Source organism: Amblyomma maculatum, chromosome 1, assembly GCF_055883805.1.
Source record: "Amblyomma maculatum isolate TAMU_Amacu chromosome 1, ASM5588380v1, whole genome shotgun sequence".
NCBI lineage: Eukaryota > Metazoa > Arthropoda > Arachnida > Ixodida > Ixodidae > Amblyomma > Amblyomma maculatum.
Genome location: NC_139344.1, coordinates 283,682,066 through 283,754,154, shown reverse-complemented (window position 1 = coordinate 283,754,154; position 72,089 = coordinate 283,682,066). Strand labels below are relative to the sequence as shown.

Genomic DNA, 72,089 nt, shown 5'->3' with positions numbered 1-72,089 from the left:
AAGCTGATCCCAGCAATGCCGGAGTTGTAGCAGGAAAACACTGTTCTAAAAATTAAACATTGATAAATAATACTCATGTGTCGACCCTAAGTGAGAGCATAAAGTGTGGCTTCAGTGACTGCGGAAACATTATGTTCCAGCCAAAGGCTATGCTGGTTACTTTGTCATTATGTGGTAAGTAATTTTGCCTTTCATGTAAGCTGCACTGCAGAGCAGCTGATAATGCGTACTTATGCTTTATGGTACAAGGCGGCCATATCTTGTTCTTTCTTCACCTGATACCCATTTATAGTTCCACAAAACTCGAACAATGCCACACTTGCTGCTGCTGCCTACTTGGCTTCAGAAGGTGTAAACTTGAAAAGTACGAAAGGTGCAGAAAGCAACACATTTATGTCGGGCGCAGGCACGTATTCAAGTACAGTATGCTGCTACTATTTAAACATTCATGCATTAGTGCTTTGTTAACACAAGCGTGCAGTTTACTGAAAGAAGTTCGTGACACCTTCCCGGGTTAACTTGTAGTCGAGACTGAGTGACTAATTCAGCGTTTAGGAGGATGCAAGAACATGTGCGGCTGGATGTAAACGTTAGAAATGCTCTGCTGCAAAAAGAAAAAGAAATCTGATATCAGGTGCAGGAAGCACACAGCAATTAATGCTTGTGCCAGATGATGTGCCTTGTTGTGCCGGGGGGGTTGTCACACAGTATCCCACCATCAACAGGGTTGTGCCAACGAGTTGGTTGCGTAGCCCTCGCCACCCATTTCGTGAACGAGGGCTGTCAGCTCCCTAGGCAGTAGCGATGAATCCGAGTCGGCGCTGTTGAGATGAAGAAAAAGCTTTATACACTATTTACAGGCATTTACACAACGAGATCGGCTCTGGGGCCGAAAGCTAACAGGACCTTTCAGAACAGGTCCTGAAAAAAGTAAAGGCTTCTAGAATACGACAGGATCCTGAGACACCCCGTAAAAAGAAAAATATTGCCGTCATACCGTATGTGCATGGAGTTTCGCATCGCCTACGGCAAGTTGGACATAGGTATGGAGTACAGGTCATGTTTTCTGCGCCCATAAAACTTGGCAGCATTTGCGCTAAAGTAGACCGAAAAATGACAAAAAACGACGTGCAGGCCGTGGGGGATGCCAGGTAAAACATAATGTAGCTTTTCTTCCGTGCACAGAAGGAGTGGTGTACCTTTACTTGGAGTGGAGTGGAGAAGGAGTGGTGCCTTTTACTCGCGGCAAAGATTACATTGGTCAATCAGGAAGGTGTCTTAACATAAGGCTAAGAGAACATGAAAACTCTCTAGAAAAAGTCCCGTCATCGAACCTGGCACTACACCACAAGGAATGTAGCCAAAAGCCCCCTTTGCACCCTCCTTGCACTCCCCTGTTCAAAGAAACTACAGTGTTGTACAAACACAGAGAATTTAACACGAGAATTAAGAGGACTATCTCATTCACAAGAATTCTGACACATGCGTAAGCACCCCATCTGTTATCATTCATCCCCGAGAAATCTCATATCTTGACGAAACTGGTTAAAGTGAAATGTTGTAGTATCTGCGAACATGCGCACTTGGTTGTCAGAGCATTTTTGTATATATTCGTGTTCTTTCAAAAAATCATGCAGTTGATAGTCAGCGCTGTTCCCGTCTACTCGCTGGTCCTATGTTTGTTGCGCTGTGTATTTAAAAAAACAATGATGCACCAACTAGCTCAACTCACAGTTCTTTTGCTTCAGGACTTTTGACCACTGCTGCTCCTATAATTGGCGAGGTGTGATACGCATGCAAGCCCTTCACCAAATGAGCGCCCTGCAAGCGAGATTTGCTGTCGGCGAATTACAGCTTTTTTTTTTTAATATATTAACAAAAAAAAGTTGCCGACTTGATCAGTTGACCGCGCTGTCGTCACAGACCTATCGCCAACAAAGCTATACCGGTTCTGGCATCTTATAAGTGAGCGGCCGCGTAGGCGAGCGCGATCACAGAACGGATCCAATTCTCGTAACATGCGCGGTACAAGATCGAGTGCAGTGTCACGCACGGCGTGGCCTCCAGATCTCGAGACGCCTGCTTGACGCGGCGAAGAATTAAGCCGATCATCGTAGGCTGCTCCCTTACGGGCATTTTATGACGACGTTCTTAGCAGAAAGAGGTTAAACAGCGCTAGGATCAAGATGTCACAAACTAGGAGTTGTTTATACGTGCGCCGATCGAATTTTGTACGTGACGCGAGAAGTCGAGCTGCGTAGCACGTATTTGCTGTTCACTCGTACTTATCCGTAAGTTTCCGTCCCTTAAGAAGGTTAGTAGAAGATAGTTAATACTAGGAAAGAAATTGTACGACAAAAACTGACGAGACTATAGGTATATAAATTGGAGACGGTACTTTCAATGCGTTCCACGGAGAATGGAAATGCATCGATTCTCTGGCGCCGATCGCTGGAGCACGAAGGAAATACATGAAACGATGTGCCACTGTGCTGACACGCGCTGCGGAACGGCTGCAGAATCTGTTTGCCTTTGGGTTTTTTTTTTTCTTTTTTGCGGTGCTACGAGCAATTGCTAGCGGGTTTCCATAGCGTGAACAAGGGGCGTCTGCTACTAGTAGCAGACGCCCCTTGCCATGCAACACGCCAAAACCATGCAACGCGCCAAAGAGGTCCAGCTGGATCTTTTTGGCGCTTTGCGTGGTTTTGCCGCCAGGTGCCGCATGGATTGATGGAATCGCGAATAGTGACGCGAGGAGGGCCTTGGGAAATACTCTCTGAGGAAACAAAAACTCTATAGGTGCCAGGGCGAAACAAGCGGATAACCGGTTCATGGTGGTGGCCCTGTTCAATTTTTGAGTGAAACGGGCCTAGATTTCCGCCGGTGACATTTGCGTGCTCTGTAAAATGAGCGAGTATCACACGTCCATACGCGCTTGTACTGAAATATGTGGCAGTGCAGTTAAGGCTTTTTCTGCTGAAGTGCCTCGTGTGCGTGTTTTCCGCGTTTGGGCCGGCATGTGTGTTCAGTGACAAGTGGTGGGTGTCCAAGACATACGCGGTATGTTGCGTCCTACGAGTGTGCATGGTCTCCTCAAGTTCGCGAGTACCACACATGTATGTGGTACTTTGAGGTTTTTTCGGTGAAGTGCATCATGTGCGTGTCTCCGCGTTTGCGCTGGCATGTGAGAGTGCATAGTTCTTTGTAATTGTGGCGGTGCTTGTTCAGTGACAAGTGGTATGTATCCGAGACATGTGCGGCATGTTGCGTTTCACGAGTGTCGTTAAGTGTGTGCATCGTCTCCTCAATAACTCGACCACAAGTGAAACCTCACTGTAATATGACATCATCACCCTTCATTCATACCCTCTCTTTTACTTACCCTTCCCCAGTGTGTAGTAGCAGGCCAGGGTCTCTCTACCGCCGGCTGACCTCTCCACCTTTCTTCTCATTAAATTACTCTCTCTTTCTCTCTGTACTAGGCTTCAGTGCCCATAATGATTGCTGAATAACTACAAAATCTTAGGGACAATAAAATGACTAAGCATCGCAGATGCATTCCGAGGGCAATGTATGTTATCAAACATTATGGTGTCGCAGCGCTGGCAGACAAGGACAAAGGACTAGGGACACACACAAATGCGCTGAAATTACAACTTTAATTTGGACGCTTTTGATCCGCGCATTTATAATTGACAGAAGGAACTGGACACGCAAGCGCACTCACAAGACAGATATAGCAATCTGTCTTGTGAGGCATTGCACTATCTCGCAATCTCAGATACCGAATCGCAAACCCAGTAGCCGTATCACAATCTCAGTGCGAGAAGGCCGCCCCACAAAAAACGACCATGGTGCAACAAACACGGAAGACGCTATAAAAACAAGGCATAGAAGCAAGTAAAAACAAAATGCAGCATGATAAATGAAAAATGACATAGAAGAGCCAGTCATAAACAAGGCAAAATCATGAAAAGGTGAAGACGCAGGAAAAACAGCCAACAAAAAACAAGCCAAAAACTTCAATGAGGCGAAAGATAAAAAATGATACAATTTCATCAAAGAGGCAACAATTAAGACCCAAAAATTCAATGAGAGCTGAAACAAGGTGAAAAGAAGACGTCAGTGAGGTGAGAATTAACAAAATGAGGTAACAATTAACACCAAAACCTCAATGAGTAGCTAAAATCAGGTGCATGGATATCGTAAATGAGGCGAAATCAGCAGGTCACAAAACGAAAGAGAGGTAAGAAAGGTATTTTGCATGGCTGGGATACAGAGTACTCATAGAGAACCGGACAAGAAAGCGATCGCTTTTTCTAGGAGGGCTACTGAAGGCATGCTGACGCAGTCTGCTTTCAGGTTGTCAATGAAGGCGTTCTTAAACTAGGCTTTTATGGCAAGCGCTTTTCTTTTTTAATTGACGCCGTCATTGAGGGTGTCAGTGAACTCGCCACATTTTTAAAGGCGCCATTTCTATTCGTTTCTTCATACACACACACACGTGCGCGCTCGCCTTCTGAGCCCATCATACTTACAAATCTGGGTCATATATTATGCAAATAATGTAGTTTGATTCAGTAATAAAAGAACCTTCAAATTAGCCTTACAAGTGAAAGTAATGACGGACAAAAGCTACACTAATTTAAATTATATGCCCTGTTTTTAGCTTATAGAATCCAATGCGGTCCTTATTGAGTGAGACAGTGAGTACAGTTTACTACTAACATGCCGCGTTACTACTGCACTCTCGGAATTCTTCGTTATTGCTTCCGCCTTTGCACTGGCGGAAGAAACCGGGACTCGGCCGTTTTCAAAATGCGTTCATAAGGCTTTTTCAGTCGTGATGAAAGCGAAATTGAACCGCTTTTCATCAAACCTTCCTTATTTGCACTTGTGGCAGGGGAAACTTTGCGAAACTGGTAGTTCGGCCGTCAGCCAGCGAGTCTCAAAGTCATTGAGAAGGAAGAGGTAAACAAGTCATTCCTGAGTTGACTGACCCTCCCCCCCTCCCCGGCTTTCTCTCTTGTTTACAAACTGGGTCACATCTGGCCCCGATGATCACCGTGTCCGGGAGTTGGAAACTGTCGCGATCTGCGTTCTTTCTGTTCTCGCCGTCTCCGGTCGCACCCGAGTTTTCAATCAAACCGTCCGCGAAGCGCGCTCCGAACGCAGAGTTGAAAGGCCGTGGAGCCGGACACGGCGGATGCAATATTGACTCGGGAGCGTTCGTGACAGCCGTCCAACCACGACCGAGCGCTGTGTGGGCCGAAGCAAATACTCGGCCATTGCAGTGTAAACTCAGCCCCGAAGCTCCTTCCCTGTTGGCCGATGCCCATTGTGAGCCGCCGACGGAGGGTCCGGCGCACTTCGTGCAGTCTCCGCCGGTCGCAGACACGGGAACGGATGTTCTCGACCCGAAGGCGTTTGTTTTCAAATGTCTTTTGCACCATCGTTGCTGTGGCACCAAATGTTGCTAATTATGGTAAGAGAAGAAAAGGTGTATACGGCATATTACTCTCGATATTGCAAGGTCAAATTCCAAAGTTAAAGCTCGGTTACTTTGGTCATCTCAGGGGTAGATGGAGAAAAATTTGATGCTGGGGAAAAATTGAGGGACGCAGGATAGGCAGCGAATGCGATGGTTAGATGGCATCCTCGAGGCATTGCGGATGAATCTATGCGATATTCTAAAGATATATGTGAAATACCGAGTCGAGAAGGACTAACTTTCACCATACTACAGCCGCGGTTTCTAATATACTACTCCTCTTGCAACTGTTGATGCTGCAAATACTGCTGTCTGCTGGACATTTATTACTACGATTGCAATCACTAGGGGAAATACTGCAAGAGCTACTATTCTCAATACGGCTACTACTACAGTACTACTACTACTACTACTAGTGCTACTACTACTACTACTACTACTAATAATAATAATATTATTATTATTATAATATTAATATTAAGCCGCCTTGTGCTCTTGTTGCGCACACTGTTCGGCCCGTGAGGACTGCCAAATGGCTGTTTTAAGTCAAAGGAGTGCAAAGCTGTCAAGCCCGGGCAACCCAAGCACGGTGAAGATGCGCAACGAGGCTCTGGGCTTTCAGTACTCTTTCCGTAGGCGGTAAGAAAAGTGTCCTCACTGAGTGCCGCCGTCTAGGCTAATCTCCCTGTGTGTGTGTGTGTGTGTGTGTGTGTGTGTGTGTGTGTGTGTGTGTGTGTGTGTGTGTGTGTGTGTGTGTGTGTGTGTGTGTGTGTGTGTGTGTGTGTGTGTGTGTGTGTGTGTGTGTGTGTGTGTGTGTGTGTGTGTGTGTGTGTGTGTGTGTGTGTGTGTGTGTGTGTGTGTGTGTGTGTGTGTGTGTGTGTGTGTGTGTGTGTGTGTGTGTGTGTGTGTGTGTGTGTGTGTGTGTGTGTGTGTGTGTGTGTGTGTGTGTGTGTGTGTGTGTGTGTGTGTGTGTGTGTGTGTGTGTGTGTGTGTGTGTGTGTGTGTGTGTGTGTGTGTGTGTGTGTGTGTGTGTGTGTGTGTGTGTGTGTGTGTGTGTGTGTGTGTGTGTGTGTGTGTGTGTGTGTGTGTGTGTGTGTGTGTGTGTGTGTGTGTGTGTGTGTGTGTGTGTGTGTGTGTGTGTGTGTGTGTGTGTGTGTGTGTGTGTGTGTGTGTGTGTGTGTGTGTGTGTGTGTGTGTGTGTGTGTGTGTGTGTGTGTGTGTGTGTGTGTGTGTGTGTGTGTGTGTGTGTGTGTGTGTGTGTGTGTGTGTGTGTGTGTGTGTGTGTGTGTGTGTGTGTGTGTGTGTGTGTGTGTGTGTTTCGAAGACGAGTGCTTGCGCAATCACCGCCAGACATGGAGCGGGCAATACGCCTATGTCGAGACATCACCTTGCTGTGCCGCACACGCCGGGCAAAAAAGAAAAGGTGAACGATCCGTTTTCTGCCGCACCAAAGACAGAAACAATGAAAAGTGCAATGCTTGCTTTAGTTTTAGGGGGTTCGTTTTTTTTTTCACGGCAATTTTAGAAAAACTTGGCCGCTCATTCCATCGCAGTTTCCACCGCTGTATTCACCTTTGTTAACGGCGACAAAGAAACGTGCCACTCTTCTCTTTTCTCTCTCTCGATGCTCGAAGAAAAAGCAGTGCGGAAGCAGGCCAGGCCGGCTTCTCTTCACACTGGAAGAGTGCGAAGGCTGTCTGTTCTTGGAAGGGTAATCCCTTGTGCTGATTTTTTATTTCGCAATAGTAGCAGAATTCAGTCGCTCTTGTACTCTTTACGCAAACTTCCGCGCTGAGCATGTGACATTGTGAAGTTCCGAATGCACGTTCAGGGGATCCCTTTGACCCTTCTTTGACTCGTTCTTTTTTGCTAAACAAACCGACGCGCCCATCTCCTCCCTTTTCTATCTTTTTTTTTTCTATCCTTGGAGACATCCCTGATTCTGCGCACCAACACGAACGAACAAAAATGGTTTGCCGTCCTTGCATACCCTGCGCATAGCAACCTCAGTTTCGCTCCAATCCCTCCATGGGTGTCACCTTTAAGATATGCATATTTTCTGACGAAAATTAGCTACCGGGCTATGAAAAACTCTCACGAGGAGTTTGTAAATGGCTCTGGATGCTGCACCGGCCGAATTCCAACTACCCCAGGGCTGCAATGCAGTAAGGTACTGATCTCGGCAAACAGAAGAATCCGTCTGGTTACTGTATAAGAAGAGAGGGTAGGTGCCCTGCGAGATCTCTTGCACGCATGCTGCTTGTTACTTTACTCCGCATATTTCCCATGCGGTGCCGATATTTCTGCAAAGCTGGATATCAGTGGGGCAGGGCTTGTCTGGTCCGCATGCTTTTGGAGCAGCGTGACCCAAGCACAGAAAACAATACATGCCATACACAAACGCTATATTTATCTGATTTGATCCCTTGCTAAAAAACGCACATACTTAACAAAAAAGTCGGAAAATCTGGCAGGACAACCTTTTCCTATATTTTCTCCGCCCATGGCTTGCTACCTTGGAGTATATTACCGCAAACAACTGTTTAGTATAGTACCAAGGGGCTGAATCGAGCTGGAAGAACATATTTATCAAGAGTCAGAGCAACTACCGCAGGAGAGGAACAAGGAAACAAGAAAGACGACATGTCCTTCGATTTGGTTTAACGTCCCAAAACGACTCAGCAGGCTATGAGAGACGCCGTAGCGGTAGGCTCCGGAATTTCGACCACCTGGGGTTCACGCACTGACATCGAACAGCACATGGGCGCCTTGCTTTTCGCCTTCGTTGAAAAGCGTTCGCCGCGGGTGGGATGAGATCCCCGATCCTCGGAAAAGTAGTCGAGCGCCCTAACCACTGCATCACCTCGGTGGGGCGACATATTCTTTCTTTCCTTCTTCCTTAGAAGCGGCTAAGAATTTGAGCTTGGTCTAATAAAACTAAACTGAGACCTAATATTAATCACACGCTGTCCTGCATTTTATGAGGAAAGCTTCTAAGGTAAATACTCCTTTATTGTTCATTTACACTGCCAGTAACAAGCCTCAGACCATCACAAGTGGCATGCATTGATTAGTGAAATCCCCCTCTTTCATTTTCGTGTAGACGTTAACCTTTAAAGCCCTTTACGCACAAGTGCGTATATTCTAATAAAAGAGCCCTTACTAGTTAGCATACACCCAAGCGCCGCTATAAGTCTACAAAATAAAGCTGTAAAGCTTTCTCAGGAACTTCGGGGTGAAAGGAAAATTCGTCTTGACCGGAGGTTCAAAACGGACCACCGCCTCAACCGAGCAGTCGTTCAGCCAATGGTATTCAGCGAATGGTATACAGGCAGAGAGAAAATTGATTAACAGCTCGGATTTGCAACAGTTGTCATCTAGTGGTTGGTCCAATGCTCTTTTGATTAACATTTATCAACATCTTTTGATTAACCTCAAAATAGACTGCACATTCCCACAGAGGAGGAGGAATAAGAGAGCAGAGACGGTTATTCAGCTTTGCGTTTAAACGGCTAAAAGTGGGAAGACAATTAAGCAAAAAAGACAAAACACAATATTTATAAGCGTCATAACGCGCGCGGGAGTGCAGCAATACGGAGTCTAGAGTTTGTGGGGGTTCTTACTAGGCTGTCGAGCCTCGTCTGATGTCTAGGCCGCAAACTCCGAGCTCCCGCGATGGCACATCACGGGCAGCTGTTCTCACGGCCGCAAAGTGGTAATGCAAGGTACGACACAACACAGAACAGGACTTAGCCCAGGACCAGATATTTATTGGGTCTTCCCAAAAACGCTGGTGATGATCTTGATGACGACCTTATCCGTTTGGATGGGTCCTGATAGTTGAAGGGCATGATGGCGACAACAAAAGGAGTAGAATGGGAGGTATTTATCTTGTGTCTTTCCGTTGTCGCGGCTCGCTGTCGTCTCTCTCCGGCGGTAGCCGAGCCGGTTCCCGTCGATCTCGGCGCATCTTGCCCTTTGTCCTTTCTCGGCCAATGAGCGTCGCGTCTGCGACGCCTAGCGGTGCGCTCCTGCGCCCGGCGAGGAAAGAGAGAAACGCGGCGCTATCGAGCAGCCCGTTTGGGTTAGTCATCTTCGGAAGAGAAGACATACTTTTGTTCCCTTCATCCTCCGCGGAGCGTGGTGTTTCGGAGGGATGCGCGGTTCTCCACGATCGCTACACTCCTCCTCCCTATAGACCGAACTTCACCTGAATTCAGGCGACGGTAAGCCGGCAACGGCTTCCTTGCCGCCTTCTTCCAGCTGAGGGAGCCGGGGGACGGGGTCTGGGCTCGCCTCCTTTTAACCCCCCCCCCCCCCCAGCAGGTCCATCTCGAAGGCCATCTCGTCTTCATCAATGACCAGCCGGTCAACCGCGGGCTCAGGGCAAGGCAGGAGGGACTCCGCGCTCTGGTCGGCTGGAACGTCCACCCGGAGTATGAGGGCGGCGAATTCAGGGTCTCGAGCCATCCTGGCTCGTACCGCCTCCGCCTCCTGCCTCGTGTCGCAGCGGTTCGAGACGTCCCGGTGGATGGCCGACGCCCTGTGGACGGCCTCGTGTACCGCCGCACGTGCCGCAATAGACGGCTCCCGGATCGGTGCCCATCCCCGAAGTCGGGCGCGCCGCAAGGTTCTCCTGCCCAGTGCGGCCGCAGAAGACCCGCGGCACCCGATCCAGGGCGAGGTCCGCCGCCTCCTGGAGTTGGTCCGACCACGCCGCCACACTTACATACGGTCGTAGCGGCTCGGCGCCAAGTGGCCATGGACCGGAACCGCCGTTGCCGTGGTTCAGCCGCCGTTACTGGAGCCCGTCGCGGAGACCGCGGCCGCTCCTGATGTAGCGGCTGCTGCGGTCACTGCGGTTGCTGCTCGTGCTGCTGCGGCCGCGGGCCCCGATGCTGCAGGCCCCGCTGCTGCGTTCTCCTCTGCTGTGGCCCCGGCCGCCGAGGTCCCCGCTGCTGCGGCCCTTGCTGCGGTACCAGCCGAGGCCGTGGCTACCGGCGCCCTGGTTCCTGACGGCGTCCCGATGGCCGACGGAAATGCCGCGACTGCTGCTGTTGCGGCGAACTGGCCCCTCCGTCAGCCTGGACCAGGCGGGCTCCGTCAAATCTCACAGGCTGGCCCAAGCGGCGTTGTTCTTCCGACGACATTTCGGAACAGACTCTGGGAAACAAATGCGGAATTCCGATTGGTGTTCCCTTGGCGTCTCTAACTAATAGTTACCTGCCACTTGGCCAGGTCCCTACGGCAGCAGGTGGAGAGGAGGGACAGCTTAGTGGCGTCTTCGCCACCGTCCGCTTTTCCTTTCCTCCCCCCCCCCCCCTTTGTTTGGGACGAGGGGACATACTGCTAGATACGACCCTCCCGTAGCCAGATCGCTTCCTCACAACTGTTTGCTTACTTGACGGCTCTTATGAGCGGGCGACGCGTTGTCGTGAGGCCAGTCACCCCGTCAAGGTCGTTTTCGCCTAGAGCCGGTGTTGTATGGGCGAGCCTTGGGGGTAGCTGGGGGCAAGAACCTTTCCTCGCGTCTTCGCGGTATCGGCGCTGCTGTCGTGCCAGGCACTTCCCGTTGGAAGTGCTGCTTTATCTCCCCGATGTGGAGCGGCTTGCCGAGTCGACCCGTGTTCGGATCTTTCAGCTTGTAGTTCAGCTGCGAGAGCTTCTCAGCAGCTATGAACGGCCCAATCCATTTAGGCGCAAGGCCAGCTGCGAACCCCGTGCTCGCATCGCTCTGCACATGACTACGCTTTAAAACGAAGTCTCCCACTTGAAATTCCACGTTCCAATGCGCGCGATTATAGGCAGCCTTATGATTAGCCCTAGCTTTAGCGCGACTTTGGCTGCCACAAGGGCACAAGGACACTGGCACAAGGGCAGCAGCATCTAGTAATAGTAGGGGACTTTATTCCGCCGCACAAGGCATGGGGATACACTCACTCCTAAAAAGGGGAGGGAATTATGGGATGCCATAATACAGTGCAATTTAACACTCCTTAACGATCCACTCGCGCCAACCAGGGAGGGGAACAGTGTGTCACACGACACCTCACCTGACCTGGCCATGATTGGAGCGGATGTTGAGGCTACATGGCATGACACGAGAGAGAACCTAAGTAGTGATCACATAATCATAGAGATTGTTGTCCAAAACGGGGTGAAAAACAAACCTCTGAAGAAAACCCTCAAACCCATCAATTGGCAGTCCTTTCGCAACAACGGAGGGGGTTGCGGGGAGATCACCAACGTAGCTGAATGGACCAATGACGTCAAGCAAGCCTGCATAGACTGAGGAGGAAATACAATTAGGTGAGGAACAAAACTGGGTTGACAGCCACATGAGACAACTGTGTAAAAAGAAGAGGCAAAAACAGAGCTCGCGCAAAAAAGGGGCAACTGCAATCTGAGAAGGAGAATAGAAGCTCTCAACAACGAGCCATGCCCAAACACTAAATAGACAACACTGGAACGACATCTGCGATAGACTAGACAAGCAGTCAAGCTCTGTTACCACCTGGAAACTACTCAGACACCTCCTGGATCCAGACAACACCAAAGCTGAAACCGGGAGAAAAATGCAGACTAACACACAATTTCCAAGGGTTGGAGGAGGATATGATCAAACAGATAATACAAAGGTACATAGGGGAAACAAACACCGAAACATTCCCCGATTATAGCGGCGAAAACAACGAGAAGCTAGACCATCTAATTACCATAAGAGAGGTCCAAGCTTCCTTAAACAAGCTCAACAGAAAAACCGTGGCTGGCCCAGTTGGGGTAAGCAATAATATGCTTAGAAACCTTGATGACAACTCACTCCAGCAACTAACAGCATTCATTCAAAAGTGTTGGGAATGGGGGGAGATACCCGGGGAGTGGAAGAATGCAAATCTAGTCCTCATTCCCAAATAAGGAAAAGAACTCAAACTAGAAAACCTTAGGCCAATTTCGTTAACTTCCTGTGTTGGCAAGCTCATGGAGCACCTCATACATAATAGGCTCAGCGGATGCTTGGAAAGTAAGGAACTCTACCCAGACAGCATGCTTGGGTTCAGAAAACAACTATCTACAAACGACGTCATGCTACAAATCAAAGAACAAGTACTGGAAAGGAAGACTAGCGACCCAAGAGTCATAGTGGGACTGGACGCCAGCAAAGCGTTTGACAGCGTCAAACCCCAAGCGATCCTGTCACAGCTCAATCGTCTAAATGTAGGAAGCAAGCTATACAACTATATCAAAAGCTTCCTCACGGACCGAACCGTGAATATAAATTTAGGGGGCACAACAAGACAACATTAGGCTAGGCAACAGAGGGACACCACAAGGATCGGTGCTGTCCCCTACCCTTTTTAGCACTGCAATGATCGGACAGCCAGAACGACTCAGAAAAATAGAGGACCTCTGCCACACTCTCTACGCTGACGACCTCACGCTTTGGGTTGATAGAGGGGGGAGCGATGGCCAGATAGAAGACACCCTACAAAGGGCGATCTGGGAAACGGAAAGCTATCTGAGACCCATAGGGCTAAAATGCTCGCCGGAATAATAGGAGATGCTAATCATGAGCAAGCAGCAGGTCAATATCCAGCTCCTGTTCAACAACATCCCGGTCCCAAGGGTGGACAAGATCAGGATGTTGGGAATGTGGATACAACAAAATGGAAGAAACACAGAAACAATAAACATACTAGAAGCCACGACCAATCAAACTTGCCGGCTTCTCAAAAGGATAGCAAACAAAAACACGGGGATGAAGGAGGCGAACCTACTTAGGCTTGTCCACTCTTTCATCATTAGCCCAATCACCTACGCTATCCGGTACTTAAAGAGAACTAAAGCAGAGAGAGACAAGGTAAACATCCTCATCAGGAAAGGTGTCAAAACAGCCCTAGGTTTACCTGCGTGCACATCAACCGAGACGATCCTCAACGTAGGAGTGTCAAACGCCCTGGAGGAAATGCGTGAGGCGAAACTTACAGCACAATATATCAGACTTGCTGGCAGCAAAACGGGCAGATACATCCTTAGGAAGCTGGGCTACCAAAACCCAGAATTGCGAGAGGGGATAACCGCCATCCCCAAAGAAATTGCCATCAAGTTGAGAATACCCCCCATCCCAAGAAACATGCATCCCATACACAATGAGGAACGCAGGAGAAGCCGACTCCAAAGACTCCAAAGCTCCCTCCTCCAAAAACAAGGGGTAGTGTACACTGATGCGGCAGAATACACAGAAGGGCACCACGCTGCAGTAGTACCTTACTGGAAAAATTGTACGAGATTTGTACAAGACTGCCGTACGCAATTATTGCTGCGTACAGCCTAGGTGAACGTACAGCCTAGGTGAACGTACAGCCTAGGAGAACGTACAGCCTAGGAGAACGTACAGCCTAGGAGAACGTACAACCTAGGTGAACGTACACCCAACGTGGCCGTACAGCCTACGTGAAGTGTACGACATACATGGCATGCATTACTGCGTAATCCCATCACAAAACTAAACGCGTATATATGCAGAGCTGTATGTTAAGAGCTGCCACTGGTCTGTGGGCCAGATGTTTCATGTCCTATTTTCTTCTGCTCCTTGAGGTCTGCTGCATGCCAAAATTTAATCAGTTTATCACCACCTGATTTGCCCGTCCCCTTCGCAGGTTGAATTGGGAAGTTGCGCTTTCTTGTCATGTATTTGACATCGTCGATCAAGTGCAAACCTTAATATGTAGCAGGAGTGTAATGTCACACAATTTATGTTTGGAGACTCTTCAGTCTGCGTTACAATTCTTGTATTTGCATCAAAATGTTTTGAAAATATGTATCATAGTACTGTTGCATGACAGGTGTGTAAAAAATTAGAGCAGTGCAGAATCTGCATTGGAGTAATATGAAAGCACGGATGCTGCTGTTGGTTGCTTAATTCACTTCTTGTTTACCCATTTTAGTCTTTGGTACTTTCAAATTGCGTGCCAACACCCTCCTATGCCCCTTTCCGGCTCTACTTCCGGTTGCGTGTCACATCCTTGACGTCACCCTAATTGACTGATTTGACTATTTTAGTCTTTGGTACTTTCAAATTGCACGCCCAATCCCTTCCTATGCCCTTTTTTTGGCTCAACTTCAGGTAGCGTGGCGTCAGCTTGACTGGTTTAATTAACATGTATTTGATACATCTCGGCCGCACCCTAACTGGCTGACTTAACTATATTTTAGTATTTGATACATTCAAATGTGTCGCCAAGCCATTGGATCACAGTAGACAAGCGGAGTTGTGAACAGCGTTTAACGATCTGGGGGTGGCACAGTGGTAAAGCGCTTGGCTGGGGATCCAAGGGATGGAGGTTAGATTCCCGGTGGAGACAAAATTTTTTTTTTTTTGAGGAGGAGTCGCACACCTCTTAAGCGTTGCTAGGCAATGCTGGCAGAGCTTGGCGAGGAGGCTGCACAGCTGGCCTTGGCTGTGACGTCACACGCATGCGCAGAACTAGGCTATGTGAAGCCACGCGAAGCTGCAGTCTGATACGCGTAGACAAGCTTTCGCTTCAAAAGGTACGGCATGCAAAAACCTGTGCGTGGTTACCGACCCGCACACAGCATGAGGATTGTTCGAGACTCAGGATTCAAAAGATGCAAAACAGCAGTGTGATCTTAGAGGACGAGAGACATTGACATAGGAATGCTACCATGCTATAATGATACTCTGCATGGTTGCAAGGCTCCTACACCACTCCTCATGTTTGTGTTGCGCATAATACTAATATCCCAGCTTTAGGCCTTGTGCAAGGCCTCAATCAGTGTTTGCTGCAGTTGTGACAAAATGTTTTGCCGAAATGATGCCCTCCATGAGATATGCCTCATGTGTAAAGCATGCATGCTTGGAAAAGACACATGTGGTCACCTGGATTGGCTTTATTCATGCCATGTCTCAGCATGGCTGACACACTGCGGTCACAAAACATCTGCTTTCGGTCCACCAGTTTGGAGCTTGGATATAGGTTCCCTTGTTCTGCTGCTGTTGACCTGTTGGGTTCAGGCTTGGATACAGGTTTTCACTGTGCGACGTCTGCAAAATGCAAAAAAAAAGCAGGACTATATCCCAGATCCAAAAATTCAGCTCATGTCTTTCCAAACATTTTGGGAAAGGGACAAGTAGGTGCTATACTATTATTTGACAACAATTCAATTCAAAAAGTTTCGATTCTGAACTACAGAAATCTGAGGAACTGACACGAGCATACAGACTGTTCAGCATCAGACCCCCACAAACTTTAATACCTCAGTCGAACAGATATTTCAAGGGCCTTCGAACCATGTCCTATCGATCAATCAGATAAATGAAGGGGAAATGAGGGTATTCGTTATAATACATGAAGAAAAGAAGCCAACAGTCGGCGAGGCCAAGGAAAGCACTGGGGATTGTACTTTTTTTTTTTCAATTTTTGCTTCGGTAATCACACAAATTAGTAATGTAATCTGTTTAGGGGAAAGATAAACACAAAGTAGAAGCATGTGCCGATGGAGGGGACCAAAGCCACGACCTTCGAATATCGCGTCCGGTGCTCTTCCAACTGAGCTACATCGGCCGCTGTTCCACCTGCTACTTTCTTACGTATTAATGTTGTCTCTATACGAACCTTGAGAGTGTTCACCAGCGCCGCCCTCAACCATAGCGGTGGACGTGGAATGTCCTGTGTTACCGCCAGCGTCACATAGAATGTGATCAAGAGCGAGGGCGAAAGCTGTGCTTTATGCTACCTATGGCTTCAAGACTTCCAGAACCGAGACCCCTGTAGGCGACAAGCAGATAAATGAAGGGGAAATGAGGGTACTCATTATAATACATGAAGAAAAGAAGCCAACAGTCGGCGAGGCCAAGGAAAGCACTGGGGATTGTACTTTATGGGTTTGGTCCCCACCATCGTCACATTGTTTTTCCTTCTACTTTGTGTTTATCTTTCCCCTAAACAGATTACATTACTAATTTGTGTAATTACCAAAGTAAAAATTAAAAATAAAAAGACGAGTACCCTCATCTCCACGTCCACCGCTATGGTTGAGGGTGGCGCTGGTGAACACTCAAGGTTCATATAGAGACAACATTAATACCCAAGAAAGTAGCAGGTAGAACAGCAACCGATGTAGCTCAGTTGGAAGAGCACCGGACGCGATATTCGGAGGTTGTGGGTTCGGTCCCCACCATCGGCACGTTGTTTTTCCTTCTACTTTGCATTTATCTTTCCCCTAAACAGATTACATTACTAATTTGTGTGATTACCAAAGTAAAAATTAAAAAAAAAACACACAAAGTACAATCCCCAGTGCTTTCCTTGGCCTCGCCGACTGCTGGCTTCTTTTCTTCACTATCGATCAATGACATTTGTACACCGCTTCATGAAAAGCTACAATAACTACAAAGTCAAGAGAGCAGTGCAAAACTGGAGATTTAAACGGCCTTCGAGAAGTAGAAGTGTGCACTCTTGGATATGGCCCAGCATACACGGCTAAAGAATAAAAATAAACCTGAAAGATTATGCAATCCTACATATATGATCATATGAAGATGCACCTCGACTCAACCTTCTGCCTCTGCTCCAGAGTGAAGGAAACAGCTGTTCCTCTACTCAAGGCTTGGTTAGAATTCATGACGGCCTCCGAGCGTTCCTTCCAACAAAGTCTTCTTGAGAAATACCATGCGGAAAGAATGCATGGAGACCTTGACTGAAACCTTTAGTCCCAGCGATCCTCGAGGCATTTTTTTTTTAGAAATGAAGCTTTACTTTAATCGCTCCTCGAGTGCAGGAGAAAACAAGTTTTCTCACGAATTTCAAAGTTGCAATGACGTTAATATAGGGCTACTTCGACCTCCACTTGCAAACATGAGGCACTGTAGCGTTCACACGCTGTGCGGACTTCATTCTACTGCATACAAAGCCTTTCATTAAAGCGGATACAATAAGATTCACAGACCCACTCTTTGAAGCATTGGCTCTGTGGGAACCTCAATCTGACTCGAAAATACTGAAACATTGTTTCAAGTACGACCAAGACAAGTCTCCCGAAGTCCATGCAGCTAACGATGAGTATGGATAGCTGTTGTCAGGTGCAGCTTTTAATGCTGTAGTTGATCACCGCATTATACTGCTGTGGTATAGGCATATTTCAAGTTGTCACCTGATGCCTCAGCAACATTTCAGAGCGTGCCGAGTGCCAAATTGCAGCAAGCATTTGACGGCTAACAGCAAACAAAGCATGTGCAGGGGTTTCTATGAACCACTGTGAACAGTGGTGCAATTGTAGGGAATGGCATATTGTAAATAGGAAGAGGGAGGTACCGGAGGTGCAGTTGTGCCATGGAACACCTGTGCTGCACACATCGATGGCTTGCTGATTGCCTCGGTGCATAATGTTTTAGACGCACGGTGCTGTGGGGAGGGGGGGTCAATTCTGTCTTCAGAGTGGCTCAGGGATATTCGCAGTCAAGTACATTTACAATTACAGATCCTAGCTTGCTTGGAAACAAGCAGCATTTGATTCTGGAAAGCCAAATTTCTTGGCTGGGGTGCATGCGCTGCAATATGCTTCTTTGCACTTTACATGTGCTCAACGCTCACCGCCGAGCACTTCGAGTGCAAACACGCAACTAGGTCACTAGATTTCACAGCAATTCTAGCACTTCTCAATGCCTAAATCCTATTCTACACAAGCTTTATGTCAATGACAGAAAATGTTGCCAGACGTGAATTGTTTTCAGCCATTTTTCACAGCTGCCTTGTTCATGCAGTTTGCAAAACATATTTTTGTTCTGTTGTGGCCAAAGAAAGACACAAACGCAGGCAGCCAGGAACGTGAGTTTTATTCACGAATGCCTTTGCTTATATAGCCCTTGTCTTGCGCATGCGCCTAAACTGACATCTGATATTGCGTAAAACAAGAGCTATATAGGCAGAGGCGTTGGTGATAAAACTCACTTCCATTCCCAGCTGCCTGCGTTCGTGTCTTTCATCGGCCACAACAGAGCAGTTTTACTAGGCTGGGACTTTTTTTTATGCAATAAAGCAACTCAGGCTATGAGTAGTGAAGTGCTCCAGAAATTCCAATCACCTGGGGTTCTTTAATGTGCACTGATGTTGCATAGCAAACGGGTGCCTTACTTTTCGTCGCCATCAAAAAGTGGCTGCCGCAACCTATTAGGCTGCGACTCTTGAGGCAGCTTGTTGATGTTGTTCAGAAGGACTTCACATTCGAAAATGACCAGGTTACACGTAGTGGCATGTACTTTCCAGGCCAAATTTTGGCCTTTGTCTTGTCCCTGTAAGCCATGTGTGCTGCCTAGAGTGGAGGGATATTTCTAGAGGATACGAAGTCATAAGAAATGCTGAAAAGCATTCAAGAATCTCAACTGAACCTTGAGTAGAGAAGACTGTTTTCTTCACTTTATAGAGCTGAGGTAGTGTCAAGTCGAGACATGTTTGTGAATTCGACCCCAAGGGCAAAATTTGAATTAAAAACTATTCCACAGGCATAACAGACTCATGCCCTAATGTCAAGTCCTCTGAACGTTCAGAAGCAACCTCTATATTCACAAGCTAACAGAACATGTTTCCCAGGATGCATGAAAAGGCAGCTGTGAAAAACAGCTGAAAACACCTCACTGCCGCTGCGATACAGTTCATGTAGAACATGACATGCATTGAGAAATGTGAAATTTAGTGACCAAATTTGTTTATTAGGGTTTGGTTTGATGTTGCTGCTACACTTGCTCTTTGACCTTGCAGGGCTCAGGGGCAAGGGGAGAAAACATGCATGCTGCTTTGCAACGTATGCACCCAAACAAACAAATTGAACTCCCTGATTGGTTTACAAACAAAGCTGGGAGCCACAATGGTCACTGTGCTTGAAAAGCCATGCCTTCTGCCTACCGTGAATATGTCTCCACAAAACGAGTGAACCAGCCACTTAGACAGCACCGCGAGTCTGAAGACGTCTGTACTACCCTGATATGACAACTAAGCCATTGATGCCTCTAGCACAAATGTTCATTGTTCCAAAGGCTCAACTGCGCTGCTAGTGGGCCCCCAGCTTCCTTTATACGTATGTGCTAAGACCAAAAATGGGAAGACTGCCCAATAGGGGGTGATGAAGAGGCCATGTTTGATGTTTCAATGTCCGAAAGGGGGGGGGGGGGGGGAGGCTGCCACTTTCAGGCAGTGTCTGATGAGTCCTAATCTAAACATCCTGAGCATACACACATGCAGCAGCAAGCGTGCAATACATGTCTAAAGCTGTACGCCGAGATATCTACAGGCCGTCACCGAGTGTTCTCGCTGTCTCCATAGCTCAAGCAAAACTGATCTGCGTGCCCACCACCGCAGTTTTCTCTCAGCACCATCGGAGTGCTGTAAGTCTTCAATTCAAAACCATTACTAGCCCTTTTACACGTAATGTCGTCTGCGACCGTTGTTGGCTGTGATGGTTCTGAAAGAAGAGCAATCACGCCATTGTTGTGCATAGAGCAGCTTGGTAAGATGAGGCATGCGGCTGAGCTCAATACAGGAGGATCAGATGGCGTGACATTTGGAAAAACCCTTTAACGTGAAGTGCACCGAGCAGCTGCCCTTAGTTCAGATCGAAAGCGAAGCCAGCAAAGCATCTATATCTACTGTGGCTGCATTAGCTGTGCACCGCTGCCTACAAGAAACGCAGTACATCAACTGTGTGTGCAGCCAGCCACACCTACTCTCGCTCAGCTAAAGTCTGCTTTGATTGATTTCCTGCTTAGCCAATGATGCCAATGGTGCTAGTGGGGCCTTTGATGGAGATGCTGGCAGTTAAGACGTGGCTGCTGATTCCGCAGTGCCGGTTTTGCAAAAGCCATTCTTTGCAGGCAGAAGCCCCTTATCGAAACATTTAGGGCAGTGATCGTGCAATCAGAAAGTTCGGTCAAAAATCTGGTTTTCTGGAAAATCAAAGGGTTGGAAGGTATGTACGCAACATGCCTTTCCCCACAAGTGTGTCCCTGTCTCTGGAAGTCACCATGCAGAGCAAACTTGCTCTTAGTCCTCAAATGTGTATCATAGCTCTGCATTAAGTAGGTTCTGAAACATTGCTCCCATATAGTGACAATTTGAAATGTGCAGCACCACAGAAGTATGTGATGATCAATTACAGCATTGCAGTTTGTGATAGGCCATGGTTATGCATACTTGGTGTCAAAAGCTGGGATGTCAGGAGGGTAGCCAAAGCTGTATCCACGAAACAATATGCCAGACGTTCTGGGTTGAACAGGGTTGACCTGGGCCGTCACTCAGCCAATGCTTCACAAAACAGATCTGTGCATACTCACTGCATCCACTTTTGTGAAAAGCTGGATAAACTCGCAGAACAAAGCACAAATAGCGAGCAAATGATATAATGTCCCGTGTTTACAAGTTGAGTGGCAGTCGATGAGCCCTCAAGGTCACCTAACTGCCAACAAATGAAAAGCAGGCATTGAGGGCTGCATGGAGTTGAAGTTCAAGTGAAAGTATTTTTTGTGAAGTGCCAATTTCCTGTCACGATACTCAATCTCACAAGCTGTACGCTGCCCTGCGAATGGCACAAGAGCCCTGGCCCATTCAGGATCATACAGATTATAATAGGTAATTGTGCTCCTACATGCCTCTTGCTCCTTGAACTGACCAGGGTGAAAATGGGGGCACAATTATCTACAAAGGCTCTTTGCAAAACTAAAGAGTATCAGCTATCCTGCATAGCGCAATTCCTGTGGGAAAATATTTTTGCAAGTCCTGGGTGCACAGTCACGTCACACATGGATGACGTAGCCTATACGACACATATATGTATCTCCTAGATTTTTTTTAACAGATGCGCACTGCTCAGTCAAGACGAGATGCGCGGGAATGTAGTGAGCACTGATTCTGTGCGTTTGCAATTTTTTGCTTTCGTTCTGTTTCTTTCGATAGTTTAGTGTACAGCTTGTATGGGTATGCAAAGCTACGCGGGGACTCTGGAGTTGTCGGCTTTTTCGCATCATGTCACAGGGATGGTGCGTTTGCTCTCCGCAGTGTAATGAATATGTGCAAGAGTACTTGCCGTATGTGGGGCTGCATATATTCAGTACCAGAGCTTGAGTTATTTGCGTTATACACATGCAGTTTTGTAGTGGCGCAAAAAATTATTCTGTCGAGACAGAGTATCTTCTGAACGGTGCATAAACATTGATGTTTGGATTAAGCCATGAAATAGTATACAAGATGTTTCACACAAGGTTTGGTTTGGGGTTTAATGCCCCAAAGTGATTCAGGCTTGTATCACATAGCGGGCTTAACTTAAGGTACAAAACCTGCCCCAGTGCACGGGCACAGAAGCAGCCAAATCTTCAGTGCTCCCTCCACTGCCACTCAGGCTATCGCAGCGCACACCTCACTGCTACGGGAAAAAAGGAGCAAGCGTGCATACTGCTCTGTGCTTTGCCAAGGGCAGCTCCAGGCGGTCACTCGTTTGAAACAGCACCACCTGCGCTGGCCAAGCCCCCCCCCCCCCCCCCGCCCCCATTTTTTTATCCTCTCCGCACTACTAAGTAAAAAATAAAGGAAGAAGCATACATGCTGCTGTGCGCTTAGCTCAGAAAACAGCTAGACCCCCCTCCCACTACCTCCACTCCCCCTTCCCACCCACCCACAATTTATTGAGCGCCCCGGGCAGCTTGAAGCAGTCACTCGTTTTAAAGCACTTTGACAGCCAACCTCCCAGTACCCTTTCGTCCTTCCCGCATAGACGAGAAAGACCTTGCAGCCCTTTTCTCACTCCCTCCCAGTAGAATGAAAAAGGAAAAAAAAACCGCCACGCAGGATATGCACGAATAATACAGACACGTCACTTTTGTGTCAACAAGGTATGAGTTGCTTTGGCCTGAGCAGAAGATAGGGAGGACTAAAGATTTGACTGCTTCTGTGCACAGTGTGTTAGAGCACAGGGCTCAATCGGCCACCTTTGTACCTTAAGTTAAACCCGTTACATGAAACAACTATAGTGCTAAAAAATTGTTAGTTCAATAACTAAGCCACATCTTGTATAAATTCACAGCTTAATTTCAAACATCAACATTTATGTGCCCTTAGAAGATGCTCTCAGTCTTGACAGCTACTTCTTTTCACCACTACAAAACTGCAAGTGTGTGGTGTGCATGTGTGCAAATAACTCATGCGCTATAAATATGTTCGCAGCCCCACATAGGGTCAGTACCCTTGCACATTTTCATTACAATGAGGAAAACAAACGCACAATCCCACTGCGAAGAAGCAGACTCATGACTCAGTTCTTGTGTCGCTCGAATATCAGCAACCCTGCCAAACCACCAGAAGAAAAAGAACGAAAGCTAAGCAAAAATTGCGAACACACAGAATCAGTGCTCACTCCACATTCCCCTGCATCGTGCCTTTTGACTGAACAGCGCTTTTCTCTCAAGAAAAAAAAGAATACAAACTCCACGAGTAATGTGTAGGTGACATATAGTAGGCTATGTCAATGAAGTATTATGTGATTGTGCACTGAGGACCTGCAAAAATATTCTCCCAATCCCCGTTGCAGCAGAAGTTGGGTGCCATGCTGAATATTTCTGTATTAAGTCTCATGTTATGCACGAATCTTGGGAGGAGCATGCCTTCTCTATTGAAAACCAGAAGGGAAGGGAGGGGGGTTATGAATGGTACCTGTAAGGTTAAGGTGCTCTTAAGAGCTTAATCCCTTTAATAGAGAGAGCAAACCAATACAGAGTGGAGCAGGTAATGGATGTAGTCATTGTCACAAGAGATGTCTCTTGGCAGCACCCTATTTCTGCCCCCAAAACAGGTTTTACCGCCACAGTGAAGGGGTTTTCGCTGAGGAGAGAAGCACTGCAGAAGTATTCTGCCAGAACAACCCCATACCGCCATTTACATTTGCTGAAACTTGTGAGTTCTCCCTCCTCACTCATAAATTATGAGGATGTGCTTTGGTCTACTCTCCATGGAAGGGGTATGGTATCGGTTACCTTTAAGCCTCAAAACAATGCTTTTCACAAACACGCACATATTTCAAGGCGGAAGCAAGGCCACCTGTTTCTTGCCACATTTGTTATCATCAGCAGCTGCATTTCAATGAGGACAGAAGCCAGCAACACTTTCCTCAGTAGTTTGTAGTACCTCCGCCGCCAATACAGCTAGCCGAGAAGTAATAACTGCTTGACGTGATTCCACATGCACAAATTACATCAGCTTAACACTTAAAAGTACAGATAACACTGAATTTTCCCATCCAATTAAACGCTCAACCACTTCCTTCTCAGTTGCTGCAGTGCTACTGGCATCCCGGTACGTGGCATTCCAGCCATGGCGGTATGGTGAAAATCTGCAACCAGTATGCACTCAAGAACTCTGATCACATGTGGCCGGCCTGCCACTACTCAGAATACTGTCAATCATATTCAAATGAAAGATGGTAGTACTTATGAGAAAGCAGTGCAATGTCAAGACTACTGAAACCTATATCGACTGCATTGCCCCTACTGTACTCTGCTAATTTAACTTGCAGTCAGAGGAATATAACTAGCCCAACAACTGCAGCAACCACAGTGAAGGTGCATGAGCTTCACTTCAAGGTGTACTATCCTCACATCTTATAAAATCAGCTGGTAATGAGATTTGTTTCAAAACTTCTGGCTTTTCCTACCTTAAAAAGAAACTTGCATTTTCTGTAAAATAGCATTTTAGTGAATAGAATGCAGAAATGTATAACACAAGCTAGCTTCAGCTTGTCCTCAATGTCCTTTTATTACCCTAAAGCTGAACATGAGCTATGAGAGACATCATGAAAGAGGGCTTCTGGGCTAATTTCCAGAGCCCTCCCTCTTCCACAAAAAGTTCTTTAAACTGTGCACTGGCACTGCCCAACATGTAGGCAAATTTGCATTTTGCCTGTATCGACAGGCCCCAGGCACCATTCCATTCCATATTCTCAGGCTCAGCAGCCAAATGCCATAGCCAGTAAGCAATGGCAGCAATCAAAGAAAACACTGAAGAAACCTGAACCTCAAAATAAACATAAGGAGCCACAAATGCAATAGTAGGTTAGGCAGATAAGAAACTACACATGCTGAAAAATGTCTTCAGCACTTACATCAATGTCCTACTTGCCCACCATAGCACTGTGTGATTCTGGCAAAGGGTATTGTAGAGCTTGAAGAAGCCATTGCTTTGAAGCCACATGGAGCTTGCTGTAAGGTAAAAAGTACCATGAACCAACAAATCAAAGCGTAATATAGTGCAAGACCTACATGCAGAGGCTTTGTGAGCAAGAAATAAAGGCATAGAATAGGAACACCACAATACTTTTTTTTTTCTTGAAATGATGCGTGGCATGCTGGTGTAAGTCACTGTATGAATTCGCCTCTGCCTGCTAAGTAATCCTAGATTAATATTTTTTTGGATTCAAACTTTCACTTTAGGATTGAATTCGTTGAAGGGCGACTGCCTATAAAGCCAGAGAAGAAACAATGTTGACATCACCCGAGACATACCAATACTGAAATAAATCCTTTCACTCCATCTCGTCGCCAGCCTGGCAAAAGAACAGGTCAGGCATCACAGTGCCCCTAGTTACAAATAAAGCATTTACTTGATTTTAACTGCAAGTACATTTTAACATCAACCTATCCATAATCCACTAATGCCCACTAGGCCCAAGATCAGACAAGCTCTCCCTTTATGCTTTATATCGAGCGAGCCTCTTAATTTGTAGTGCAGGGCCTTAATACATGCCTGTAACTACAATACTACTTTTCTAAGAGATGTGGAACTTCATTAGAATTCATTTTATGACCTAAGTAGCAGAAATTGTATTTTATCTTGAAACAAGCAGCCCAAAAAAACAAGGCTGTGAAAGGAGACAAGACAGGCGCTAACTTGCAACATATAAAGGAGTCAAGCAACAATGCAAACCACTCAATCACTTATAAGCAGAAAGCAAAACATGGGTCACTAAAATTTAAGAGCACTTCCCTAATCTAGATATCCCAACTCACTGCATGTTAACACGATGGACGGCTCACTAGCACATTCATTACCTAGTCGTGAAATGCCTTCAGCTTCAATGATTTTCCAGCTGATTTGAAATGGATGACAGCCAGAATGTGCGCAGCTGAAAGAAACTGAAAGCAACCAGTGCATTCTTTACAATGCACAGCCAAGTTGGTACCTCTACCTATATCTACATAAATGGAACCGCTCGGATATTTTAGTGATTGATGTTTTGCTGTCTGCTTATCAGTGACTGAGCAGTTTGCGGCGTTGCTTGGCTTTATATATTTCATGTTTGCATCAATAAAATTTAGTTGCGAGTTACTGCCTGCTTGCCTCCTTTCACATCCTTGTTTTTTCGTGCTGCTACTTTCAAGATGACGCCTTACCAACCCATGCAAATTGCCATCCTTCTCAAAGTATGTTAGTCAAAGAAATTTACTTCATTTGGTACTGACCAACACACATGACCAGGTTTGATGCAACTTAAAGGCGATCAAAGAGAGTATCATCATAGAGCATGAAAGTTGGCTCAGAAATGCACCTCTCCATGCCAGTGTAGCCTGCACAGACATGAATTTCTGTGGTAAACAAAACACTGGGCTGCTGCAAGGGTGGTACAGCAGAAGCAGAGGGTGCTCCGACAGTAAGAGGAAATATGGCATTGAATCTTGCTATACACGGAGACATGTTGTGGGCTAAGCAGCCAAGGTACGAAAGGAAAGGAGACAAGTTTTAGTCTCTTTGCCGAGGAGAGTGGTTTGCTCACTATTTGGGCTAGGCATGTGCAGGCTTGAAGTGAAGGGAGAAAGTTGGAGAGTTAATGCAAGGTCACTAGCGCTGAAGTAACCCACTCTACATGGCAAGGGAAGAGAGGTATGTTGCCTTCACTTTCTTGCCTAGCTTCAGCTGCATAGCCAGACATTTAACCCTGAGTATAGTGATGTGCTACTGTGTAGAATTGAACACTGAAAGTAGCACAGGAGTACAGCATCATTATTCTATCCATGATAAACAGGTAATACAGGTAAAGAGCATGCTGCGCTCTAAGGTTGCTGACGGCGTATTTACTTATCTTACATTAAAAAAAAAAGTTAGTGACCCATAAATATGATACTTCTGCTATTATGAGAACTCCACAGCTATGTAAATTGCATGAAGAAAGTGAACCTATGGATAGCTTGCGCTGACGACTCACTAGGCACCCACTGGTGAACCAAAAGTAGAGCAAAAATCTGTCTAATTTGCATTCACCATCTTCATCATGCAGGTATTGCAGACACTAAGCACAGTTCACCATCATAGCACTTATGATATCATCCAAGCCATCTATAAAAGCTACCCAGATTATCACATGAACATTTCAGTAGAGATATGACTTTCCAAGGGTCATATTATGACACTGACCAAATTCTCATGAAAAAAAAAATTATGACCAAATCAGCACCTTTCTCGGAGTTCAGTGCATGGGCGTGAGATATGCTTTTACACTTCTTTTCGTCAACTGCTACTGTTTCAGGAAAAGGGGTCATCAAACTAAGTAACCTGAGTAGAGTTGCAAACAACGAAATTTAGGAGTGTGGTGAGGGGCAGACTTTGTGGCATTGCGAAGGTACTCTACTAATGCTAACAGTAGGCAGCCTTGATTTGATCATGGTGTTAACATGCCAAAGAAACTGACTTCGAGGGTCAGCCATTGTAGATAGCTCTGGATAATTTCGACCATCTACGCTTCTTTAATGTGCACTGACACTATAAAGCACATGGGCACCTAGCATTTTTCCACCATCGAAATGCAACCACCCCAGCTAAGACCGAGCCCGCGTCACCCAGCTCACTAGTCAAATGTCCTAAACGCTGAAGCTGCCACAGCAGGGTGTAGGCAGCCTTGAGGCAGGGTTGCATTTGCAGGCATGTTTTGTACAAGTCAAGCTTATATAAGCTAGGTATGGCCAAACTGTGGTTCATGAGTAGCATGAGGCTCCTTGCAAAGTCCAGGTGCAGTTCACGACTGCTTGGCACCTGTCCACCTCTCACCATTCACAGTATTTCTGCATCTACAGCCAGCTTCTTTTTTTTTTAGGAAAAAACAAAACAAAAATACAGCCAGCTTCTCTGTTCTTTCCCCTTTAAGTTCCAAACCACCTTTTGTTTAGTATTCTTTTGAACAATGAAACAATGTGCCACCCTATGGACACACATCTAACAGAGCTGCTCACGACTGTAAACATGCTCATTCGAGAACTTCAATCTGCTTGCTTTACAAATGGGGCAGTAGAGGCATATTAACAGTCGTGGCATGAGTTCTTCACTCTGACCACCTGCTTTGTTAAATAAAAAAAAAAAGTCATTATCATCATTTACTTTGCTCTTTGTAAAATTGCCTTTTTAGTCTAGAGTTCTCATTAAAGGTATGGCAGCTGTTGCTGTAGGCCCATAGTTAACGAGCTGTCTGACATATGCCCGCACTGCACTCGCTTGCTCATACATGGAGCTGAGCCTTAGCAACCTTCGTGGTGATGCAAAGAGATGTTTGCCCATGCTAACATCTTGGCATTTCCATAATGGCGCAGATCAGTGTCTCCACTCCCACTTGTGCTGTGAGCATTCCTGTCACTAGCACATATTGAAACCAAAAGCGATGGCAGCAGGCAATGTGACATATGCCAGCAGAGAGATGTTCACTTGCTTTTCCTCCACACATAGTGAATTACAATCCCAGAACTTAAGTGGATTGCCCGCTCCACAACAGAGCACCTGCATCCAGCACAGATTGTGTCCCGACTGTGTTTGGAACTCATGCTAGCGCAAGTAGGTAGTGCCCATGGACTGACAGAGGAATTGCCAGTCATTCTGTGCGCTAGCCTGTGCTTCGTGTACACATGTCGTCTGTTTTAAACCTGTAATAGGTCTTAGAATGGTGTTGACCTCAACAGTTTATGCCATTCTTTCAGATAGTCTAGTGCGGGCAAGCATGGTAAGATTTCTTTGGCACTATTCTCAAATAAAACAAAGGCTCAGATCACTGTTTTCACTGTTTCAGAGTTGAGGAATGGCTTCGAGTTCACAAATAGCACACAAAGATTGTTTCTGCACATAGTTTTCCAGTCGCACTCTGAGCTGAGGTCTTTAAAAAAGATTATTGCAGAATACTGCTGCTCTCAGACTTGCTGTCCTCAAAAGTGAGCACTAGTTCATGACAGCAATTTGCATTCGTAGCAGCGGCAAGTACCAATAGTCGATTATTGCAGAGGGCACAGCAAGCGCAGCAGAGACAATCTACTGGAAATGGTAGGTGCAGCTGAACACATACTCAAGTAAATTTCCAGCCGGTCCTGTTGATTTCGGCAGAGCAATCCAGACTGCTCCATGGAGCGATCTTGGCTCAGCAATCGCTCCTCATCTGCATTTGGAAGATGAAACCTGTGTTCCGGATCTGCATTTGGAATACAGTTGGTCCAAAATGAGCAGAAAAGAATGTTCTGTAAGTGACCACAGTCTGTTATTGGAATTCACCATTAACAGAGTCTTACTATCTACCACCTCGATCTGCTCATAATTTAAGTAGCATTATAAGTCTGTAATCCTGCAGGGACCTCCGATCTCACACAAAGGATTCAGTGGCGCAGCAGGCACAACACACATCAAGAGGTGCCAGATAGTGTAACTTGTAAGAAATGTTATGCTAACTCTTCGTTACTTGCTAGCAGAGCAAACAGTATGTCCGTCATCAAACCTTCTTTTAAACCCCACTTCATGGCGATGGAAAAAGGCATTTCGAGTCCACTTGAGGTCTAACTTAGTACAGTAGCGATGAACAAGCCCCTGAGCCTGCCATGTGCCAAGGCGTAAATGCGCTTCACTGTATTGCACGGGTGAACAACCGGAAGGCTGGAAGCTTGAACAATCTGTTTCCAGAAAATGGTGACGTTGTTTGAGCAGTTAGGTTGAATAATAAGCAAGCACTCTGCCCGTACCTTCATCTACTGGATTTCCTCTCAAAGGTATGTATGCCCAGCAAACAATGTCTGCAACTTAATCCAGGAGTAAAATCACAGCATGTTCTGAGGACTTCGATCATAACATTGAGTTTTTGATCATTCCAGTCACCTCAACATCAAATCCAAGACATATGTGGCAGCTTATGGAACATTCGCACATACAAAACACACCGAGAAATGCAAGCCAGTCAGTCTAAAGGCAGCCTATCATCCTCATATTGTTCATAGCCTTCCTAGTGCCACCAAGTTTGCTTCCCTACCACCCTCTGAACATGCAATGTTCCACCCCAACTCGGGTTACACACAAGCAGTGCACCAAGAAAGGCAAAAGTTCATCCCTAGCTCCCACTACGTCAACTCGGAAGAATGTGCAGAGTCGGACCAGATATATAAATTTTCACAAGAGAATTCAGTCAAGTGCCATCTTTCCATCTTTCAACTTTACTTGCTCTCTAGCAGATCTAGCTTGGATTCATTTTGCACTCAAAGCTCAAGTTATGTTTCAACAACTTCAACATATTTATCAGGACTGCAGTGCAACTGCCTCTATTATCCAACCCTTTTTTTTTTTTTTTTTTTGCTGAAGTTGACATGGTGAGTGAGCAGTCTAGTTATACAATAATTTTTTTCAGTTTTAACAGACAATTAGAGAAATAATTTTTGTGAGCTTTCCTTTTTAAAGCTGCTTTGCTGACAAGTTCCTGCCTGCAAGCCAGTGAAGAAAATGTGGGATTATAGCTATCTGCACACTTCCATTAAATGATCTCAACACTGACATGATGATCAAGTGATATCTAGGAAGATATTGGCACCAGCGCAGCAAGCAGTCTGCTGCTTGTGCATCATGACGGGCCAATGCTATCGAACTGCCAAACCTTTTATCATGTCAAAACACGCTCACCCGATCAATTATGAATTGTGAAAGGCTACGCACTGAAAAGTGGAAACACATCCATCCAAAAAGTAAAAAGAAGTAAATTGCAGAATGTAACGTGACTGTTCAAACTATGTATGGAAGTGCATGCGGCCACCAAACGATTCATAAATGTGGTAGCCATTCATGAGCTAGATCCAGACACACCACCACTTGTTGTTGCGACTAAAGGAAGAAGATAACGAAAATGCATGGGCCTACTACTGGCTCTGTAGCTGAGCCACCTCCACTGCCTCGTGCGGACAGAAGAGAAAATAGAGAAGAAAAAAGTGGGAGAGAGAGGCACGTCGCAACAGCCGTCGTCCACCACTGAAACGGTAGTAGGTACAAAGACTGCCTACAACAGATAGAAATCCAGTGGCAGGCTAGCCCCCGCCGCAAGCTGCGGTGACCTACCAATCGCAGCACCGTAGGGCCAGGAGCAGCCACCCCCCGAAACCACTTCCTTATCAACATCTACAGTTGTTTCTACAAAACATGCATAAATTTAAACAAAAACACCACACTGGTATGATACCTTGAGCAAAGGCTTGTTTTGCTTGGAATCCTGCATGCACTCCTCAATTTAAAACCTGCATGAATTTCATACACTGAGTACAAAAAAACCTGCACACATTTTGATTCACATTTCATATCAGGGAAGATGTCGATGGGGCATCTTAGCACAATTAGTTCAGATTTTTTTGCTTCATTTTTAGATAATTACAGAAGAAAATCAATACTATTGGTACTGTTGAATGCATAATTAACTTTACACCTTACTGCTATTTCTGGACTGAAGGCCTGAGTTTGGTGTCTGTCATTTATATGCACTTTGTAGTTTTTGTGGATTACTTCAGTCAAAACAAATTATGCAAAAGAAAATGTGAAGCCAATACAGGTGAAAAAATTCAAAAATAGCTAAAAAAACTTTTTTTTTTTTTTTTGCCTTCTACTTGCACCCAAGGCTCGACAATGGTGCTTTAAGTACGATTACAGCTGAATCATACTGCCGTCGCGTGTTCGCCGGCTCCTTATCCCATAATCCGCAATATTTATAGAACATTTGAATAATGAGCTAGCCCTGTCGTAACGCAGGTAGGTTTTACCGCTTATTCAGTCCGTGTAAATTCAATGCACAAGCGCCGGAGCTTCAACTGCAGCACAACGTAAGGACCGGGTCGAGGCACTTACGAAGTTGCCCATACTAAATTCTTGCCGAAGGCTGAATCGCAGTACGGCACCGGCATCATGCACTCCGCAATGAGCTTACGAATGATGATTTGTACGGCATATTTTACTCCAATCGTGCAGCCCACGACACTGTCTCTTTTCCAAGACACTGCAAAAGCATTAACACCCCCCCCCCCCCCCCCCCCTTACTTTGTCAAAACCAAACAACCGTTTGTTATGAACGCGTCTTGTTGTTTACGAACTAACAAACTAGCATTGTGTTGGCATGCATGACCAGTTCTGCGCTGTTTTCAGAAGAATGTGCAGGACAGAAGGAAATTTACTTACATCTGAGATGCCAAACGTGTCCCGGGTGGTGACCGCCCTCCAATAGTCCCGCCGTCAGCGTAGTGTTTCCAGTGAAAGCGCACAAAGGAAGACGCACTATCTGTTGGGCACGCCGGCACACTTTTTGCACAGGTTTACACAGAACCTGACGACGCTTCTGCACATCGCACGAGCTATTTTGCTGCGCTTTGTGCCTCGCAAATCTCGAGAGCATGACGCCGCCAGCAGCACAAAAGAAAGCGCGACGCCGCCACCAATGGCTATGACTAGCACTACAGCTTCGGCCGCTTCGGCTGGTTTCGACTTGTTTCGGTTTCGGAAGTTGCCGACTTCAACGGCTTTGCTGTTCGCCTAACAGCGGCAAGCACGATGTCAAGTGTCTACGCACTAACGCTACATGTTTGTCGTGTATGCGCGCCTGTAGTTTGCGCATTCAGAAATGTGGCGGTGCTAGCGAAAGCTAGCGGTGGCGGAAAAGACCACCGTGAGTTTCGCTTCTTTTTTTGCGATGCTGGAAAAACTATGCGTGCTTGTCATGTACATACGTCGGGTTGACAGATAAGAAATGCGTTGCGGTGGTTCAGCAAATCGGAGCTTTGGCCCAATGCATCGCCAAGTTCCTTGCGAAAATTCCTGATCATAAACAGCGACAGTGGCCATTGTTTTAGTTGTGTGTTTATATTGGAAGATCAAGTGATTTGTTTGGAAACAGACGCCGAATCCTGCTCGCACACTGTTCCACTGGTCACCCGCGAGCGATACTTTCTTTTGTGATGTGTGCATCACTACTATCAGTGTTCAACTCTTGAATGGTGATGAAATTTTAATGGCTCTAGCTTATAGCAAAAGCAAAAACAGTTGTGTGAAAGAATGGCGCCTGCAGTCAGGCAAGATATGCGACATGCAAAAATAGCTTACCGGTCAAGCTTCAAGCGAAGACAGTGTGGGGTGTTTACGTGGGGATCCGGTAAAAACGTCCCCGGAAAAAATGTCCCTATTGGCGAAGTAGGAAAAAATGTCCCCGAACGGGGCTGGAGTCTTGCGCTATAGGACGTAGACTACGTTTCTCCGTGGCGAACTGCAATGATGAATGATGCATGTAAACTTTATTACAGCGGTTTCACCTGTCGACTTGGAATTGACCGCGAATATCGAATTGATGCGGGCATTCATGACAAAAAAAATTATGGCAGCGGTAATACAGTGACAGTGACATGCTTTAATTTACGCAGTTCTTGTAAACATTTCGGGCCCCCAGAGGACGCAGGTTCCATATGATGATTACATTTAACTTAAAGCCGAGAAAGAATGGCATAACATTTGTTCGTTTTTTTCATGTGTGTTCCAGAATAAATATTTTTTAGGGCCGATTTTGGCCTTGGGGACGTTTTTTCCTAGTTGCCGCTTCTTCAGGGGACGTTTCTTCCGGAGACGTTTTTCCGGGGACGTTTTTACCTACACCTGTTTGCGTGCACGTTACTTCAATTAAGCACTAATGAAACTGACCATACAAATATTTCAACTTGTCTCTGTGGCCTACAGCATACATGCAGTAAAGAAGCAAAAGCAGCCAAGCTGCTTGTTCCATGCAGCATAAATAATTATGCACTGCTGTTGGAAACTGCACAGCATATATTGGTGGACGATCGTTGAACGTGCAGCTTTCTTCAATAGGTTACGCATCTCGCGTGACGCAGCCTACAGTGACACTGAAAAATTTGCCATCTAAAAGACATTTCCTTGCAATATTATGCTGCAGCATATATGTGTATAGTATGCATAGCTTCGAGATGCAACACATATACTGTTGGTATCGCCCCTCATAAAGTACTAGGATTTTTGCATCTTTTCATCAGTCTAAGATCACCGACTCAATCGTTTCTTTTTCTTTTTTTTTTTTTTTCATTTGACAATGAGACTGACAGCATTTGCAAGTGTCATTATGCAGCAGAAAGCTTCAATTCAGAGTAGTTCAGTTCAGCAAGGGTTTGTTATAGTCTCAGGAAACTTAAAAATGGCGTATAGATGTAGATGTGCAAGTCAAAACTCAAAAGGCTGTAGCAACTTTTTTGCTCGGCATATCCTTGCGCTGAAAAAGAGAGTCAGTCCGGTTGTTTATAATCAGCCAAATGAGTGATGTAGAGAAAGAAGCAGAATTGTTATCATCTTCTCTCCCACCCCATCTGTTAGTGCTGTTCAGTCGTTTGAGAATTGTCTTTCTGTGGTCTTTGCAAGGGATTATGAGTTCGTGAAGTTCAGTACTGGAGTTGGCTTTCACATTTCTGTTATCACACTTACTTTTCCTTCTACAGATGAAACTCCAAGCCAATTCTTCATACAAACTTGTGATGCCTGACGGTGGTAAAGCTGTGCAGTTATAGTGCGTCACCTCCATTCATATGCAAAACACAATATAAGGGTGATTTTGACTGCCAGTTTGACTATCGTATACATGGCAGCGGCAACACATCAACATTGTGCACACAGCATAGTGGCAGATACAATGAACGAAGGGCAGTGCTAGTCAAGGTGTGCAGCAGGAACATCATTTACTAAACTTTAAGTGAACAGTTCTCATTCGACTGAAAAGATTCTGCACAATAAATACCAAAAAAATCCCGATTAGTCGACATATTGGTCATGGCATCACAGTTACATGACCTCGTGTGAGAATTTCAAACATCTCATAGTGAAATAAAGCTAACAAAATAGGGAGGGTGCAAATGAAGCCAATGATCAAGGAAGCTCTTCTAATGAGGACATTTCAGAAAATAGTAGTTTACCAAAATAAATACGTTGATACTAAAGCTCAACCCATGTGTGCCCTCTGCATGCAATGTCTATAGCCATGTAGGGTCAAAGGTGTGTTAGTGGGGCATTTAGGGAATGCTGTTACATTGGTAATAATTTTGAAAAGTAGATAACTTTAAACGAGAAAAATTATATAAAAATTTGCAGAATGAAAATGCAGTTCATGTTTAAGATGCTGTCACGTCTATTATTGAGGTAAACTAGCTGAAGCTCCAAAATTATTTTAACTTTGTGTAGCTACTTTCTCTTCTTATATTTTGCACTGATCATTATAATTAATCTTTGACCTTCTGCATGTTATGCCACTGATGTGCGTTCAATGAATTAAGTTACAATGCTCAAATCTTGTCTTAGTTCATCTTATTTCTTCCGCATTTCTTTCATGCCATGATATATATATTGCGGATACATTTTTGTTTTGTGATATGTTCATGCTGAACTCTGTATTTATTAAAGAATATGTATTCTATTGCCTATATTTTACATTAAATGTAAGCAGCACGCCCATGTAGATATACGAAAGCATTAAACTTGAAATATATATGGCATATATATCAATGATTATTCAGGAATTAACATGTAAATACAATATGGTTCGCCAACCAGATGAAGGAAATTGGTATCAACTGTCTAACTCGGTGATAAACTGTAAAACTATGACACAAACTTTAATTCTCTTAATGATCTTTTCTATTTAACTGTCAAATATGAGGACATACATGCGGATGATACCACTAAATGGCAGAAAGTGAAGTGGAGCTCAAGAGACTTCTGATGCGCGTACAAGAAGAGAGTGAGAAGTTTGGACTTAAACTGAACATTAAAAAGACAAAGATCATGGCGTCTTGCCCCATCAAGTCCTGGAGCATAGAGGGACAAGAAGTGGAAACCATGACAGATGTTCTCTTCTTGGGCTCCAAGGTAACCCCGGAAGGAGACTGCAGTCATGAAATTAGGAGACGCCTACTTCTGGGAAAGAGAGCCATGGCTAGCCTTGACTGCCTAGTAAAGAGCAGAGACATTAGTCTGCCAACTAAGATCCATATAACTCGTGCTATGGTCTTTCCAGTTGTGATGTATGGATGCGAGAGTTGGGCTGTGAAGAAGGCTGACCGCCGAAGAATTGACTCGCTTGAATTGTGGTGCTGGCGGAGAATCTTGAGAGTTCCTTGGACGGCCAGAAGATCAAATCAGTCGATATTGTCGACCATAAACCCTGACTGCTCATTGGAGGTTCAAATTCTAAAGTTAAAGCTCAGCTACTTTGGTCATCTGATGAGAAGAGAGGAGTCGCTCGAGAAAGATTTGATGTTGGGAAAGGTTGAGGGTCACCGGAGAAGGGGTAGGCAGCGAACGCGATGATTAGATGGCATCCTCGAGGCGCTGCAGATGAAGTTATGTGATGCTAGGAAGATAGTGAGAGACCGGAAAGCGTGGCGTGATATGGTTCATAGGGTCAAGAAGAGTCGGACACGACTGAACTGAACTGAACGGATGAGGACATACGTCTATGAATATCTTCCAAACCAACTAGAACATCCAATTGAGAACTATATATATACCATATGAAGTGCCATTTGAAATCCCGGGAACCAATTCAAATTTTCAAAACCACTTTGAATATCCAATAGGGTAGGACATATATGAATTGTAATCCTGTATAATATGGAAAATCCAGTTGGGATTCTAAAGGATCATTATGAACGTGAGAACAATTGGGAGTGCCCATTGCTTGCAAAACCATTTGGGTAATTCCGTTACCTGCCAAATTGGTCGTAATTTTGTGCCCATTTGAGCTCATATATGGCTGTATCTAATTGGGTCAGTGTGGGGCCGAATGGAACCATGTTATAACTGGTTTAATTTTTTACGGGGAGGCTTAGTGAGCCAACTGAACTCGCATGGACCCTGAATGAGCACTGCGAAATCGAATGCTGGTGCTGTACGAGCATCGTGATTTTAAGCGAGCATTACGATGTCTCCTACAACTGAGCGTACGAGCTCTACGAGAGTGCGTACGGCGTCTGCGGGGGTTTTACGTGAACTGTACGAGATCTTCTACAAGCTGCTTGAGCCCTCGTACATCTGTACAAGACATCCTACAATCCTCGTACAACCCTACGAGACATCGTACACGCTCTAGGAGACACCGTAGACGCCCTACGAGACATCGTACAATCCTCGTACAACTCTACGAGACAACGTAGACGCTCTAAGAGACCTCATAGAATTCTTGTACAAATCGCATAGCTCTTAGAAATCTCCCACATTTCTCGTACACATCGTAGCAATCTCGTACATTTCGCATACACTTTTTCAGTAGGGTAGTCAACGTCAAAGGCGAGCTAACCTCGAGCTGTAGCATAAGACACTCTTCACCAGAGGAGGCAGAGATGGCGGCTATTGCCCTGGCAATCACAAATCCATCCAGCAGAATAATCCTCACAGATTCTAAAACAGCAATCAAAGCCTATGACAACGGTAAGGTGTCCAAAAAGGCCAGCAAAATTCTGCAAGCAGGCAAGGAGAACATAACTAAAGACCTAATTAAAATAATATGGGCACCCGCCCATAGTGGACTCGCAAGGAACGAGATCGCCAACGAGGTCTCCCGAGGACTCACCAACCGGGCCTCCGCGCGGGTAAACTACTCCCTGTCCAAAAATCGAGTCTTAACCACATACAGAGAAATTCTAGAACACTACAGAATGGCCAGGAGAATCCTCCCTCTAACCCATAAATCCCTCACAAAGAAAGAAGTAATCTGGCGAAAACTGCAGACGGGCACCTTCCCAATCCCGTATATCCTACAGAAATGGCATCCTGAGGTGCACTCTTCCAAATGTAAAACCTGTGAAGGCATAGCTACCCTAAATCACATGCTCTGGGCTTGCCCAGCGCTAAACGGGATACATGGAAATAAAGAGTCATAGGATTCCTGCCATCACAGCCAGGAAGAACAAATCCAGAAGCAAGTCATCCGTCAAGCCCAGGCCGCCGCCGGAAGCCAACTGATTCCGGCCGGCGTCTAGGGGGAGATAGACGGTGAAAGGGGGAGCGGTGTCTCACCCGATCATCCATGCTCTCCGACAGGTGCAAATAAAGTGCTTTCTCTCTCGCTCACTGCTTTTTGCAAGTGATCACGCATACGCCGCGCGTAGTCGGCTATTGCAGTTTTGCCTGACGAAGCATCCTGCCTTTTGGTCAAAATGGTGTCAGTTGGCGTATTTAATTCCCTCCCGAACATCAGGAAGGCAGGCGTGAAGCCTGTGGAGCGATTCTCGCTTGTTCGCTGTGCAAAGGTGATCGCGTCGAGGTGCTCAGCCCAGTCGTCGTCCGTCCGAGCGTATGCCCCGAGTAGTGGTTTTCACATCGCGACTGCGGCGTTCGGTCACGTTTGACCGGATGATAACACGTCGTTGGCTGCTGCCGTATGCATATGGCGGCACACGTATCACGAAAAACTTTCGCCGTGAAGTACTAGGCGTTGTCAGTGATCAGCGTCTCCGGAAACCCGTAGCGGCAGAACAATCCTGAGAGCTTCGTCAAGATCTCTTTCGTTGTGGCGTTTCGCAGCGGATAGAGTTCAGCGATTTCGCTGAAGTGACATGTCACCACAAACACATATGTGTGCCCTCCTTTGCTGCGCGGCAGCGGTCCGGTCAGCTCGCACGCCACAGTTTCCCATGGCTTCGTGCTCACGATCGGTTGGAGCAGGCCAGGCGGTTTTCCACCTCGCGGCTTCCTTTCTTGGCAGACGTGGCAGGTCCGTACGTATTTACATACATCAGCCTTCGTTCCTGGCCAGGTAGCGAACCGGCATAGTTTCTTCCATGTCTTTGGCGCACTTCTGTGACCGTCTGCGTCGTGGTAGTGCTGTAAAGGAGCATACCTCAGTTGGCTGGGGATCACGGCTTTGAAGCACTCGTTTGAGTCTTCTTTGCCAGGCACGTATTTCAGCAAAGCTCCATCAGCGTCAAACAGGAAGCTCTTCATCTCACTCGCAGAAATACCAGCTGCACTAGAGCTCGCGCATACCGCGCTCTCCACGGATTTCAGGCGCTCTTCGACCACAGGCGTCGATTGGTCCGTCTCTTCACGCAGACTGGCGACCATCTCAGGACATATGAGTCTTCCTGTTGAGCTTTGATAAGCTCTTCCCGGCTGAATGCAATCTCAATCGGCGTTTCGCTGTCACGATATGCGCGTGCTCCGGAGGCAGGAATTTGTCCTTTCGGCCCTCCTTTCCCGACGAGCGGGGAAGTTGCCGCGCCTCCTATCCCGCGGCTGGGGACGGGTCATTCACTGGGGCGCGCGACAGCGCCTGCAACCACGTCTGTGGGTCCGTTCTGGTAGCGCACCTCGAAATCGAAGCGTTGTAGCGTCAGTGCCCAGCGCGCGAGCCTCCCGATCGGCTCGCGTAAGCGGGTCAGCCATGCCAAGGCCATGTGATCGGTTTCGACCGTGAAACTTATTCCTTCAACATACATTTCGAACTTTCGAAGGGCGAAAATGATTGCGAGGCATTCCTTCTCCGTCACTGAGTAGTTGCGCTCCGCCGGCGACAGTGCGCGGCTGGCGAACGCCACAGGGCGCAGTTTGTCGTCCTCCTTTTGTAGAAGCATTGCGCCCGCTTCGAAATCATAGGCATCTGTCTGGATCAAAAAGGGCCTATTTAGGTCGGGGAGTTTCAGTGAAGCGGTGGGTTTCGACGATGGCTTGGGAGAGCTGACAAAAACTCGACTGCTGTTCCTCGCCCCATTCCCACGGGGCTGCCTTCCTTAACAATTTTGTTACAGTGGTTTGCAGGCGGATGCAGTTGGGAATGAATTGTCGATAGTAGCCCACCATGCCGAGAAAACGGCGCACGGCCTTTACATCGTTCGGCACCGGTAATTCCATGATATCGCGAAGTTTTTTAGGGTCCGGGGCAACTTGTCCTCGCTGAACGCGGTAGCCGAGCAAACTGACTTCAGCTCTGCACAGCTGTGCCTTAGCGAGGTTCAGCGTGAGACTCTGATGTTCTGAGTTTTCCCAGAACGTCTCGGAGGTGATCGAGGTGTTCCTCGAGTGTGTGAAAGTAGATGACGATGTCGTCCAGGTAGGCGAGGGCGTGATGCCATTTGGCGTCTCCGAGTACACGGTCGATCAGCCGCTGAAAGGTGCTCGGACTTCCGGACAGACCGAAGGTCATCCTAACAAATTCGTAAAGAACCCTGTGACAGGTGAACGCTGTTTTGCACTCATCGCCTGGTCGCATCTCTACTTGGAGATAGCCTTTGCTAGCGTCCAGAGTAAAAAAATACCGCGCTCCGCCGAGGTTCGAAACAATGTCGTCCATGCTCGGGAAGGGGTATGCATCATTTTGTGCGATCGCATTCAGTCCCCTGTGGTCGACGCATAGTCGTGAGCTACCGTCCTTTTTGGGGACAAGCACAACTGGGAATCCCCAGGGGCTTGATGAGCGGCGAACAATGCCCGCATCGATTAATTCTTGCAGCGCCGCGTCAATCGCCTGCCTTTTGGCAGGGCTGACCGGTCTCGGGTTGGCTTTCCAAGGCTGCTGTCTCCTGTCTCGATGCGGTGCTATACAAGCTTGGTACAGCCGGGGCGGTCCGTGAACATCTCTTCGAAGTTCCTAACAACGAAAAGATGCGGCCGCGCTCATGGTCTGTCAGGTTGTCGGCGTTTGCCAGCAGACCCTGTAAACGCTCTTCCGCGCCCACGCGCAAGGCATGGGGACGGGCCGCAGCTGCTGTATTCAGCGGCTGAGAGGGAGCGCCGCTTCCTCGGGCGGTATTCCTCCTTTCCACCTCGGAAGCTGTCCTTTCGGCCATCTCGGTCGGTGCTGTGGCGAACGGCTTGAGTGCGCGAACGGGCTTTCCCGATAGCCACCGTTGCCGATATCTACCACGATTCCTGTACGGGACAAGAAATCTCGACCGAGAATAACTGGTACCGCGAGTTCAGGCCGATCAAGGAAATGCTGTCGCCGAGCGCGCTGACTCCAAAGCGCGACGGGGCGCACATCACCGCAGTAGCATACTTCTCCGCTCGCCAACTGAAGGGGCAGTCTGCGCTTTCGCTCATATTTAAAATAGTTTAAGGCGCAAAAAACACAGACACAAAGGTAAGTGGCAGGACAAAGCGCCAACTCCCAACTGATTTTATTGCATGCAAGAAAACGTACTTAAATAGTTTTGTAGTCACATGCGTAGGTGTCACCTAAAGCTCAGGAACGACCTGATAAGGCGCGCTCCAGGAATATCTTTTCACAGTTATATAAAACAATTGATGTTTTGCTTACGCACATGTCGCCTTTCTTTTTGATATAAAACGCTTCTATCAATTCCCTGGCATTCTTATTTTTGCTTTTGCCCAGAATGCGCACATCAGTGAAGCATGGCTCACAACTGCGGGACGGGCATTCATTAATGTGCTTAGTTATATGGGTGCCTTCCTTGTTCTGTTGTACGTTTCTCTCATGTTCCCTTGTCCGCTCATTCAGGCACCTGCCTGTCTGACCTATGTAGGAGTGGCCGCAAGACAGGGGGATTTCATATACAACCCCTTCAGCACATTTCATGAACGGTCTCCTGTGGTTCGTTCCGCAGCCTCGTTCCTTGGTATTTTCTTTATCGTTACGGGAGCAAAGACCACCTAGCTTTCTCAATGCAGAAAAGGTGAGCCGCACACCATGGCGGCTGGCAACTTTTTTCAAATTATGGGCCACACGATGCACGTATGGCACCACCACTGGTCTTACCTCATCTCGAGGGACCTCCGGCCTAGCTCTACCAGTACCCTTCTTTGTCTTGTTTAGGAGACATTCAACCACCGCGGTCACGAGCCAACGGGGGAACCCGGCTGTAAAAAGCCTAGCCAATTGGTGATTAAAACTGTCCCGCATTTTGTGAAGGCATGACTTTTTGAGTGCCGATTCTAGGCAAAGCGAAGCAATCCCGCGTTTCACCAGTTTAGAATGGCAGGAGTCAAAGCTGCTTCTTTGCACGCGGAGAATATGTCCAACAGACCCGATCACCACAGAACTCCAGCTTCAAATCTAAAAACTAATGAATGGTCATGGTCAGGTAGTTCGTGTGTGAATTCCATACCTTTTCCATGCTCTTTAAAGGCAGATAAAACACTGTCCACTGTTTCCTTAAGGTTGTAAAGACCTTCTTTAGTTAAAACAATCATAAAATCATCTACATACCTAAAAACTTTAAAAACCTTGTCAATGGGTAAAACATGCTGCAAAGCTTGGTCAATACGAGATAAAAAGATGTGACATAGCACCGGTGCCACACAGGAGCCAATGCATATGCCAGTCTTCTGCAGAAAAAACTGCTGGTCAAAAGTGATAAAAGTAGATTCCAGGTGAAACTGTAATAAGGTTAAAAAGTCATCTATGGAAATACCAGCGGAGTTCTGAAAAGCAATCGGGTCATTTTCTTCAATGCACTCCCTAACGGCTGAGAACAAGGGGCCATGAGGGACTGAATAGAATAGATCTACAACGTCCACTGAAAAAGCACTTCCAACATCAGGGTTGTTTTCAAAAAGTTCACAAATTTCATTTGACCGTTTCGTTAAAAACGGATCAATGATATGCAGTTTTGACAAGTGCTTAGCCAAATACATGCTAAGATGTTTCTGCTACGTGCCTTTTTCAGTTACAATAGTTCTAAACGGCATGCTTTGCTTGTGTGTTTTGACAGAAAAGAAAACTTTGAGCGCGCTCTTTTTACTATCTCTAATCTGATTGGTAAGGGTGCTCAACCCCAGACGATCACATAAAGCCATCGCAGTCGATTTTACTTTTGTGGATTTTTTAGAAAATGGAACAAAATTCTTTCTAACTGCCTGAGCTGCTCTCTCTGAGAAGTTGTCATCCGAGAGGACCACAAATCCTCCCTCCTTATCGGCTTGTAGTAGACGCAGTTCATTCTGTCTGCAGTACGACACAATGGCTTCCGTCGACATTTTCATGTTTCCTGTGGCGTTCGGATAACCCGACTTTAAAAGGGATTCAACACCCTCCAGCAGGCATTTTTCTCGCTCCTCGAATGTGGCTTTGCTTGAAATTCGTCGGTTGATGGCTAGTAGATTTTGAGACGGCACTTTTGGCTCCACTGCGTACTTCGGTCCCTTTTCCAAAACAGATTTCATCTTCTCTGGCAGATGTACATCCCCCATTATCACCAATCCTTCACCCCCTTTCTTCTTCTTGTCATTTTTTACTTCCCTCAGCAAACAGTTGAGCATGCACGTCCACTGTTGCTCTGTCATCTTTGAGGCCAACTTGGTGATGGACCGAAAGGTGTTCTCAGCGACACATGCAGGACTTTGAGCAAAGCAGGCAACACGCAGAAGGTCATATAAAAGGCGATTCTGGCGCCAAAGCTCAGATCTGAGGATCTTGCTGATTCTCTTTACGTGACCCCAGGAAGGAAGCACAGGGCGGAACATCACACTTACTTCAACAGGGACCAGGCCGTTCTTGATGCAAAAGGCGACTGTCCTAGCACGACAGGTGTTGGCGACGACACATGTGACACAATCATCAATGAGACGTGGTGAAGACACACAAAAGGTGGTGAAGACGCACCCGAATGCCGCTCTGTCGAAGGCGGGAAACGACTTCGTCTCCGATTAGGGAAGTGCTAGCACCAGTGTCAAGCAGTGCTCGGAACGTAGTCCCTGCTATCGCAAGGTATATGAACGGAGCCCTGGTAGTGGTCGGTGTTCCGATCCTGAGCAGTGAGGGTGCCACAATTGCAGCTCCGTAGCTCAGATCAGCTTCGGCCGCCGGCGTTGCTACCGGCGGCCTACCTCGTTTCCCTGACTTGCAAGGCATGCACCGGCGGCCTACCTCATTTCCCTGACTTGCAGGGCATGCACGAGCCAAGTGACTAACTTGGCCACAAGAGAAGCATGGCCCGGGATTCCGGGCTCTAGGCTGAGGCAGACGAGGGTGCTCTCGCGTACGGCCGCCCGTGAGAGCTTGTTGAACCGGTGCCACCACCATGTTACGCTGCCCGTCCGCACGGGTCACCATCGCTCGATCGTTTGACAGTGTTTGGTAATCTCTGTCGGCCGGTCGGCGTGAGGTTAACCACAGCTTCGATGATCCTCGGCCCGTTTGAGTAGGGATCAAGAGCGCGATCCGAGATTTCCGGGAAAGCGCCATCACCTGAAACACGTGACGTTCGAGCGTTTTCACTCCTTGAACGCGCACTGCCATTCCAGGTGCAGCTGGGCTCCAGACATTCCGATGAGGGTGGCGGCGAGAACTGCAATTGGAAGAATTGGTCGGTAAGCGCGGGCAGCTGAAATTTCAGCTTGTACTCGGCGCGCTTCCACGGCAAGATCATTCCGGTTCCTGCAGCGACTTCCCCGCAGGTAAAAAGCGAAGGTGGGGTAGCACTGTCGGATTACTCATTCCACTTGCTCCGTGTTCGAAGCGTTGGGATCGGCGTAACGTAAAGCTCCCGATGAGCGACTCGTCGGGAGCTTGGGTTCGGAGTTCCAATTCTCGCCGCACTCTCTGCTGGTAGTCTTGAGGAAGGAATTCCTCCCTAAACATACTGCAGAATTCAGCCATGGTGCTCGCTGTGTGACCCACCAAACGGTGCCACTGAGCAGCTTAGTCGACCAGTGCCACTGGTATAACTCTCCGCAGCATGTGGGTCTCGCTGCAGCCGCTGACTTGGCCATACTGGTCTAGCCCCAGGAGAAAGCTGTTGGCGCTCATTTGATCGCCGTCGCCGCTGTACGTTGGGATCGCTGTTCCAATCCGCGGGCTGGGTTGCAAGGACTGCAGCGCTTGCTGGAATGCGCTGGCGAGGACTCCTGCGAGGTTTGCGGCGTTTGCCGTTACCTCGCTCTCGGGTGCCGCGACGAGTGGCGAGACCGTCGGCGGTGTGGGCGCGGCCCCTGTGCTACCGTTAGGCAGCTGCGAGGTCGGACATGGCGTGCCTGGTTCTCATTCCCAACCCGTTCGCGCATAGTGTAGGAGCGCGCCAACTATTGAGGCTGGCATTTCGCGGCGTCTGCCAGAATCTGCCTGCGGGCATCGCGTTTCGCTGACTGCTCCTGACGCGGCGAAGTGTCCCTACTGTTGAGCCGCGCTGGCGGCGAGCGAGCCGTGGGCCGGGCTTTCCCTGTCCCCGGGGCTGAGCTCTGTGAGCCACATCAGATCAGGCACATTACTCTGCTGGTCTGGCATTGTGTCCGGCGGGAGCGAGTAGCTCAAGTGCTTCTGCACGAAGAAGCACGTTGGGGCACCATTTGTGGGGTTTTTTACTAGGCTGTCGAGCCTCGTCTGAGGTCTAGCCCGCAAACTCCGAGCTCCCATGATCGCACACCACGGGCAGCCGTTCTCACGGCCGCAAAGTGGTAATGCAAAGTACGACACAACACAGAACAGGACTTAGCCCAGGACCAGATATTTATTGGGTCTTTCCAAAAACGCTGGTGATGATTGCTTGCGACCTTATCCGTTTGGATGGGTCCTGATAGTTGAAGGGCACGATGGCGACAACAAAGAAGTAGAACGGGAGGTATTTACCTGGCGTCTTTCCGTTGTCGCGGCTCGCTGTCGGCTTTCTCCGGCGGTAGCCGGTTCCCGCCGATCTCGGCGCATCTTGCCCTTTGTCCTTTTCGGCCAATGAGCGTCGCGTCTGCGACGCCTAGCGGTGCGCTCCTGTGCCGGCGAGGGAAGAGGGAAACGGGGCGCTATCGAGCAGCCCGTTTGGGTTACTCATCCTCGGAAGAGAAGGAATACTTTTGTCCCCTTCATCCTCCGCGGCGCGCGGTGTTTCGGAGGGATACGCGGTTCTCCACGATCGCTACAAGTTAACTAATATTGCAAGGTTTAGCAAGGTGGTCAATGACATGAAAATAGCAGTAAGAAATTTTGAACAGCGAAAAAACATACTTGCGTCTTTATCTCAGTATGGTAGCGCCAAATGATATCTAGAGCGGGCAGCTCAAACTGTGGCCACGCTGCTGTTGTGAACTCTCCAACAACCTTCTGAACTTCTTCTCAAAGTGATGAAGCGGCGGTAAAAAAGCCAGAAATGGTCTATTAACTGTTAGTTAGAGCAGAATGCGCCCATGGGAAAAAGTGTCAAGTCAGACTCATGCATACAGAAATTTAGGGGCGGGATGCAGCAGCACCGCTTCTTTAGAGAGACCTCAATCTGCCATGTTTGACAATTTTCCCGCTCCATGAATATCCTAGGTGTTAATAATAAGCTGATCGTAAAATATGCTCGATTTTCGTGCTTAAATAAGGTACCGTCTTTGCCAAAAGTAACCAGGCTGCATGTTTTGCTTCTCGCTTGTATTCTAAAGCCAACATGGCTTCCCAGAGGATCACAACTTGTTAATAAGTGAGGGTCGGAGTTCGCCTTTACTTTGCACAGATTTACAGCTTCAGAAGGGGTACGAATTTTCCATTACCCGACCTAGAAGAGAAACCCGCAGCCTGGTTACTTTTGGCAAACACGGTACGTCTAACAAACCTGGCCGGTGTGATGCATACTGATGAGGGTAAGATATCGTAACACGGAGCCACTAAACCACGCCTTTGCCAGGTTTTCAGCAACTTCACGTACTGCTGTAGCCTGACACCCATGTGATATATACAAGGCTGAAATACAGAGGGAGCATCGAAAATAAGGTAAAATAGGAGGGTCGACAAGCGAAGCAAGTGATAAGAACAAATATAAAGAGTCAATAATCACTGCCATTATAGAAACAGAGGAGTCTATTTGCATCAAGCAAGCACCGTTGCTGGAAAATCCAGAAGGTGCAGAGAAAAACAAAAAGCAGTTTATGTGCAAAAACATTCTCACACGTGCCTTTCCTTCCAATTAATGGGGCACAAGTTGCTATAATTGTAGTAATAGAAGCACTTCTAGAATGATATTCTAATGGCTGCGTTAAAACAATTGGAACACCTACATGAGTTGATATTCATACGATTCACTCATTGACATTTTTATTACTAATTTTGATGAAAAGAGCATTGTGTCCACTGTCTTTCATTAGGACCTTAGTGACCATTTGCTCGTACTGCTATGGGTGAAATCACATATTAAAAGAAACAGCACGTGCATGTTGCAGCGATAATTGAGAAAAACCTTGCTTCTTTCAAACAGGCTGTTTCAGATATGAGCTGGTGTGATGTGCTCACTGTGACAGATGTGGAAACCGCTTATGACACCTTTCTTGACAAATTTAAAGCGATTTACACCGACCGTTTTCCGTACAAGACACCTCGGAAAAGACCCAATGAGTGGATGACGTCACAATTGCTCCAGGAGATACAATCTAAGGAAAAAATGTACCAAGACTTCATTATTAAACTCGAGAACTATTAACAAGTTACAAAGTCTTCATAAATAAGTTTAAAAAGTTAAGGCATGCTGGGGATTCGTGCTACTAAGGCAAATTCGAATCATATGCCACGGTGATTCCCAAAAGTTATAGTACCAGATTAACACCGTTGTTTTACACAGACCGCAGAATACTTCTCCTCGAGAACTACTCATTCAGGGACGGCGTGCAAAAAGGTGGGAACTAGCACAGGTCTTTAATCAATGTTTCGTCACCCGAGAGTACCAAAGCTCATCAAACATGTCACATCATGCTTTCATCAGGGAAAGAAGCAATTCCGTGTATTTCAGTCCAACCACTTGCTCTGAAGTATTCACTGCATTCATGGATATGAAGAACAGCAGATGGCACGATGTGGATGATTTGCAGATTTGGCCTGTGAAGTATGTGTAAGATATTCTAGCTCCAAATTTAGCACATATGTTTAATTATTTTTTTTTAATATGGAGAGTTTCCATGGCGCATGCGAATTGCTACCGTGACAGCTTTGTACAATAAAGGTGATAAGCTTTATGTTTCAAATTGTAGACCGATTTTCGGGCTGCCAATGTTTTCTAAAGGATTCCGAAAAAATATCCACATCCGGATATTTGGATTTTATGACACACAACAAAAAAGTAACAGATTCGCAGTGTGATGGCTAAATTGCCTGTGCCGGAACTTGGTATACGGATTGCGCGGGGCACCGGGAATCAACGACTACTCCACAATTTTGCCTGCTCGTGTCGCGTTTTGTCCAAAAAACCGGATACGAGAAAGAGTCGCTGAACGACACGCTGGAATGCGGGGACGACGTGCAAATAACGGCTACACGTGCTCTGTTGCGAGGATGGCGAGGGTTCCAGCAACGGGAAGAAAGGACCCGAGATGACAATGAAAGCAGCTCAAGGACTGTCGGTGGGGCAGATAGGAACGAGAGACGCGCTAGAGCAGGTCGACCCAGCCTCGTCTCCCGAGGGGCGACTGCCTGAAAATAAGAAGATGGCTCGCTAGTCCTGGCGCTATGGCCATCATCTCCCACCTTAAGCACCGGATCACCGCAGTGGCGTCCAGACGCTGCCTCAAGACCGTTGGGTGAGTGGGAGCATCCAGCTCTGATTAAATCTGTTACTGGCCCTATTTCGTGTGTGATTCCTGCTCTCCACTCCGAAAAGAGCCTTTTAGCCGGGACATCACAGCAGTTTGGTTTTACCAAACATAACTCTACCGAGGCAGCATTATTAAGTCAAAAAGAATACATCTTACAGTGTTTCGAAGAAAAGGAACTTGCCCCTAGTGTTTTTATAGATTTTTCGCAGGCCTTCGACTACATTACCCGTAATATAAGTTTGGCAAAACTGTTCCACTACGGTTTCAGGGAACGTGTTCAGCACTTCTTGCGTCATATTTTTACGGGAAGTATTTGTCAACACTTGCGCTGTGATGGGCAAGACTTGGCGCATAGATTTCAAGGACCGCCGAGCAACCACACTGTCTGCGTCGTCGTCTTCTAGAACAGCCCTTCATCTTTCACTCGCTCCTCGGCCGTCGTCGTCTGCGAGCACACCCCGGTCACGCGTTCCCCGGAAACACTATCCCCCTCGGCAAACGGCAACGTCCCGGTGCGTGTTAGGCGTGAGGTATGTAGTGGGAATAATATGGCTTGAGCCGGGCCACATGCACTATTTCGGAAGTGGGTGTAGCGGACGGTGACTTTGGGCGGAGCGGTGTAATCTGATATGTTAAGTCGGTCACTGGGTCTAATACAAGATAACGACCTGTGTAGTGTGGCAGAAGTTTTTCCGCAAGCGTGTGGTTCGAAACACACGAAGCAGATATTCCCTCCTAGAATGTTTGTAAAAAAAAAACGACCTCTTCGGAAAGCATGTCGGCTGTCACCCCGCCGCTGTTATGCCCGAGCAATCGGCCATAAATCGTTCCAGAAAGTCCGCGCATTCGTCGAGGGCCGCTGGAAAGCTGGCTGTGGTTTTTCGAGAATGCGACAGCGGACGCGTGCTTGTTGACCGGGGACATCAGATGTACACAGAAGCACATATCTTCTCGACGTGGAGAGGCGCGTCATCGACAAGTTGCTTGAAGTCAACCGCTTTTGCCGGCAAACGGAACGGGCGTCTTTTGATCCTCCCCACCATTCCTTCAAACAACGAACCTGGGTGGCGGGGCGAACCGGAGCAGCTGCACGCCATCGTGTTGTGACCGCGCAGCGGGAGATGGCTTCCTTAGCTGTTCTTAGGGAAGCGATTGTGGATTCAAAGACGCTGCTTGTGTCACCCGGTGGTCATTACGGCATACTGACTTGGACCAGGGTGGGGAGATGGGTGCATCTATCGCCTGGCCAGCGCCATTGCAGCAACTCTTACGGCTTGTGGTTGGAACCTTCTCAACTATGTTTCGGGACGGCGGGGCAGACCGCAGCAGCTGCACGCCGTCGTAATGTGACTGCACTGCGGAAGATTGCTTCCTTAATTGCTTCCAGGGAGGTGGTGGTGGATTCATAGAAGCTTCGGCGCGTGTTGCACGATGGTCATTAAGACGTATTGGCTTGAACCAGGGTTTGTGCTGCTCGGGATGAGTGCCACGTCACCTGACCGGCGTCTGTGAAGCAAGACTTACGACTTGTGGCTGTAACAAGCGAGGACATCGGCGCTTCGTAGAGAACCCTAGTGAAAAATGCCGTATCGCGACAAACGGGTTTGAACCTGTCCTGTATTATCCCGTATAAATTTGATACCGGTGTGACCAGTCCTGTATGAAGCTTAATCGGGTTTATACCGGACATGTCATGTCCGGTATGAATCTCAATCCGGATGGTCCAGTCCGGTATAGAGTTAATACAGGGCAGACCATTTCCAGTATGCATCTTATACATGACATCCCAGTCCGCTATGGATATGAAACAGGGCGGACCAGTCCTGACCAGTCATAGAAGCTTCGGCGCGTGTTGCACGATGGTCATTAAGACGTATTGGCTTGAACCAGGGTTTGTGCCGCTCGGGATGAGTGCCACGTGACCTGACCGGCGTCTGTGAAGCAAGACTTACGACTTGTGGCTGTAGCCCTGTATACATGGACTCGACAGCACCGGGTCGGGTAAGCGTCGAGTAAGCGAGGTCACCATTACTCGACCCGATTGGTGTCTACAAGAACTCGCTTTCTAGCGAGTAAGTATCGCAGCGGCGCGTAGCGTCGAGATTTGTAGTTATTGTGCAAGTTTCTTACTCGTATTTGATTCCGTTGCCTTTTACTATCGAGAGCTTCGATTATTCTTTTTTATCGTTGATGAGGGCTAAAAACCATTCAACTTCGCTGACGCTCCTCGCCGCTCCGGTTGCTTTTTAATCCCAGAGTTCGCCATAACTCGACTCGCTGACTCGACAGCGTCTACATGCTTTTAGACAAGCGGGTCAAGCGAGTTAACCTACCCCCTGCAAGCGAGTTAACGCGACCCGCTCCGCGGCTATTTTACTCGACCCGACTGGGTATACATGAACCCGACAACTGGTTTTTTACTCGACAGGCTTACTCGACCCGACTCTGTCGAGTCCATGTATACAGGGCTTATAACAAGCGAGGACATCGGCGCTTCGTAGAGAACCCTAGTGAAAAATCCCGTATCGCGACAAACGGGTTTGAACCGGTCCTGTATTAGCCCGTATAAATTTGATACCGGTGTGACCAGTCCTGTATGAAACTTAAACGGGTTTATATCGGACAGGTCATGTCCGGTATGAAACTCAATCCGGACGATCCAGTCCGGTATCGAGGGTATACAGGGCAGACCATTTCCAGTATGCATCTTATACATGACATCCCAGTCCGCTATGGATATGAAACAGGGCGGACCAGTCCTGTATTGAGCTCATATACAGGACAGGTCATGTCCGCTTTAACAGAAACCGGACAAATCCGATATGAATGAAACTGATACGGGACAGAGTATTTCCGCTTCTCAGTACAACTCGGGCGGATCGTGAAGCTCAGCCAGGATGACCACGTCGGAACATGCCTTCACGCTAAATAAGCATGAAACCATATATAATATACGTTAAAACTTTTCTGTATATGTGGAGTACGCATTGTTTCGTTCATACCTAGAATGAAGCCGTGGATGTGTGCGCTAGCAAGTACATACATGCATCGCGTTTTGTTTTTGCGTGTGCAACAGTCGCTGCAGCTTGTACGATCTTGCGGTGCATCTTCATAATCTGCGACTGAAGATCTGCCACCTTCAACGCGAAAGTGCAAGCAAGAACGAAGGGTTTCGTTAGCGCGGATAAAATACGCTCGAGAATAAATGAAACATCGCTGACCATCGAAATAGGCACAGGTCAGCCGGACATCGGAAGTCGCTTCCTCGGGTGTTTACGCATGCAAAACACTTGGTCAGAAGTAAATTCATTGGCGTCGCGGCTCCGCTGGCAGCAGGTGAAGCTAAAACAAGCAGTATTACAAGTGTTGGTGGGTGCAACGCATATATCTATATGTAGCAAAAATTGCATGCGTTCGAAGACGATGACAAAACACATCAGCGCTAGTAAATTGTGATATTCGGAGGCTTGTCTGCAAGAAAGCGATACATTGCAAAGATGCGGGACACGGATAACCCTTCGTGATAGCCAGGAAAAAGATGCAGCGTGTTTAAAGGGCGATCGTTCAATTACGACCACAAATTCTACACCCTACAAAAATACACAAACTACAAAAGAGCAATCTCGACTACATAAGCAGATATATAACCACCATCACCGTGTCCTGCCGAGGTGTAGTGGTTAAAGTTCGTGCTTGCTGGCTGAAAAGACCGAAGTTCGAATCGCATGTAATTTTTTTTTCCTTTTCTTTTTGTGTCTTTTTCCTTTTTTTTTCTTTTTCAAATGTAGTGGTGTTATGTAGTGTTCAGCCTGTATCAATTAACCAGAAACCTGACGAACGCGTCATTTCTGAAACTGATACCGGGCAGAGTATTCCGCTTCTGAACAGAAGCCGGGCCGATAGACGAAGCTCAACCAGAATGACCATGCCGGACACGCCAGCGCACTAAATAAGCATGCTACGAAACATATTATACAACTGTTCTGTATATAAAGGGCGCGCTTCGTTTCCCAAATACCTCGAAAATGCGAAGCCGTCGAAGTGTGCGCTAGCAAGCATATACGCGCGTCGCGTCGCTTTTGCGCGTACAACAGTCGCTGCAGCTCGTACGATCTTGCGGTGCGTCTTCATATCTGCGGCTGAAGATCTGCCGCCTACAACACGAAAGTAGAAGCACGAACGTATCGTTTCGCTAGCGATGACAAAAAACTGTTCGAGAAAAAATAAACAAACATCGCTGACCATCGAAAGATGCGCAGATAGCCGCACACCGGGCGACGCGTTCTCGAATGTTTACATATTAAAACCGCTCAGTCGGAAGTGTATTCATTGACATCGATGCTCCGCTGGTAGCACGTGAAGCTAAAACGCCCAGTATTACAAGTATTAATGCACCGGATATCTCTGTATGCAGGAAAACTTACAAGCGTTCGTAGACGATGAAAAACATCAGCACTAGTAAATTATGATATCTTGAGGTTTGCCTTCAATAAAGCGACGCGTTATAAAGATACGGCACATTTGTGAACCCTCGTGATAGCCTGCAAAGATATTCAGCGTGTTTAAAGGGCGATCGGTGAATTACGGCCACAAATTCTACTGCCAAGTAAAATATAAAAGTACGAAAGAGCAACAGTAGCTACATATACTGAATAATAACCACTGTAACCACAATCTGCCGTAGAGTAGTGGTCTGAAGACCATAAGACTGAGGTTCGATTCCACATTCGGTAGTAAAATTCTTGTTAATTTTATTTATTATTTTAAATGCAGTCGTTTTATTTTATATTGTTGCATGCTTTTTCCACCCTGCAACGCGTTTCTTACCGGAAACGAGGGCCATCAACCATACAGGCCGTTCCGGTATCAGAGCTCCGCGCGGTTTCATTTCGGACTTTCCAGGGCAGTACAGGAATTTGCTGAAATAGTCCCCAAAATCTATATCCCAGATCCTGTACAGTAAACCTGTATACGATTTCCTGTTCGAATTTTATACAAGATTTTCAGTAGGGAACAATAGGGGCGGCCTGTCTTTTCTGCATTGGCCTGCAGTATTCTCAGGTCAAGTCCGAGGAGGTGCGTGGGTGTGTGTGCGCATTTGTGTGTGATGTGCTGATAGGACAGTTGGTTGGGCGGAGCCAAAAGAAGCGGCTCAGAGCCCACTGGACGGTTTGAAAGCTGCGATTCCACAACTATAGTAATGTTGGACTGAAAAAGAGATTTAATCAGCCCACTAAGGCTGCTTTATTGTGTCTCGCCTGTACTCTCAGTTGATTAAGAGCTATCTCGCTCCCTTTAACGTGCTTGCACGTTTGCATATTTGTTGTAAATATGTAAAATAAATCTCCAGTTTACTCTTCTCCTAAACAACTCCTGCCATCATCTCCTTCCTCAACACCTTGCTGTTAAGTCCTGTGGGCCCGGTGTTGCTGATCATATCACCGTAAAGAGGGACCTTGCCACTCACGCCCAGGCATCTGCCGAGTCTTATAGATCGCCTGTATCCAAGACGTTGTGGCCCTGTGCCGTTAGGTTGATAAAGACATGACCGAAGCTGATAAGGTAAAGGCACACAATCAAAGGCATAGCCGACGATGCCTTTAACCTGCTACCCTGTCTGGACTGCTATACGGTTGACTCCGTTCTACAGGTTTGTCGACACGTCGAGCCGGCCAAGCACCCATTGCGCACCGCTTCGACCAGCTCCCAAACACCGCCGCTAGCTCCACGTGCGAGGATCTGCTGACCCTAAGGCAGCCTTCAAATCCTGAAAACGTGACTCGCATCGCGCGTTGTGAACTGGAAGCACTCGCGTCTGCTGCATCCAACCCGCAGGACAGCAACATGGCGACTATATCTCTTATTCAAGCCGTCGTCCGTCAGGATGTTGCCAACTTGAACATCCCCTGTAGCCGCACCGTGCAACACCAGAGTTCGAGCCCCGTCCCTCCTACGGTCGCTTCCGCTACGCCCCAAAACGCCTACAGACAATGTTATCGTTACCACGGTCCTGATGAATGGCGTACACCTGACAATCAGCCGATCTGTTTCACGTGTTCGCGTGTAGGCCACATCCCTCGCCACTGCCGCAGCCGCTGGTCATCACCACTTCGATTTTTCCCCTACATTGACCGCTATTCCGACTATGGCCCCCGCAGTTTCTCACCTCGTTATGAGCCGTTCCGCACCGAGATCACTCCGCCTCCTCCTGCGTCCAGTCGCTCTCCCTCCCCGCCAGCCCGCCGTTCCTGTTCGCCTCTTCCTGGCCGCAGCTCCTCACCGTCCTCCGCCGGCCACTTCATGGCAAACTAGCTAATGCTGCTCCCGGAGGTGACGCTGCATTGGCACCCCGCACCTCCACCAAAGATGCTATTGGCAAGTATTTGTTAAGACTTGCGCTGCGATGGGCTGAACTCGCCGCATAGACTTTAAGGGCCGTCGAGCATCCACACTGCCTTCATCGTCGTCTTCTAGAACAGCCCATCATCTTTCACGTGCTCCTCGGTCGTCGTAATCGTTTGTGAGTACTCCATTTCGTTGGTCACGCATTCCCCGTCAACGATATTTTGCACGCCGCTTTCAGTTTGTTAGTATTAACAGCTGTCGATCCTCCGTAAAAAAAGTAACTACTGGCATACATCAGGGAAGTATTCTTGGACCCCTACTTTTTAACTTACATATATGATATAGTTAAACAATACCTGCATGCGAAGTATGTTATATATGCATGACGTCTCATTGCTCTTCTCGTCAAGCGCATGTGAAGATGTGATAAAGAAGGCAAATAGAACACTAAGTACACTCTGTCAGTGGTCCCTTGATAATCAGTTGAAAATCGGTGTAACTAAAACTGAGGCTATTATCTTCGAACCAAAAAAAAAAATAATAAAAAGACTATTATGGCATGCGATCTTAAGCTAGGTTTGGAAATAATAGAGGTTTTAGACAATACTAAGATATTAGGGGTACATTTCAACAGCCAGCTAAGCTGGGACAATCATCTTAACGCTGTCATCAGTAAGCTTTCTCGTGTCACAGGTATCGTTAACCGGCATCGTCACTTACTTCCATGCAAAATTAAACTTCTCCTGTATAATTCACTCTTTATGTCCCAAGTAAACTAAGCGCATTTAGTTTGAGGAACAACTGCAGGTACCAATGAAAATAAGATTTACGTTTTACAGAAGAAGGCTCTGCGTGCAATATTAAACGCCGATTCTGATATGAACACATGCGATTTATTCCGCCAATTCAATGCCGTAAAACTATCTGAAATGTATAATTTTAGGTTGGCTGAAAGATATGAGAGGAATATAAAACAAAATGGTCAATTACTTGATGACACGGCACACCTGTTTCTAAACGCATACAATTTTACCCTAGCATACATAGCGAACTATGGCATATCCCAACATGCCGCACAATATATGGCACATACAGCTTAGCAAACACGTTGCCCCGTGTTTTGAACAAGTTCCATGCTGCAAACGGGGACTTCGTTGTCTTCTGCTTCTCTTCTTTGTCTTCTTCGCACTGGCAGCATTAGCTCCCCTGGTGAGGAAGCATCAACCCGATGCTCGAGGCAAGTCATGGACTCACAGGGAGGGTAGTCACAGCAGGTGCGAACATAATTCGTAACGTCATGTCCCAGACGAGGCCAGTAGTATTTTTCGGTATTCTGGCTTGCGTTCTAGTGATTCCAAGGTGGCCGGAAGCTGGTTCGTCGTGGCAGGCATGCAAAATTTCGTTGCGTAGATTCGTAGGAACGACAAGCAAGTAATGTCGACTGTTGGGGGCAAAATTCTTCTTGAGAAGCACGTCGTCACGTAGGCAGAGAGAAGGTAAAGCGTGCCGGTAAGCTACAGGAACTCTGCAGATAATCAATTGCCTTAGGATCAGGGTCGGTGCGTTGTTGCATGCCGAAGTCTGTAGAGCTTACTGCGTTGACGAAGGCGTCGTCTTCGCCTGCGTTAGTTGGGGCAGGCTCGACGGAAGCCCGGGAAAGCCAATCTGCGTCCAAATGTTTACGACCGGATGTGTAGGTCATTGTGATGTCATATTCTTGTAGGCGGAGACTCCATCGTGCAAGGCGCCCTGACGAATCCTTGATACTGGCTAACCAGCAAAGTGCGTGATGATCCGTCACTACTTTGAAAGGTCTCCCATACAGGTATGGCCTGAACTTCATAATTGCCCACACGATGGCGAGGCCCTGCTTTTCAGTGGCATAATAATTGCTCTCGGTCTTCGACAACGAACGACTTGCGTAAGCCAGTACACGTTGTTGACCCTTTTGGACCTGAACAAAAATAACGCCCAAACCAAAATTACTCGCATCGGTGTGTACCTCTGTATCAACGTGTTCATCAAAGTGCGCCAGAACGGGTGGTGACTGAGGGCGGCGTTGAAGGTCCTGAAATGTCTGCTGCTGCGGTGTTTCCTATTGGAACTGTACATCTGCCTTGGTGAGATACGTAAGGGGCGCGGCGATTTTGGAAAAATTTGGCACAAAGCGACAGTAGTTCGCACATAACCATAGGAAGCGTCGAAGTTCCTTCTGGTCTTGTGGTGGTGGGAAATTCGCGATGGCAACAGTTTTCTCGGGATCAGGAAGGACCCCTTCCTTGTTGACGACGTGGCCTAGAAACTTCAATTCTTCGTAGGCAAAGTGACATTTTTCTGCCTTTGATGTAAGGCTGGCGGACTTTATAGCTTGCAGTACCGCCTCTAGGCGACGAATGTGCTCCGAAAAACTTGGGGCAAAGACGATCACATCGTCCAGGTATACGAGACAAGTCCGCCATTCCAGGTCCGCGAGGACGCCGTTCATAAGCCTTTGAAAAGTCGCTGGCGCGGAGCAAAGGCCGAGCGGCATAACCTGAAACTCGTACAGCCCGTCTGGAGTGATAAATGCAGTCTTCTCGCGGTCCTTCTCGTCTACCTCGATTTGGCAGTACCCAGATTTGAGGTCCTTGGAAGAGAAATACTTGGTGTTGCATAGGCGATCTAAAGCGTCATCGATTCTGGGCAGGGGGCAAACATCCTTTTTAGTTACATTGTTCAATCGTCGGTAGCCAACACAGAACCGTAATGTGCCGTCTTTTTTACAAGGACGACAGGTGCCGCCCAGGGGCTCCGATATGGTTGAATAACGTCGTGATCAAGCATTTCCTTAACTTGCGTCGTAATTGCGGCATGTTTTTTAGACGAAACACGATAGGGTGACTGTCGGAGAGGTTGCACTGTATCGTTCGTAATAATAGGATGTTTTACAAGGTGTGTGCGACCGACACGCGGCAGCGACACGAACACAGTTCTGTAGCCATTGAGAAGGTTTCTCAGAATATCTTGCTCCGTCTGCGGTAGTGCCGGGTTGATGTCGTACTTTGGGTCGGCGACTTCCTCTTGTTCCGGTTGAGAATCACAAGTTAAACTGTGCACGCACCTAGTTTCAGCGATGGCATCAATATAAGTGACCGTTGTACCCTTATTGAGATACCGGTGTTCGTTAGTGAAATTGGTGAGAAGTCGATTTTGCCATCTTCGAGGATGACAACAGCCGGAGCAACAGAAACGCCGCGGTCGAGAAGCAAAGGCGGTTTACTCTCGACGACAGCTTCCACTCCCCGGAGGGTGTGCGCACCGACGGTCACCATTACACTGGAGCGGGGAGGAACAGCCATGTGCTCGTCGAGAATGTGGAGCGGCACCGGCAGAACACAGTTTACTTCGAGGGCATTCTCTGTCGAAAACTGAACCGACTGAGACTGCAGGTCGATGATGGCGCCGCTTTCCGTCAGGAAGTCCATACCGAGTGTTATCTGGAGCAATCCGCTAGCACAACAAACGTTGCCAGGAAGGTTTGCCCTTGAACTGTGACTCGCGCTGTGCACGTTCCTCTAGGTGTAATCAAATTTCCTCCAGCGATACGTATCTGAAGGCCGCGGCAAATGATCCACTGAGTATGGAATAATCGGCCCCAGTATCCACCAAAGCGGTTACGGCGATGCCGTCAACTGAAAGGTCTAAATCGGCTGGCGGTGACGTCTCGCTGCGGCAATGTCGAGGTGTCCGGTCTCGGCTCCAGTGCGTCGGTGCGGTGTCGTAGAGAAGGAGTCGGGCTACGCAGTTGATCAGGTTGTCGGCTTGCGGTTAACTTGGGCGGCTCGGTAATCGTCGTCGTTGTCTCTGAGTTGTTCGGCGTGGGTGAAGTGGTTTGCGTCGTTGGAAGGTCTTGTACATTTCGTCGTCGAGCAGCCACACCTCCAGAGGCTGCTGCGTCTAGTTTCCTCTACGGGGATTTCTAGACTGTTCCCGCGGCTCGGAGGAATCATAGCGGCGGGGCGAAGGTGGTCGGTGGCGCAGGACTGTCTTGGTTAGAAAGGTAGTCGGCAATCTCCCCCCGTGGGCGCTCTCCCGGCTGCGGACAGCGAGCACCGAAGGGGAACCCGCGAAGACCCATCTCTTTGTACGGGCAGCGACGCCAGACATGCCCAACTTCGCCACAACGGTAGCACAGCGGCCGGTAGTCCGCGGTTCGCCAGATGTCAGTTCGGCGGCGCCTGGGTCACTGGGGAAAAGTCGGCTGGTAAGGTGGCAGTGGCATTTGGGGAGCGACCAGCGCAGGCGCTTCGTGACCTGGTGTTGAAGGCGGCAGAAAACGGCTTGCGGCGGCGGCGTAACTCATTGTAGGTGGTTGTGGAGGGCTTGCAAGAAGCGGCGCGGCACCTAAAGCTTGTTGCACTTCTTCGTGAACAACGTCGGCGACCGATGCAACTTGCGGCTGTGCCGGCGTAGGCAAGAGTTTCGCCAGCTCTTCGCGCACAATGGCTTGAATGCTCTCACGCAGTGAGTCTCCTGATGACACGGTGGACCTCTCAGCACATGTGAACAGCATCGACACGGTCGTGCGCTCGTACTGCCGTGCCCGCATTTCAAGCGCTCTCTCGATGGAAGTAGCTTCCGTGACAAAAGCATCTACGGTAACTGGCGGACTGCGAATGAGGCCGGCGAAGAGCTGTTCTCTCACAATTCTCATCAATAATCACACTTTCCACTCTTCCGACATGTTTGGATCTGCGTGGCGGAACAAGAGCTTCATTTCCTCCGCGTATGTCATCACGCTTTCGTTCGGATGCTGGATGCGATTCTGAAGTAGAAGATCGGCCTTCTCTTTACGGAAAGTGCTAATAAATGCCTGAAGAAATTCTGCCTTTGAAAGTGTCCCATGTTTGCAGATGAGATTCATGATTGACGTACCAGGTCCTCGCCGAGTCCTCCAGGGCAAAGTAGACATGGCACATCTTCGCGTTCGCGTCCCAGGCATTAAAGATGGCCACCCGGTCGAACTGGTCCAGCCAGTCCTCGGCGTCTTCATGGGGAAGACCATGAAAGCGAGGGGGGCCTCTCTGGTGAAGCACGACATTGGCAAGAATCTCTTGTGTGCTCATAGTGGTAGTCTGTGTACTTGTAGACCGTAGATCAGGAAGCGGACCGAATTCGGGAGATAGACCACGTAGTCGCCGGCTGCCCTGGTGAACAGGCGTTTCTACCCTGGGAGTGCGTCCTTGGCTGCACTCGCGGCTTGAAAGGGGCGTCCGGTACATGAAAGATCTGCCCAGCCCTTCTCCACCAGATGTCACGTTGCAAAAAGGCGTGTGAATGCCGCAGAACCGGTAACACAGAGAGCCCAGTGTTGGCGAAGTCCAGGGACGAACGGTCCGAGCGCGAAACGGGAACTTCGTTGTCTTCTGCTTCTCTTCTTTGTCTTCTTCGCACTGGCAGTAATATCACGAGCATATCGCAAAGGTATATAGGATGTATGTGCTACTTTTTAGGTTCACTATGCTTTCTTTGCTTATCGCTTTCATTCTATAAAGTGTTGACCTCTTTCGAATGACCAAAGAACTGCTTTTCAATGAATTGTGTTTTTGTTGCTTTTTGTTATCATTTTTTGTGTGCGCTTGATTTCCTTATTAGGTTTTTTTTTTTCTAATGATGCAACAGCCGCTTTTTGACAAACATTGTTTGCATTTTGCAATGTTACTTGTGTAAGTATTTTCAATGTTGCCTGCTGGCTTGGAATGTAGGGGCCGAGGAGCACGTCAAGCCTCAATTTCTGGCTTTTTTTCCTTCGATCCTCACCATGTACACATGACAAAATAAATTTGAATTGAAATTGAAATGATACACTGATAATAGGGAGATTTATAATAGTAAAACAAAACGGTTGAGGGTAGGGTAATAGTGGGAATAGCGGAGAAGAAAGAAAGTCTTTAATCCAGGCGAGCACATTAAGGTGGATGTTAAGCTGTGCTAGTTGTAGTGGAAGTCTGTTATGAAGGACCTGATCAAATGCTTTTGAAAAATCCAGAAAAACTGCGTCGACCCGAAACCCTACGTTAAGTGACGATTGTAAGTCATTAAGGCCAGCTAGTGGAGTGTCGCATGAAAACCCTTGCGAAAACCGTGCTGATATTTGAAAATAATGTTATAGTCTTCGAGGTAGTTAATGACTTGAATATGAATGATATGCCCTAGACGTTTGCAAAAGTTGCTGGTTAACGAGATGTGCCAATAGTTAAGTGGGGAGGAACGTTCACCTGATTTGAATATAGGTATTACCTTTGCAGTCAGTAGGAATTAGTCTGTTTGATAACGACTGCGAGAACAAACAGGACACTTTGGGATGTATTCTTTAGTATCTTATGGTTAAAGCCGAGGTGATCCGAGCTACTTGTAATTTTGAGATTGTTTAACAAAGCTGAAATACCTGCTTCGTTAATAACTATGTCAGGCATGCAAATGTTATGAAGTGTATTTAAGACAGGAGATGAGCTAATGTCTTTTTTAATAAAAACTGATGAGAAGATAACGTTAAAAACCTGAGCACAATCGGATTCATTGATTATGACGCCATTGCTGTCGGAAAGCAAAATGTCAGAATGAAAGCCAGAATTTATGATGCGCCAAAATTGGTTGGTTTGGGGTTGGTTGGTTTGTGGGGTTTAACGTCCCAAAGCAACTCAGGCTATGAGAGACGCCGTAGTGGAGGACTCCGGAAATTTCGACCACCTGGGGTTCTTTAACGTGCGCTGACATCGTACAACACACGGGCGCCTTGCTTTTCGCCTCCATCGAAAAGCGGCCGCCGAGCGGAAGTCATGATTGAAAAACTGACGTCAGTGGATTTTAATAACAACTGGTATTCTTCGTCGCATTTCTTATACTTTTTCCACGTACATAAACTACCTTTTTTTTTTTTTTTTGGCCTGCCGGTAAAGTCGCTTTTTTGTTATTCATACGCCGCAGCTTCTGATTAAATCATGGTGTATTGCTGCTACATCTAATGTACATAAGAGGCACAAAGTTGTCGATAAGGTTAGTAGGGGTAGTTTTGAATAAATCCCATTTTTGCACAACAGTGAGCAATAAATAATGATTCTTGAACCGGACAGCGAAATAATCTAATTAAGTGTTAATTCTTTCATATTAGCTTTGTTGTAACATCAGATTTGTTTAACAGTAGTTTTCTTTTCGTTAAAGGAACCGGTAGTGCGTCCTGTTATTACGTCGTGGTCCGAAATACCGTCTAAATTAATTGTCTGAACAAATATCAGGATTTGTTGTTATTAATAAATCAAGAATGTTGGCAGTGTTCGATGTGCGACGTGTGGAATTGATGATAAGTTGCGATAGCGAAAAATCATGGCATGATTGAAGAAACATGTGAGCTTTGGTTTCACTCGCTGTGACGGATTGTGTGAACCAGTTTATACTAGGGAAGTTGAAGTCTCCAAATATGAGTAGTGTAGAGTTAGGAAACGCGTACAAATTTCACACAGGATTCGATTAAATTCAGTAGAAAAGCAAACAGTCATATTAGAAGGACGGTAGATAGCACCAGTGATTACAGCAATTGAAAAGCGCTTTAACGAAACCCATACATATTCAAGAAAAGAACTAATCATCACAGGTACAGCCAACAAATTGTCTTTTACCGCCAAGAGTACACCACCTCCTCTACAATTTTGTCTGTCGTTTTGAAAGATACCCAACTTGTTTCGGTGACAAAAATGCTGTTATCAGGAACTACGTCAGAGAGCCATGTTTCAGTTAGCGCTATGCTGATGCGGAGCATGAGTCGATCAACGAAGATAATTCAATGACCCTCGATACAACACTTCTGATGTTAGTGTAAAGGAAAATAATGGCTTTAATGGTACAACATGATGATCTTTGAGAAGAATGGGAAGTTGGTGTCTCTTCTGAGATAAAAGAAGAACGTCACTCTTCCGTGGATTGGCGAAAAACGCAGACTACGCGGGAAGCCTGAGTGTCCCACACATAGACGTCATTATTGATGTGAAGCTTATTAAGAGCGAGACGAATGCGCTCATATTCTTCTTTTTTTTTTTTTTTTACAGATTTGGCGTACTACCAGAGATTACGGCGGTTTTGTCGGGCGGCCTCAGAGAAATCACGAGAGATGCTGGAATCTGTATCCTTCAGCTTGGAACTGTTGCTTAGCACCAATTCCACATCTTTATCATTATAGAAGTTAGCAATGATAGGTCGCTTCTTTTGTGTCGAAAAACGACCCAAACTATGCGCTCTCACGATCGAAGTTGGCACCACACCAAGCTTACTGGAACAAAATTCACCTACGAGTTGCTCCGAAGTCGCCCAAGCTTCATCTTCTGTATCTTCGATGCCGTAAAAAACAACATTCGACCATCTGGACCGGTTTTCTGAGTCGTCAATTTAGTCTTGCATTTAAGATATTTCTAAATTAGGGTCTAAAGAGGACTGTTCGACCACACGCTTTGTTAGAGCATCCAAGTCATTCTTCAGGCTGATGTGAATGTTAAGGACCTTATCCAAAGATTTCAAGATTGTAGATATGGCAAGTTTTCATACGCGTTGGACAGCAGGAGCAATATTGTCCAATTTTTTCTCTTGTGCTTTAGTCACGGGCCCAGGGCTGGGTTCAACGTCGCCACCAAGAAGTAGGAGGCCCCAAAGGTACATGAATGCAGCACGAGCACCTTTGAAATAACTGGGTGGCGACGACACCGCGAAAAGGCAAACATCATCGCTACGGTAGCGGTATGTTTTGCACTGACTAACCTGGAAGAACATCAGCGGTGAGCGTGACATCCTAACTGCGGTGCCGTGGCCACTTTGTTTAGCAATGAGAGTCAGAACCTCTTCTGTTGGTTCCCGCTGATTTAACGCTTCCATAGGCCTCCTCCCAGCGGTTATGCTCCGTCTATTACGCTCGGCAGTCTGGCATCACCGTTTGGCAAGCCGTTCCTCTTTCTGCTCGGGCGTCTTCGCTTCTCGCTTCGCCTTCTCACTCTCATAATCTCTTTGCTGCTTCTATGCGTCGCATTTTATACTGTGCCGGCGGCTGCGTTTCGATGGAAGCGAAACTGGGAGACGTCCGTGAGCTGTGCGATGTCAATGCACGTTAAAGATCCGCAGGTGGTCGCTCTGTAGCCCTCCACTACGGCTCCTCTTTCTCTCTTTCCACTTTCTCTCCCACCTTCCTCCCTTCTATTAGAGCGCGGGTCAGGTGTCCGCAGAGCAAGTGTGACCGATACTGCACCTTTCCTTTGATGTGAACCAATTTATTATTATTATTATTATTATTATTATTATTATTATTATTATTATTATTATTATTATTATTATTATTATTATTATTATTGCGCTCTGCATCTTGGCGTCTCCGCTTGACGCGTTCTTCTCTTTGTTCGCGCCGCTCTCCTCTGACGTCATGCCAGACGGCGAGGCAGTGGTCGCTAGGCAACGGCGCAAGGAGCGGTGCGACCACGGCGCTGCCACAGCTACAGCGAAAATTCGACTTTGCGGCCAATGTAGCTCTCGCTACAATATGTCAATCTACTCGACATTCCCACGGCACGAGTTCCTTTCGCCGTGACATGCTCAATGTGAGACCTCCAGGAATAATTCGGAAGAATCACAAGTACTCACTCAGGCCCACTCACAAAATTTTGGTCAGCCTCCGGGATCACTCAAATTCACGAAACACACGATCGAACTCACCGAACTCAAGCTGAATCTGACCCGCAACTGGCTTGGACTCACTCCTACTCACGACTCATTCAGAGTCAACCATTCGTTGCGACTCATGACTCACTTTGACTTGCATCTCGGCTCCCTCACTCCTTTCGACCCTCAACTCATCTGGACTCACTCATTTCTACTCACGATTCATCTGGACTCATTTCAATTCAGGAGTCCTTTGAACTCAATTACTCATTTAGCTAAGCCGATTTCTTGCCCTAGTGGCCTTGACCAATGCAGAAAGCTTTGATTTCCGTGCTTTATTTTGTCAATCGTTTTTTATACGAGTAAAGCGCCTCATCTGATTTTACTTTGTTGTCAAACACAATCAAGGTTTAATACTATCGGCTCTCAGCAGGCATAAACAAAATGACTATCGGCTCTCAGCAGGCATAAACAAAATGCCTTGAAGGGCTTGACTGGACCTGTATACACCTTGCGTTTTATATCAGTGGCGACATTCATCTGTGCCTAATACGCGTTATACCTAGTGGCAAGGGCAGAGGGATATTATTTTATATTTTTTTGGTAGCCTCACCATAATATATGTGCCTAACACGCAAAAATTCGCCAGGGAGCACACGCGAGCAGGTATTTTACAAAATTCTCTCTTTCGGTCCCCTAACCAAGCGCCTTTTGTCGCGTCCATAAATACTTCTTTTCAAACCGCTGAGGCGAAAAAAGGCGCACGCCATTGTCACAAAAACACAGACCATAACCTGATCCTTAGTACGGAATCACGATTCAGATCATAACTTAAATTCGAGTCTGGAATCAAGACTCGGATCATGATATGAATTCGAGTCGAGACTCCCAACTCAAGCCATGAGCTGAATGCGAGTCCGGACTCACTTACGACCGACTCGGATCACGACCTGAACGAGAGTCTGGACTCACCCACTACTCACACCATGATCTCAACGTGAGTCGGTGCTCACTCACGACTCAGATCATAATCTGAATGTGAGTCCAGGCTCACTCATGACTCAGATTATGATCCAAATGCGAGCGTGAGTGAGCTCAATTGAGTCGATTCGTGAGTTATTCGGCCTACCTATGTTACTAGGTGAGATTATCGCTATGAATGCCGCCCATATATTTGAGGGACTTTTCGAATCGTTTGAAGCTGCTGTGTTATATATATATATATATATATATATATATATATATATATATATATATATATATATATATACATGAACTCTTGGTTGAAGAGCAAGGGAAGCACACTAATTCATATTTAATGTGATTTGCGAAGCACATGACCATTTCTCAAGAGAACTCAAATACGACTGCGGGCACACATACAGAGATTGGATCTCAGACACAACCACAAAAATCTCAATGTCATCCGCATAGGCGTAGTGTGAACTTGGTGGTTTGTGGGGTTTGACTTCCCAAAGCAACTAAGTCCATGAGAGACGCCGTAATGGAGGGATCCGGAAATTTCTTCCACGCGGGGTTCTTGAACGTGCTTTGACAGTGCACAGCACACGGACGCCTAGCTTTTCGCCTCGCCCAAAACGAGGCCGGGATTCTATCTCGCATCCTTGGGCACAGTAGTTGAGCTCCTTAACCACTACGCCAATCCGGCGGCGCTACAGCGAACTTAGCGATGACTATAAATTTAGCACCGAGAACAGTGCAGCACATTTAGGCACTGAGGCGATTTGTTTGTATCTCCCAAAACGGACACCATTTTGCACACAAAAAAGAAAACTCGCTGTTTTGATGAAATGCAGGTGCACACGTAAGTAAATATGGTGCATACTTAAATGCAAGTCGCTTGTGCGATAGAATGGCATGTTCTACAATGTCGTAAGCTTTGGCTATATCTAACGTAGAAAAAGCAGCCTGCATTTTTGACGTTGAGCAAGGAGAGTTGATTCTCGAGGTCGTCAGTGCATTTCATAACAAACCTTCGGGCTGGAAACCGATTTCACAGCGCGTTCCGCAAAGTCCGAAACACAAATAAGTAAAAGTAAATTAACTTGACTACATTTAAGGTAAAAAATATCAGACTAATACTATGGAGAGCACTGCCTCTGTCATAAATAAATAATACTTCAGTAATGGGATTTGTTAGGCGAGATTCCAGGCAGGAGGCGGGTTAATAGAATATTCTATTCGGTGTAACAAATAGTCCGGAAACTTCTCCAATACAATCTTTAGCATTTCCTTCGTTGCACCATTGGGTTCAGGAGCAGCAGCTGGTAACCTAGTACGACTGGAGAAAGTCCGGTAAGAGTATTTTAGAATTCATATTGAATTGGCTTCAATGGCGCAATAAACATTGGCTGAAAAGGAATAACAGTTGAGAACCTCTTCCCCAATCATAAACCAATCATTACAATGGTCTCGAATACTTCATTTGCAGTCAAAAAACAATTTTTTTTTTTTTACGTCGCCAGCTTTTTTCTTGTCCTCAAATGTCCGACAAGAGTCAAAGCGGCTGAGTGTAGTAGCCACCCACAGGCACAAAAGCAAATGTTCTGGAGCTTTGGACAAAGCCTTCATCACAAAGGAAAGCGGTGAAGGCATTCTGAAGTTCTTAAAGGACTATGGGTTGAGTTGCCGATCATAGACTAAGTGTGCGCCTTCGGTGCCTTTAATATAAATGACCATGGACACGCGAAAAAAATTTATTTTATTGCCGCTCTTTTTTTCCTTTTTCTCCCCTTGCTCCTCTCCCCACGTTCATAGCTTGGTCATAGCTAACTGGTTATAGCTTAGTTATCATTCCTGCCTTTCTGTTGCGTTTTTTTTTTCTTCAGCCAGCTCTGCTCGTCGTGTATGCTGGTATACGGTAAACGGCAGGCTCAACGAAACTGTGGCAGGAGCTGCCAACTTGGGTCTCTCGTCTCACTTGGGACGGTTATGTCAGAATCAGCCTGCGATGACCCTGGTATTCACGTTACCCCTATAGGCCACTGATGCTTGGTTAAAGCGGGGCGTTATACGTGGGCTGGTAGCCTACGCTATCGCGTCATACCCTTAAAGCCAGAGCTTAAGTGTCCCCCATATTTAGATGCAATAAACGCCTTTACCTCTACCAACTAAAACGCTAGTGAACCAACTAAAACGCCGGTTAAACAGACGACGCCGCACCGCTGCCGTTGCTGTGTAAAACTGTGCGAGACGGGGGTCATAGTAACCGGGGTGTATATGTCTCCCGAGACCAGCGTTGAAACTGCGTTGGACGTTTTGGCTACCGGTATGCCTAGCCGAACTGAAGAGGAGTTGGTTGTAGTGACGGGGGACTTTAATAAAGAAAAGAACTCCGCCTTCTTCAAGCTGCACAGGAGCGGTTTCTACTCGAGTTGAGCCAGCACCAACTCAAACCACCCCTTATTGGGGAAGCAGTTTAGACTTGGCTTTACACAGAGCCCCGGCAGATACAGAGCACGTCGTCAGCAGAGTGGAAACCAAGTCCCACTACTTCACTGATCGGAGCAGCGTCATATTGGTATAAAGAATAAAAGCCTAGTCGTTACCTGAACAGTTTGTCTTGTCTATATATCTATAGAGCTAAACCAAACGCTTAATCACAAGCTACAACTACAAGCGTAGCCATGCAGCCGTTGCTTTCGCAATTCAACTAGGGTTAACCAGAGCTAAACCCCAGCCAACTTTTTTTGTTTGTCTCTGTCTCTCTCTCTCTTTAAGCTCAGAAAAAAAAAGTATTAGTTGCGCGACTTAGAGATGAAACCGAAATAACCGTACTCATCTTTCACTCCTGAGACTGCATGCGCGTTTAAAGTGGCTGCGATGAACATAAAAGCTTTTAAGTGCGTAACACTACTAGCCGCAATCACGGATTTTGCCGATGTCTGTGCGAAGCCGATCCCCGCTCACTCTCTCTCTCTGCGTGAACTTGAAAGGGAGAAAGAGAAGGTGCCGACACGCGTCACGCGGCATATCCGTGAGGAGGCGGAGACACCTGCAGCCGAAGCCGCTCTCTCTCCGGCTCTCAGTGAACTTGAACCCTTCCAAGAGAAGGTTGCGACGAAGTTGAAGGCCCGCGAGCAACACGCGACTTAGGTTGACTTAGGTTAGGGTTCACGCTATTTTCATCCAATGACCTGCGCCTTCTCAGCGGATTTTAAAACAGTATCCTTACGAAATATGTCTCATAAGTTTTTGATTTGAAGTAATACTTTTACGCGGCCCGTTCATCAGGTGTCAATAATTTATGATTTGAATTTCCGATGCACTCTTGATTTACAATTAGCCACTCATTGTCTGATTAAGGAGGGATGTGGTTTTTCTTGCTGATTTTAGTGCAATAGCTTTTCAAGGACTATAGACACCAAATTTTGTTGGGATATTTCTTTTTGTTATTGATGCGTAATACATTCCTGTATAGGGATCACCACGCGGTTTTTGCCCATGACCGCTATGTAATTTTTATTTGAATTTTCTTTTCTCGTCAGTTTCGGTTTCGGTTTTAGCAGTCGAGAAAGGGCTTTGGCATCACAATCAAGTCTAGGCCACGGGTGGCATGAAAAAAGACGCTTCACCTTTTGTAATTCCTGTCCTTGTGGCAGGCTGGCTTTAATGTTCTAGTGAAGTAAAACGACACAGGAGCAATTACATCGCTGTTTTATTCATACATCACCTGACTTTGTCGTTACAGCCACCGCGCGACTGTTGAAACCGAAACTAAAGAAAAAAGAAATTTGATTATACCTTTTTCAGCGGCTATAGGAGAATATCATTAGGTTGTTCATGTACAGTAATGTCTTACACACCATTACAGAAGATAAAAACTGAACTTCAAAAATGAAGTGTCTATACTCATTTAAAACCAACCAGTAAAACACTACCTACGCAAAACTGAATTACAAGCTAAAAAAAATTAGTGATTAAACAAATAGCAAAATGCACGTACGCGAAGCAGACTCCCCTAGGGGAGCTTCAGGTGCCAAAAACGCTGCCGCGTGATAGCCGTAAAGGCGGCGCTTATATGTACACCAAGTTTTTTACCATATTAAATTGGTATACAAACATGCTATAAGCTCATGGTGCATTTCCGTACAATGTACGATACTTAACTATTTTAAGGCGACAGGCTTCAATAGCTCATACTGACCGCGTTTGTTCTTTCGGTTACACTAAAGCTGTCAATAAAATGATGTCATCACCAGAAACAGAAAGTAACGTCTTCAGAAAAATAAAAATCCCGTCTCCACCGGGAATCACACCTCCGTCCCTCGGATCTCCAGCCGAGCACTTTAACCGACTACGCCACGCCCGGGACCGTGAAACGCACATCATAATTCTCTTTGTCCACCGTGAGGGTGGTAGTAAACAATAAATAAATAAATCCTGCCTCCACCGGAAATCGAAATTTCATCCCTCGGATCCCCAGCTGAGCGCTTTAACCAATCGCGCCACACCCGGGATCGTGAAACACGCTTCATAATTCTTCTTTTCTACAGTGAGGATGATAGTAGCGATGACAATGACGCTGAAATTAGAGATAATGACAATGATGGCATTGGCAATGGTAATGACGGTGCAGTCAGTTGATAATAATAATGAGAGCGAACGTGATGCACCGTGGGCATCAGCAACGCTCAGGATTTCGCACTTCTGCAGTGCAGACTCCACAGTGCTCTCAGAATTATTTTTTTTTTCTTAGCGAAAGCTACACTGCGCTAGGTTTTCAAGCCGTCGGCGTGGCACCGTGGCATCGTGTGCCGTATTATGGCCCCTGGAAAAACTTGCTAGTCTTCCGTCTGTTGTTGTTGAAAACTTTTATTTGCAAAAAGAAAGAAAAGGAAGAAAGAAGCTGAAGAGATTATACATTTCGGGTGGAATCCTTATTTCAGGATCCCAATGACCACCGCTGTCGCTCTGGCCTGGACAACCATTTTTCTTTGGGTCTCCAAATCTGAGCTCAGATTGGAGATCTGCCATTGTTCCTCGGAGTTTTGTGTCCAAGCCGTGGGGTTTATCGCCGAAGCATCCCCAAGTGACGTGGTATGTGGTTGGGGTCTCGCCACACCAAGGGCAGAAGTCGTTATATCGATTAGGAAAAAATATGTTAAGCTTATGCAGGTTTGGGTAAGTGTTTGTAGTTTGCGCCAATCTTTAGCCTCTCCCGCGGTGAGTTGGCGGTGCGGAGGGGAAAGACTTGTCTCTTTGTTCGGAGAGAAAGCAGTCTTTCGTCATAGGAGGGGGTAGTGGGATAAGGTCGGGAAGGTTGCCTGCTCCGTTTGTGTATCCTCGAGCTAGACCATCCGCAGCCTCGTTACCCTCAAGACCCTCGTGACCGGGAGCCCAAGTGATTTGATGCTTGCTGGTGGATTTTTGGCTGTACTCAGTGTTGAGTATAGGTGCGTTGGATTTCGGGATTCTGCCTGAGAGAAAGAGCCGACAGGCCAACTTTGAGTCTGTTACTATATTGAGGTTCTGTCCCGAGATGTCTCCATGCTGTATGGCCAGCGCTATTGCGGCTGTTTCGGCTGCAGTTGGGCTACTTGTTGGAATAGAGGCGCTGGTGATTTCCTTGAAGTTGGTGTCTAGCACTACAGCCCGGTGTGAGCTGAGTTTGGGTATGTGGCAGCGTCAACGTAGACTGCGTTTCTTGTGCCCTCGCTCCTCCCTACGGAGAGGGGTGTCCTCTCTCGTAATGCATGCGGCGGTGGCGCTGTACGCAGTCGGAGTACGGTCGGCTTCCTCACCGCGGCGTTGCTCCTACCAGGCAATGCTGTGTATACGTTGTTGCCGGTTTCGTGCGTGCTTTATTTTGCTTGTCACGACGAAAGCGCTTAAATCTATGCTTCCGATACGTAATTTTCTCAAGCTGTGCTACCGTTGACAACAAGGTGAATGTTGAATACATAGACCTTCCCGCAGCCAGCCCAGAAGAAAAAAAAAATCTTGTTCGTTCACTTACAAAAAATGGCTGAGGCTTAGCTTGGTTAAGCCTGGTCAGATGGCAAGCATATTGATTGCTAAACTCGGCTTTCCATGGTCTCCCCTTTATATATAAACCTGCGCTATACCACGTGGTCCGCACAGCGTGCAACCGCAGCCGACGGCGCGAGCCGGTTCCCGTCTCTCCTCTTTCGTGACGTAAGCGTATCACGTGGTGTGACGTCACTATACCACATGGTCCGCACGGCGTGCAACCGCAGCCAACGGCGCGAGCCGGTCCCCCTCTATCCTCTGTCGTGACGTCAGCGTATCACGTGGTGTGACGTCACCATACCACGTGGTCCGCACGGCGTGCAACCGCAGCCGACGGCGCGAGCTGGACCCCCGTCTCTCCTCTGTCGTGACGTCAGTGTATCACGTGGTGTGACGTAGCATTCCACATTCTTTGCACGGCGTGTAACCGTCATGAAGGGCTGTGGTTTACCTCTAGCAATATGCTTCGCATAAAAGCACCGACTGCAGCGCGTCGTCTGCTGTAGACAGATGCTTTGAAAAATTAAAACCATACCTGACGACATGAGAGGTGAGCGATGCCGCTAGAAGCAGACACAAAGGAATAAATGATAAAGAATTTCTTCCTTTATTACAAGGGAGGAATATGCGTCACATCCGCTTTAGAGAATGAAAAACAGTCGGCGCGTGTATGTGGCGGCCACTAAACAGCGAGAGGGCAGAAAAGCAGCAAATATTCAAACTTTTAAAGCTTAGAAGATGCAACTGATGTCGCTATTGAGACAAAGCCTAACGAAGTGATCTTTTTGTTT

The 72,089-nt window shown here is 47.0% G+C and overlaps 1 protein-coding gene and 1 pseudogene across 3 annotated transcripts; both read right to left on the bottom strand.

The window, feature by feature from the left end:
* Positions 1-15,062: 15,062 nt before the first annotated feature.
* On the bottom strand, positions 15,063-32,220 carry LOC146206711 (uncharacterized). Of its 3 annotated transcripts, XM_084591515.1 has the most exons (5): positions 31,981-32,220; positions 30,998-31,052; positions 28,859-28,981; positions 24,647-24,743; positions 15,063-15,554 (listed from the first exon to the last, which is right to left on the bottom strand). In XM_084591515.1, exons 3-5 carry the CDS (start codon positions 28,914-28,916, stop codon positions 15,521-15,523), a joined length of 189 nt encoding a protein of 62 aa, XP_084447641.1. In that variant the 5' UTR covers positions 28,917-28,981; positions 30,998-31,052; positions 31,981-32,220; the 3' UTR covers positions 15,063-15,520. The 3 variants fall into 3 exon arrangements, with proteins under 3 accessions (XP_084447641.1, XP_084447640.1, XP_084447639.1); XM_084591514.1 differs by lacking the exon at positions 30,998-31,052 and having other exon boundaries at positions 15,078-15,554; positions 28,859-28,948; XM_084591513.1 differs by lacking the exon at positions 30,998-31,052 and having other exon boundaries at positions 15,086-15,554.
* Positions 32,221-58,618: 26,398 nt separating this feature from the next.
* Positions 58,619-59,738, bottom strand: LOC146206710 (uncharacterized; annotated as a pseudogene).
* Between the last annotated feature and the right edge of the window lie 12,351 nt (positions 59,739-72,089).

Coding starts and splice junctions, on each gene's coding strand:
- LOC146206711 (XM_084591513.1), bottom strand. CDS start 32,194: ATGCTCTCGAGATTTGCGAGGCACAAAGCGCAGCAAAATAGCTCGTGC. Junction 28,982..31,980: donor ACACGTTTGGCATCTCAGAT/GTAAGTAAATTT, acceptor TTCCAAATGCAG/ATCCGGAACACAGGTTTCAT. Junction 15,555..24,646: donor TGGGCAAGTAGGACATTGAT/GTAAGTGCTGAA, acceptor TGCATTTTGCAG/ACGTCGCACAGTGAAAACCT.